Raw genomic sequence first — 72,089 nt, forward strand, 5'->3', positions numbered from 1 at the left:
TGTCTCTAGACCGGCTACCGAGCCACTCTCCTCGCCAGTACTTCTTCGCCTGGCTGCTGAAGAGGCGGATGTCTCCCCCCGTTCCTGACCGCCCTCTGTTAGCTCTTCCTCACTGTACAGTGGGGCTGAGCCTACAGCATGCGATACTTCGCTTGGTGAGGGAACACCAAAGGACAGGGGCAGGTAGAGGACACGTGATTTCAGTGGGCTTGCTCCCGGGCCATGCCAACTAACGGTTGTGTCTGACGTACCCACCGACCGTTGGCTGTAGGTGTCAGAGGTGACCGGGGAAGAGGAAGACGACCGAGCCAAACAATCGATGACGGCAGGGTTGTCGGTGGAGACACGACCGCTGGATGACACCGGGAGCACTGGCCTCTGGCTGCGACTAGTGCTGCCTCGACCCCTTCCTCTGCTGCCACGTCTGCTCGCTCCTGAAACATTGCCTCCTCTGACACTCCTCTGCGTGTTGTCTGACATACTCTTTAATTCAACGATTCTGTGTCCCTGAGTAATGATTCTGTGTCCCTGAGTAACAGTTCTGTGTCCCTGAGTAACAATTCTGTGTCCCTGAGTAACAGTTCTGTGTCCCTGAGTAACAATTCTGTGTCCCTGAGTAACAATTCTGTGTCCCTGAGTAACAGTTCTGTGTCCCTGAGTAACAATTCTGTGTCCCTGAGTAACAGTTCTGTGTCCCTGAGTAACAATTCTGTGTCCCTGAGTAACAATTCTGTGTCCCTGAGTAACAATTCTGTGTCCCTCAGTAACAATTCTGTGTCCCTCAGTAACAATTCTGTGTCCCTCAGTAACAATTCTGTGTCTGTCCCTGAGTAACAATTCTGTGTCCCTCAGTAACAATTCTGTGTCCCTCAGTAAGAATTCTGTGTCTGTCCCTGAGTAACAATTCTGTGTCCCTGAGTAACAGTTCTGTGTCCCTGAGTAACAATTCTGTGTCCCTGAGTAACAGTTCTGTGTCCCTGAGTAACAATTCTGTGTCCCCCAGTAACAATTCTGTGTCTGTCCCTGAGTAACAATTCTGTGTCCCTCAGTAACAATTCTGTGTCCCTCAGTAACAATTCTGTGTCTGTCCCTGAGTAACAATTCTGTGTCCCTCAGTAACAATTCTGTGTCCCTCAGTAACAATTCTGTGTCCCTCAGTAACAATTCTGTGTCCCTGAGTAACAGTTCTGTGTCCCTGAGTAACAATTCTGTGTCCCTGAGTAACAGTTCTGTGTCCCTGAGTAACAATTCTGTGTCCCTGAGTAACAATTCTGTGTCCCTCAGTAACAATTCTGTGTCCCTCAGTAACAATTCTGTGTCCCTCAGTAACAATTCTGTGTCTGTCCCTGAGTAACAATTCTGTGTCTGTCCCTGAGTAACAATTCTTTGTCTTTCCCTGAGTAACAATTCTGTGTCTGTCCCTCAGTAACAATTCTGTGTCCCTCAGTAACAATTCTGTGTCCCTCAGTAACAATTCTGTGTCCCTCAGTAACAATTCTGTGTCTGTCCCTGAGTAACAATTCTGTGTCCCTGAGTAACAGTTCTGTGTCCCTGAGTAACAATTCTGTGTCCCTCAGTAACAATTCTGTGTCCCTAAGTAACGATTCTGTGGCCCTAAAGTCTCTTTGGCCCTAACTCTGTCCCTAATACAGAGAGGTCTGTCTCTCTTGAATGACCAGAGGCTAATGGAGAATTCTAAGATGGCCGCAATTTATAGCTCGACCATTACACAGTGCTGGCTGGCTGGCTGCTGATTGGCTAATGCGATCACATGTCATGAATGAATGCATTATGGGTCAGCGCGCCTTGTCTGCGCGCCTTCCCAGAGATCCCCGCTCCGTCGCCACACATGTCGCCGCCATTTTTGGAAAATTTCGATTCGTGCATCCGAAGTCTGCTAATTTTCGGATTCGGCGCGAATCTAATTTTTCCTAATCTTCGAAACGAATTCCACTTCGCCAAGTTCGATTCGCTCATCTCTAGTGCTGATATCAGGAAGAAAGAAGTCTTCTTCCTCACGTCACAGCAGCTTCTCACCAAGTTCTCCAGCTCTGAGCTGCTTCCGAATACTGGCTGCATATTGGCTATATTGGCTATATTGGAATATTGGCTTCCGAATACTGCTGCCTCCACCGCCACCCTGCGCCATGTGTCTCTGTCGTCTGCTCACGCTGCTGACGGCTTCCGCTTTTTAACCTAGGCCTGTGTATGGCTTCCGAATACTGCTGCCTCCACCGCCACCCTGCGCCATGTGTCCCTGTCGTCTGCTCACGCTGCTGACGGCTTCCGCTTTTTAAACTAGTCCTGTGTATGTCTTCCGAATACTGCTGCCTCCACCGCCACCCTGCGCCATGTGCCACTTTCAGGTCTCCTTACACTGTTGGTGGGTTCCATTTTGTGATAGGGTGCTGTATGGCCTTCCATTGCTGCTGCCTCCACCGCCACCCTGCGCCATGTGCCTCTGTCGTCTGCTCACGCTGCTGACGGCTTCCGCTTTTTAACCGAGGCCTGTGTTTGGCTTCCGAATACTGCTGCATCCACCGCCCGCCCACTGCTTCTGCCAGGCCCGTAATCTGTCATGGGCCCCTGTACCGCCTCCTCATGCTGCTGCCAGGTCCAGAGTGTGTTTTGGGTCCCTGTACCGCCTCCCATTGCTGCTGTCTCCATCGCCACACTCTGCCATGTGCCACTTTCAGGTCTCCTCACACTGCTGGTGGGTTCCATTTTGTCATAGGGTGCTGTATGGCCTCCCATTGCTGCTGCCTCCACCGCCACACTGTGGCTCCACACTCTGGTTTTGGCCCCGTGACTGCCCAAATGAGTGAAGTGTGCAGTGATTCTAAGATCGACGGCACTCATCTGCATGTCATACTGACTGACAGTATTAGTTCTCTTCCCCAGCAGACTCCAAGGGCATTTAAATTAAAGGTACAGTGTTCTGCACTAATATAAAGGCTCTCTGAAGCCTAGAAACACCCTTTTTATAAGTTAAATTCGCAGCGAATATATTCGCCTCGAATCGAATTTATTCCGCGAATTCGGCGAATCAGCCGAATCGAATTTTTGAATAATTCGCTCATCTCTAGTAGCCAGCAAAGGACATAATAAAAATATGTATTTATGGAAGGAATGTACATAGTTTAAACAAACATACCACATTTTGCATATATATGGCATGGACATCAATGTTTGAATAATGGCCCAAGCAAGAATGAGTGAGAGAAACCATGTAGCAAAAATGTACAAGTGAGAGAAACCATGTACAATATAAAGGCAGGGTAAAGGGGGAGGCGCTGTATGTGGGCCAGCAGTAGAGAGGTTGCTCATACTATCTGGTGCCCCTTAGTGCGAGGGGTCCATGGTGGTCTTGTAATTTTATCTTTTATTGGGCAATTAATTTATATATTATTGTTATCTAGAGTTCTGCTATAAAATAACTTGGTAAAAAATCTACTTTCACTAGTATGAAGGGTAAGTTATGATTGTTAGCAGTGTATAACAAATTCTTGTAATTCTTGTAACAAAATGGTTTTCCCAAATTGTCCTACTAAAAGAAGAAAAAAACTTTTGACGTATTGAAAATGTTTGTGAACTTACATTTGACTTCTGCTAATGGAAAAAGAAAGACACAAAGTTTGTTGTTCAATGGCACATTTTAAAAAAGGCTCCAGGAACAGTGACACTAGAGGGCTTACTTAATTCTTGTGAGAAGCTACTGTCTGTTTCCAAAACAGACTGCCACTTACTGACAAGAGTGAATTGGGCTATCTTTTTGAACGGGTCTACCATATCTTGGATAACATTTCAAGAGTGACAGACAAATAACACTAAAACTAAAAGCCCTTGGTAGACAATCCTATAGTATGCATCCTAATTGGATGGATCAGATGTTGTGGAAATAAATATTTTGCAAGCCTCTCGTATGCCAAATTTACAAGCATGTTTAAAGTCTGTTGGCTTTATTTTGCATACAGACAGTTTTGGAAGATCATCAGTTATTTCATTAAATAAGTGGTACTAAGACAAACTGAATGATAAGAAATTTAGATTATTAGATTAAATATCATTTTTTACCAGAAAATTGTGAAAGAGCATTTTGCCCTTGTTTGTCTTAAAGGAAACACTTTGAGCAGGATATACCCATTAGAATGTTAGTGCAGGATGAGCTATCAGTAAGTAACATTTGAATGATACATATTTTAACCTATTATATCTAATGTACAGTGAGATGTAGATATAATAATTATTGTCAGTAGATAATTGAGACTTGAAAAGTATTTCATGATTTAATTTATTGTTAGCTGTAAACAGCAAGCACATACTGGAAAAATAAAAATGCTCAATTTTAAGAGAGCTAATTTTCCAAGGCTGAAAGCTGCTCTCCAAGACTTAGGCTGGGAGGGAATATTAGCATCAATGAACACAACACAAAAATGGGGGTTCTTCAAAAAGACTGTATGTAAACACACTGCAAAATATATTCTCATGGACAACAAGTTCAAAAGGCTAAAAATCAAACCTATGTGACATGACTAAAGTTAAAAAAGATATAGATAATTAGAAAAGAGCTTTTATTAAATATAAAAATGAAGGAACACTATCATCATTTAAACATTACAAAGAATATAACAGAATAGGCAAAAAGGAAATAAAGGCAGCAAAAATTTAAAACGAATGACAGATTGCAAAAGATAGCAGGACCAACTCCAAAAAATTCTTCAAATATATTAATAGTAAAAAGATCCGGTCCGAGCATGTAGGCCCTTTACAAAATAATCTAGAGTGGGTGACTGGGGACAAAGAGAAGGCAAATTTATTAAATACCTTCTACAGCTCTGTGTAAACAAAGGAGCATGGGGGAGCTCTTGTCCATAATGGACATGGTATTGACACAGCTCCAGATGATCTACATTGGATCATAATTGATAAGATCCAAAAATATTTAGACAGAATAAAGGTGAATAAAGCACCTGGATCAGATGGCATACACCCAAGGGTCCTTAAAGAATTGAGCTCTGTCTTTTCAAAGCCATTGTTTCTAATTTTTAGGGACTCCCTAATGACTAGCATAGTACCACTGGATTGGCGTAAGGCCAATGTGGTGCCAATATTTAAAAAGGGGTCAAAATATTTACCAAGTAATTATAGACCTGTTAGTTTACCTTTTATAGTTGGGAAGATACTGGAGAGCTTAATAAAAGACAACATAGATGAATTCTTGCTGAAAAAAAAATATGTTCAGCAACAGACAGCATAGATTCATGAAAGACAGACGTTGTCAAACAAATCTGATTTCTTTTTATGAGGAGGTGAGCAAAACCTTGGAAGGAGGGGTGACAGTGGACTTGGTATACTTGGAAAAGTATACCAAGTAAACGCAAAAGCGTTTGACATAGTTCCCCACAAACAGCTAATGTGTAAAGTAAAGTCTACGCGCTTGGAAAAATCCAAATGTAAATGGATGGAAAACTGGCTAAAAGATGGTATTCAGAGAGTAATGGTGAATGATTCATACTCTGAATGGTCTAGGGTTGTCAGTGGTGTACCCTAAGGTTCAGTGTTGGGACCCTTACTTTTTAATATATTTATAAACGATATACGTAGAGGCTGGGATTATAAATCCCATTTCAGTCTTTGCAAATGATACCAAGCTGTGCAGTGGAATAACGTCCTTACAGGATGTCTCCAACTTAAAAGCCAACCTCAATGTACTGTTTAATTGGACAACTATGTGGCAAATGAGGTTTAATGTTGATAAATGTAAGGTTATGCACTTGGGACATAAGAAAATGCATGCATTATACATACTGGGGGGGGGGGGTACAACTAGGGGAATCAATGGTGGAGAAGGATCTGGGAGTTCTGGTAGATCACAAGCTTAATAATGGCATGCAATGCCAAGCTGCGGTTTCTAAAGCGAGCAAAATCCTCACTTGTATTAAAAGAGGTATAGACTCCAGAGAGAGAAATCATTTTACCCCTGTACAAATCATTACTAAGACTTCATCAGGAAAATGCAGTTCAGTTTTGGGCACCAATTACAGAGAAGAGCAACCAAACTGATAAGAGGCATGGAGGAGCTCAGCCCTGAGGAAAGATGAGAGGAACTGAATTTATTCTCTCTTGAGAAGAGGAGATTAAGGGGGGATATGATCAACATGTATAAATACATCAGTGGTTCATATAGTGAACTCAGTGTTATTCAGTTATTCACCCTGAGGTCATCACAGAGTCATCACAGAGGACAAGGGGGTACTCTTTACGTCTGGAGGAAAAGAAATGTAATCTCCAAACATGGAAAGGTTTCTTCACAGTGAGAGCTGTGAAAATGTGGAATAGATTCCCTCAAGAGTTGGTTCTGGCCAGCTCAGCGGATTGCTTTAAAAAAGGCCTGGATTGTTTCCTGGATACACAGAATATAACTAGATACTAACATTTATAGACAAAGTTGATCCAGGGAATATCTGATTGCCTCTCTGGGGATCAAGAAGGAATTTTTTCCCCTGCAGGGGCAAATTCAAACATGCTTTTCTGTTTTTTTTGTCTTCCTCTGGATCAACTGTGAGTGAAGGATTATAACTTTTTTTTTTAAGGGTTGAACCGGATAGAGTTATCTTTTTTCAGCCAGACTAACTATATGTAACTATTTTAAGTGTTTCTCTGTAGAAAAAAATTGACAAAGATTGCTTAAAACATACAATGGGTTGGTGCTAGTATCTCCACCCCTGAACATTTTCAGACAGTAGTATTTGTAAAATGTTTCTACTGCTTCTTTTTTGGCACACCTGAGAAAACTTGTTGGCATTTTCCATATCACCATAACTGTTTTAAATAGAAAGAATGAAGGAGTTCATTAATACTATTATTATCCAAATCATTATGTGTTATACAGAGCTAAGTGTATTGCTGGATGTGGCTTCATAGCATTCCACATACAGAAAATGCATTCTTTGTTTCCACTCAGAAATTTATCACTTTGAGGCTGCTGTAAAATAAATCATAGAAGATCAGCTGACATCAGCTGATATAATAGAGTTGTTTGAAGCTCAGATAAACTTGGACTTTGCTAAAAAATATATTTTTTGCCAAATCTAGAGTTTTCCTTACTGTAAAGTTCCACATATCCTTTTTTATCATTATGATATATAAATTTACCCAAACAGCAAAAAAACTGAAAGTGATTTTAAAGGATCAAATAATATTTAAAAAAAAATAACGAACATATTATACTTATTTCCTCTGTGCAATTGGTTTGGCACAGAGCAGCACTTGTCATCTTCTTCTCCTGCTCCTGCCCTTGGCTCCTCCCCCCTGATGAGTGCCCCCATAGAAAGCCACTTGCTATGGGAACACTCGTGCATGCTTGCCTCCGTCCCCTCACCAGCTCCTCCCTCACTGGCTGTGGCTGTGGCTGTGGTTGACAGCAGCAGGAGCCTATGCCTCCCTCTGCTGTCTCTGAGCCAATGATTAGGGAGAGTGCCAAGAGAGCCCCTGCTCTCGTGCACATTGCTGGATTGAGATTGGGCTTAGGTAAATTTAAGGGGGGACTGCGGGGGGGGGGGGGGATGAATACAAAAGGCTTTTTACCTTAATGTCTACAATGCATAGAAATTACAGTGATCACAGACAGTTAATGCAATCCAATAGCATAATACACATACATTGAAAAATACTTTGTCTGTTAGTGTCATTCATATTGTTCAAACTAAAATAAACAAGGGGGGCCCTGTAAAAGTATTTAAGTTGAACCTCTCTCTAGCATTAATTAATAATTGCCCTTCTGATAGCATTCCACCCTCTATAGATCAAATCACTGGTATCCTCCAACCATTCATATATCATATCTACCCATTTCCCAATATGGGGGAGAGTATGGTGTGCCCTAATATGAAGACAACACATAAACTGAGCAGATCGCCTCAGTGTTGCTCCCCTCAAATACTTTCAGAGGGTGTATAAAAGAATCACCCCCTTTAAAATAATCACATTTTGTTGCTTTGCAGCCTGAAATGATGACAGACACAGTTTTTGTTTCATCCAGCTGTATTTATTGTGCAACTTATAACATTCAAGTAAAAGATATAACACCAACATGTCAGAAAAAAAATAAAAAAATAGAATCACTGAGTTAGGAAAAGGAGAACGCATTGTGTCAGTATTTTGTTGAACCACTTTTTGCATTAATTACAGCCTTTAGTCTGTTGGGATATGTCTCTACTAACTTTGCATATATAGACTTTGCAATATTCGCCCACTTTTCTTTGCAGAACTGCTCAAGTTCAGTTAAATTTGATGGTGACTATTTGTGGACTGCAGTCTTCAAATCATTTTACAGATTTTCAATGGGTTTAAGTCTGGGCTCTGACTAGGCCACGCAAGGGCACCCACCTTTTTTTACTTCAACCACTTTGTGGTAATTTTTTCTGCATGCTTTGGGTCATTATCATGTTGGAAGGCAAACCCCATTCCCATTGACAACTTTCTGGCAGAGGGCAGCAGATTTTCCTCAAGAATTGGACAGTATTTTGCCCCATTAATTTTTCCTTCTATCTTGACAAGTGCTCCAGTCCCTGCTACAGAGAAACCCCCCATAACAGGATATTACCACCTCCATGCTTTACTGTAGGAATAGTGTTATTTGGATGCTGAGCTGTATTGGACTTCCGCCAGACATATCATTTGGTGTTGAGGCCAGACAATTAACTTTTAGTCCCATCTGACCATAACACCTTTTTCCATTTGGCCTCAGAATCTTCAAGGTGCGTGTTGGCAAGGCTCAGTCATAACTGCATGTGGCCTTTCTTGAGGATTGTTTTTTTTTTTCTTACAACCCTCCCATACAAGCCACATTTGTGGAGAATTTGTGATATTATTATTACATGCACACAATGACCACTCTGTCATAAATTCCTGCAACTGCTTCAGAGTTGTTGTAGGCCTCTTGGTAGCATCTCTAACCAGTTTACTTCTGGCTCTTTCATCCAGTTTGGAGCAACGTCCTGATCCAGGGAGGATCTGTGCTGTAACAAATACCTTCCACGTTTTAATATTAGACTTCATTGTGCTTCTAGGCATTGATAAAGCCTTTGAATTTTTTTTTTGTATCCATCTCCTGACTTGTGCCTGTCAACAACTTTATCCCAGAGATCTTTTGACAGTGCCTTGTCACCCATAGTTGATTGTTTGCTTCAGTTGCCCTACCAGGAACTGAAATGCTCAGGAAAGCTCTTTTCATGCTGAGCTAGTCAAAATGGCCACAGATGATCACAATTGGAAGTCAAATGGCTTTGTGTGCCATTGAGAAGGTGGTTAGCTACACCTGGTTGAGTTTACAGCTAATTTTTAAGAGGGGATCCTTTTTCCAACTCAGTGATTTTGTTTTTGAACGTTTATTTTTTCTGTTCTTAGGAACTGCATCCCTGGAAGTATGGTTCCTGAAATGATATGAATATATGATTATACATAGATGGCAAAAAAGTATGTGGACCTATGGTGCCTTAGCCCCGGGAGAAGACTATAAACTGTATTAAATCACCAGCCTTAATTTCTGCAAATCCTCTGTTGTCAATTTTTGGAGAGAAAGTTTTGTAGGAATTCTGTTCCCAAGACAATGTTTCCAGTAGTCAGCCAACCTTATTACACTTCCTGAAGACTCATACATTTCTAAATGTTTAAATATACAGTACATTTCTTACTGTTTAGGCCAATGGTCACATATATGCTTACATTTCAGCTATTTCTCCTTGTTAGTATTTAATATGTGTGATTTATATTGAGCATACACTGTGATTTATTTTTAGCATGTCTTACTTTGCTGCAAGAATCTACATCTACATTTTTTAATGTTAGTTGTTTTTAGGGATATCACATTGGTAAAAAATGCCAACCACCAAATTTTGCTTTGAGCATATCATCCTGAGCCAGGCCTTTTGGGAATCTCCAGACAACCAGAGGACCAGTAATAACAAGGTCTCATATTTGTACAATAACCAGAGCATTAACAGAGATTACTAAATCTTCTATGAGAACATCAATGATATTTGTTAATAATGCCTCATTAGTGAGAAACATATCAATCACTCATAAGGTTGTATGCACATGTGAGTGGGTGTAGTGATCTTGTAAGTGTCCCCACCTCAAACTTCAGCATTGTTTGAAAGATAGTGTCCTGTAAGCTCACTAAATATTTGGTGGAGAGTTGACCTGAAGTTGAATCTTCTCAAGGATGACAAGCAACATTCATGTCAACCCCCATAAGCAAGGGGGGGGGGGGGTGAGCCTCGTTTTGTAACACCAAATGCAACAGAGAGTCATACAATGACCATTGAGAGAGTTTATACCATAAACATCACTGAGGAGAAAACCTTTGCTACATAAGTTAAACCACAGACCTTACCATCTACCCTCATGTCCCAAGCCATGGAGCAACACAGTGATTTGTTAATCAAGGTAATGACTCCCGCTTTGCAGCCTCCTGTGGGTGCTCCCCACCCATGATTGTGTAGGGATCAAAACAGAGTAGCAAAATGTGATTCCTAGATAACAGATATATCAGCTTGGAGCTTGTTTAGATGATGCAGAACATTTATGTGTTGTGTAGTGAATGCAGGCCATGGACATTCCAGGTGATACATATATATATATATATATATATATATATATATATCCATATTATGTAGATTGCAAATGACCAGAACTCTCAATTGTAGATGATAGTGTCCTAGTGAGGAAGAGGGAGGGTGTCCCAGTATAACTCTCTCCCTCCTCCTTCATCAGGACCTTTTTATCAGTAAATTGAATATAGTTAAAAAAGGATTGCACACTCTCAGGTGTAAATATTATATATATATATATATATATATATATATATATATATATATATTTCTTGATATTAGCAGTAGAGATTTTCAAAGTCACTGGGTAGAAAACGTCAAAACAACATTCTCTTGTGTACTAACGTTTTTTAGACACAATTAAAGGCTTTAAGCTGTTTGGGGACTTCCACTGAGTAGACACAAATATTTATGGCCCTCTGCAACAAGATTATACTGTGCCTTATAAGCACATAGAGTGTGAGCAGTAGTCCAGATATCAGGCAATAATGGGGTGTACTGTTTTATTGTCAGGGCACAAGGGTCAAAGTCTGTGTGCTCTTTCCACTTTGCTTGAAGTCTTGTGGCTTAAGGCCTGTGGAAGGGTAATGATGCAGAATCTGTTTAGGGCAGACACATGGTAAAATTCAGGCAGGCCTATAATGCACAGGTAATTGTATTATGACTATTCATCCATTTTTGTTAGTGCATATAATTGCTTCTCACTTTTTGTGCTAATTTTAGAATGTTTTTTATGGAATCCTCATGTAGTGCACCCTGTAAGAGCCACTAGTAGATTGAGTCCTATTTCCCCTTAGAGCACACACAGCCAGGCACACATCATTTTCTGTATTCTTCCAATAGCTCACAAGTTCAGTGTAGGGGTTTCTTTTTTGTTTGTTTTTTTGGGGAAAAATTAACTTGGATAGGGATAGGGAGCATTGGATACCCCGGAACTGTTCAACTGAGGACTCTTCAACTTATGGCTGCACTGTACAAGCTGCTAGCTGCACTGCATATATTTCTATCTGCAATGCACAAACTGCTGGCTGCACTTGAACAAAAGAAATGTTTCACTGAATCTCTAAGCTGACAGTGACCTGTATGCCTTCCAGAATTTAAAGCTATACACTGTCACACTCTGAAGCACTGGGGTCTTGTGCTCACTTAGCCAGCCACAGGATCATCGGTTGTCTCCTACAGATATCCACCAGGGTCTTCCTAATGAGGGAGATAAAGACACACACCACCACCAGACAGGCTGGGCTCCCTCTCACAATTTCCTCTTGGCTCTCTCTCATGAGCTTCTCCTGACACAACTTGATCCATGGAGTAAGACTTGGAGTAAGCCTAGCTGGGACCTTGTTGTTTTTGGGCTGGTTTCCTCCCTGACTTCTGCCCCAGTGGGCAGAAACCCTCAACAGGGGTCCACCCCTGCAGAACTGGACCCTGGAACACTGGCCCTGTTATTCAGGCCTCAGACCATTTATGGGCTATCTCCCCACCTTCTGGTACACCTCCCCAAGGATTGGCTGGTGTGTAATAAATATTCAGGCTCCCCACTCTGTCTTTTCTGCCAGAAAACAGGGGGTAGCAACAGAGCAGCAGCCTGCGAAACACTGAGGAGCCCTAAGTAATCAACCCCTGCTCCTCAGATTACAGTGGAGCCAAACTAAATTTGCCTAGCAGCCTACTTTACACCAGGAGGATGCTACACTTATATTAATTATCCGGGTTCTAAGGAAATAATCCTGCAGTGCACTTTGCAACGGAGCTACATGCTGTACTGCCTTTGACATCATTTTAGAGATGTCTGCTTTAAGATTAGAGGTTACTTCTAATGCCAGTTTATTATAATCAATCTGTAATTCTGATGTGAATAACTCACCTTCACTGGGTGGCATGTTATCCCCATTTGCCATCTTAAGTGGTAGTCTTTTGTGATCTTTTCTTTAGGGCAGGATTAAAATTGTTGGACAGTGACTCTGACAAAAACCTGGCCATACTATCTTCTGCTATGGGTCCCAGCATCTGCAGAGCAAAAATGGTGATGGATAAGGCTGGAGATGCAGGAGTCCTTAGTGAGAATAAGCAACATGGTGGAGTTTCTCACATGCGTGGCTGTTATATCAGACACCAGAACCAGAAGTCCTTTAAGCATTGTGTATGTAAACTTTTAAAGATTCCTTATCATTTAATCATTTATAAATGCACAGGGAGTTATTGCCAAATTACTGAAGCAAACTAACTGAACAGACACAACAAGAATGAGATCACTCCACAAAATAGGCCTTTGGGCGAATACCTGTATAATTTAACAACAAAATAAAATCACCTTCCTTTAAATTTGGATATAGGGTTTCAACTACGTTAAGCACCAGTGCCTTACATTTCATCAGCAAGCCTATTTTAACTGATAGCTATAGACATAATGGTTAGTAGATCTTACAGCAATTGAGAAATGAAATAATGATTGAGCTACATGGAATAAATTAGCTGTCATGGGAGCTGCTTGCCTATCAGCAGGTTTGTGTAACATTATCTCGTCCTTATTATCTAGGTTATGCTTCTCACAGCTGCAAACACTACAAGATAGAGTGATAAAGATCCTTCAATTATGTCTCTGGCTTTAAGAGCGCTAGCTTCAGATGCATTGTTTGCTGTGTTTATTAAATCAATGCATTATTTCTAATAATATTTCAAACATTGCATGTGATTTTTTTTTTCAATAAATGACAGAAATCTTATGAAATGAATAAGCTCAGGGACAAAAACTATATGAATAACTTAAGGAACTTTAATGAAATACTCTAGATCAAAATCATGTACTGATTTCTCTGGTGTTCTCATATAGCCTTTCAAATCCACAGATGTTTAGTACAAAGTAAGTTAACAGTCCTCTTAAATAAAGACACACTTGGGGTTTATATACTAAAGCTGGTTCACTTAGAATCTTGTGCACTTCTGCATAGAAACCAATCAGCTTACAGGTTTTATTGCTAAAGCTTAACCTCCCTGGAGGTATTCCCGAGTGTAGCACGGGGGAAAGTTTCAGCACCACAAGCGGTAACCAAGAGCTACACTCGGGAATACCTTGCAGCGTTGCTCCGGGATCCCTTCTGCACTTACCTTGTCCTTCGCTCCTGCGATGTCCCCTCTGCAGTGTCCCCGGCCATCTCCTCCGGCCGATGCCGGCATCTGTCTTCCAGGTTCTTTTTCCTGTGACGTCAGGACGTATGGGGACGGAACTGGAGGGAAATTTAAAAATGTCAAAAAGTGACATTCACTAAATACACTAAAATCACATAGTAAAACATTACTTTATCAAACCATTTCACATACATTTTGTCCCGAGTGCTTTGTCCTGCGCCCTGCCTGCATTTTTACCGTTCTTTGCCTTGAAACTGAGAAATGTCCATGGCGTCCAAAAAGCATCCCTTTAGGTCAAAATCGGTTTTTGACCAGCTAGAGAACAGCGATAGTAAATTAGATCTACTTGCAGAATTGAGTGATAATGATTCGTGGGGAAATACGTCATCAGACACTGAAAACGATTTTGCTCAGTGATGTGCAAACTTGGCACTCTATTTCAAATTTCAGTGTTTTTGGTTTGATTATATTATTGAATTAAATTTATTATTATATTATTATTTTTTATGATTATTTATTAAATTATAATTTATTTATTTTTGTGTTTCAAATTTTAACATACCCGGGATGTTTACTAGACTCTTGTTCGGACAGATTTCAGTGAGTTATTCCTAAAAATTACAGGCCTACAATAAAAAAACTACATATTTCCATGCAAAAAAAGTACTGCTTTGAGCACAGAAATACTGACATAAATCAGACCGCTAGAGAGATTAATTGAAGAAGCTGAGGTTAGAAGCTGATTGGCTACCATGCACAGTTGCGTGAAATTCTGAGAGAACCAGCTTTAGTAAATAAACCCCACTGTTACTTTCTCATGCAGGGTAAAGTGACAGAGATTCTGTAAAGGGCATCCCACAATTTCTAGATAGATACTCACCTTACCTGTGCTTCTTCTCTGCTCCACCAACACAGAAATTGACTGTATCAGTGTCCCAGGTTAGAGGTAATGTCAATCCATCAGTATGAAAGTGTGACAGTGCAATTGGCTGTTAGGTCAAAGCATGGTCAAAGAGAAGCAAGTCACAATGATCCCCCATGTACGGATGTAGAGTCTACTCTTACCAGCTGAGGAGAAACATGGAGTTTTGAGGGAGAAACTACAAAATAAATACTGTATATAGGGGTTGAGGAATGACCTTTCCATAGACACTGATAATAAGGAGTTAAAAGAGTTCACAATCTTCACTCAATAAACTAAAATAAAATATTATTGCTTTAAATACCCAATAATTTGCTGATAAAATTAAACAGGAATCTGCTTTCAAAAAAATAAATAATTAAAAGGAATCTTCACTCAATGTATGGTTTCAAGACTTTTAGCAAGTCGCCTTCACTAACAATATCACTGTCCAGCATAGTCATGGTAACATGGTCTCTTTAATTACTTAACATCACAGACTATACAGTATATATATAGTATATAATACAGAAACCAGGTCAGAGAATACTTCTGTTAGGACAGGCTTTCTATTGTAATGTAGACCTAATGTTTTCTAATCCCTCACCATCTACAAACTTGAGAATTTTTAAATACACTGGTAAAACTGAAGTGGAAAATCTGCTTAAGATAGCAGTGCTTATAATTGTGAACTTTAGAGTCCATCTCCCAAAAAAGTAAAAATCCTATCTCTGCTGCTCTTCTGCTGCAAGGGTTAAATGCCCACTGGTCTATGGGCCAACACAAACCAGCTTTATTTACCTAATCCACCACTTCCCTGGCAGCCAGCACTCTCCTTCACTCCCCTACACTCTGGCAGTGGACTGCTTCTTTGTATCCTCTAGTCTGCTGGTGGGAACTACATTAGTACATTATTATTAGTCCCATTATGGTTGACTTGATAATGTCTGAGGACCTGTGGCCACTGAATCATAGGAAGAGATTACTGAACCAGTCATACAACATCCTCCTGCAAATCACGCTTGTTCAGTTTGATTATCCATGGTGGTTTGCTGTGAAGTGAAGAGTTAAACTGGCCATAGATTATTAGAATCTCAGCTGGTTCAGCAGGAACCGGTCTAGATTTGAGCCTTCTATGGGCAGACTGATTGTACCAAATTTGATTGTTGTATGACTTGTACAATGACTTGTACAATCAGACTGTCAGATTTTTACATGCTATAACCGCCATGCTATATCCGCCATGCTTTATCCACTAGTAATAATCAATGTTTTGTCCCGGCAGGGAAGGCTCTTCATGACAATCCCCCAGCTTACTCCCCCGCTGTCAGGAGATCACAATTGCTCTGTGAGAGGGAGTCAGTGTTGATGGGGGAATTGAGCGATTTTCTTTCCTGCAACCCGTAATCGCAGGAAAGACAATCATCTAAGGCCTGCCTCAGGCATGGAGTTCCTTGTCCTGTGCTGACAGTAATGCACATAGTGTTATCATCTTTATATTTCTTCTACATAGAAGAAGGATAAATCAAACCTCCCAGCAAAGTTCAAAATCTGTTCACGATAATGAGCACTCTTATTGGCTAAAGGAGCTTGTCACCCCTCCCTGGGAAGATGGCAAACACCCTAATGACACAAAAATCCTTTAATTGTGTACATCTACTCTTATCTAAGATAAAATGTTCTGAATATTGGGTCATATTCTTATCCAACCTCTATATGGAGGAATCTGGTCATTTGCACAATTTATGCTGCAATCAGTCAATGCAATGCAGTGGCAATCTCCCCATTACTGGCTAAAGGGTTGTACTGATAATCTAGGAAATATTTGTACATTTATACTTAAATATTATTAAAATGTTTGTTTTTTGTTTTTATTTAAAAAAACTGATTTATGTATTGTAGCCTTTTTATAAACTGGGCTACATAGCTACATAAATCATTTCAGTTATAAAAGAAGGGCTGTGTGCACACAATTAACAATAAGGAAAGGTTAAAGCAATAAGTACTATACTAATCCATGCATTATTTTTTTAAAGATAATAAGCAAGCATGCTAATTCTCACAACTAAGTTACTATAGGTAGAACAAGCTGAAATAATCTCACAATTCACATATACAGTTGTGTCCAAAATTATTCAACCCCCAATGCTGTAAAGGGGTTTAGGGACTATAGTGTACATTTGGAATTGTATTCAGAATCAAATCCTACAAGGACGTTGTAACTACCCAAATGCAACTAAAATGACATCAATTGTTTATGTAATACAGTAGTAAATGGTTCTTATGTGGTTTCTTCATTGCCACAATTATTCAACCCCTTAAAGACTACCACTCTGAAGAACAGAGGTTCATACAGGTGCTTTCCATCAGGTATTGAAAACACCTGTGGATGTCACCGAGCAGCAATCAAGCATAATAAGCACCAATTAGGCAGCTTTAAAATGACTGTGATACTCAGCTCCTTCTAGACATTTACTGGTGTGGTTACAAACATGGTGAAGGCAAGAGAATGGTCCAGGAAGACAAGAGAAGAGGTGATTTCTCTTCACAGGAAGGGCAATGGCTATAAGAAGATTGCAAAGATGTTAAACATACCAAGAGACACCTTAGGAAGCATCATTCGCAAATTCAAGGCAAAGGGCACTGTTGAAACGCTACCTGGTCGTGGCAGAAAGAAGATGCTGACTTCGACTGCTGTGCGCTACCTGAAGCGTAGAGTGGAGAGAAGTCCCCGTGTGACTGCTGAGGAACTGAGAAAAGATTTGTCAGATGTGGGTACAGAAGTTTCAGCCCAGACAATAAGACGCACACTGCGTAATGAAGGCCTCCGTGCCAGAACTCCCAGGCGTACCCCCTTGCTGTCTCCAAAGAATAAGAAGAGTCGACTGCAGTATGCCAAAAGCCATGTGGACAAACCACAAAAGTTGTGGGATAGTGTTCTGTGGACTGATGAAACAAAATTAGAACTGTTTGGGCCCATGGATCAACGCTATGTTTGGAGGAGGAAGAACAAGGCCTATGATGAAAAGAACACCTTGCCTACTGTGAAGCATGGTGGAGGGTCAATCATGCTTTGGGGCTGTTTTGCTTCTGCAGGTACAGGGAAGCTTCAGCGTGTGCAAGGTACCATGAATTCTCTTCAGTACCAGGAGATATTGGATGGAAACGTGATGCAGTCCGTCACACACCTGAGGCTTGGGAGACGTTGGACCTTTCAACAGGACAATGATCCCAAGCATACCTCCAAGTCCACTAGAGCATGGTTGCAGAGGAAAGGCTGGAACATTTTGGAGTGGCCATCGCAGTCACCAGACTTAAATCCGATTGAGAACCTCTGGTGGGACTTAAAGAAAGCAGTTGCAGTGCGCAAGCCTAAGAATGTGACTGAACTGGAGGCCTTTGCCCATGAAGAATGGGCGAAGATACCCGTAGATCGCTGCAAGACACTTGTGTCAAGCTATGCTTCACGTTTAAAAGCTGTTATAACTGTAAAAGGATGCTGTACTAAGTACTAAGATTGAATGTCACTTGGGGGTTGAATAAAACTGATAATGCTGTGAGCACAGAAAAGACATTTGTGGTTATTTCATTATAACTGTTATGTTATATTTGTCTGACCTACAAGTGCCTCTTTAATGTAAATGTAAGCAAGATGACTGAATGATCAAAAGCAATGTCAAACTGGCCAAAACACTCAATTTCAGTGGGGGTTGAATAATTTTGGCCACAACTGTACAATGAACTTACATCAATATACAGTACTGTAAATCTAATTCAGGAACTTCAACTGTTAGAACAAGAAAAGATCATGTCAATGCCATTTGCTTAGACAGAGTTCACTGGTAACATGCTAATTAACAAAGGTATTTGTTCTTGAGTCTTTCTTACTTATGTTACAGCACTGTATGCAGTATGCATAGAACAATTAGAGATTAATAGCTTGTATTGATTACTGATTAGAAGCAGCATATTTAAACAAACACAAAGAGGGATTAAAATGCAATTTGTTGGCTTTCGGAAATATTGGTGTATTATTTTTTATTTCAGCTAAAAGACATGCACCAATCAGGGGCGGACTGACAACTCATGGGGCTCCGGGCAATAGGGGATCATGGGGCCCCTGTGTCCTTGCCCAAACTCAAAAAAGCCTATGAAAAAGGTACCAGGGGCATCTCATGAGGCCCCCTACTGACCCCAGGCCCTCAGGTAGTGCCTGAGTTTCAATTTGGCACCAATATAACACACTCTGAAGATTAATAGATGTGTCTGTATTAGTGTTACTGTAGCAAGATACACTATAGACATCATTTGTGCATGTGCATAATTTGCTTAAAATGAGGACATTGTGGAGAGTAATGACATGGCGCATATAGTGCACCATGGTGAATGGTGGGTGTGATTACATAGCACCATGGGAGTGTCATAAAACTGAACTCCAGACAGTTTTAGAAGGCAAAATTAATGTAGCTTCGTCATCATTATTTATATGAATAAATTAAATTTTTATAAGCAAGCAGTATTGCACCTGCATTTCATTTAGTATCAGCCCCTTGCAGTCTACTGTACTACTACTACTACCACCATAGCTGCCAGCAGCTACAACACTGTTTTATTGCTGTATTACACTATATGTATTTTTAATGTATTTTTTCTTTTTGCTTTTCCTACCAGTTTCCCCCACTCTATTCTTTTCAATAAAACCTCAAGATTTGTTCATACAGTGTGGTTTACTGGAGAATAATAAAATGTGGCTGCATGTTAAGTTTCCCACAGATCACAGAGTATCATGCAGAAAAAAAACAGAATGCATGCATCATGAGTAGGTAAATCTACAGGGATTCAGATTAGTTAATGCACTCTGCTGGGAGTCAGTAGTAGATAACACACGGAGTTAAGGGATCAGAGGTATGTAACACGTTGCCTAGTATACAGAATGCAGGGGTCTGGAGTATGTAACACATTGCCTAGCATACAGAATGCAGGGGTCTGGAGTATGTAACATACAGCCCAGTGAACAGAATGCAAAGGTCAGCATTATGTGACATACAGCCCAGTAGAGTGCAGTGATCAAAGTATGTAATGCAGTCTGCAGGGGCCAAAACTGTACAGAGTTCATAGGTCAGTTTTAAATAACCTACAGCTCAGCATACAGAGTGTCGGGGTGTGCATGCAGAAGCCATAAGGATGGATTCCTTGGTCATGATTTTAATTATCATTTTGACTGTTTGTTTGAATCTAAGGTGCACATTAGCTTATGACTAAAGTAAATGACATTTATGAGAATTTAAGGGAAGTCTTTCCCTTTGGAGGTGCCTGTTCAGAATCCTCAGATATGTCAGCTAATTGAAAAAAGTGCCTTGCTGGCAGTTCAGTGATGGGAACTGCAGGTGTGAAGTGAATTACCTAGATATGTTCTTGCACATTGTTTCACCACATTCTAGAATTCACATAGTTCTTTTTAGCAGAGTTCAGCTGGTGGCATTAAGATCCTCTTGGCCCTAGATAACACAAAGTTTTTGGAGCTTGGTGATAGAGTGTTGTTTTCCATAGGCTGTAAGAAGGGTAAAAAAAAATTAATCTGAGGCAGTTGCCAATACTATTGAACAAACAAAATTTTGCAGGCCGAATTATACCTACCCATAACTCACTTTCATTAGATGGTTAGATGGTAAATTGTTCCTAGTATGTGTGTGCATGCATGTGAGTTAAGGACCTTAGATTGTAAGCTCCTTGAGGGAAGGGACTGATGTGAATATACAACCACCAGACACTTTATTAGGTACACCTTGCTAGTGCTAAGAAAATATCCCCCACACCATTACACCACCACCAGCCTGAACCCTTGATACAAGGCAAGATTGATCCATGCATGTTGTTCATGCCAAAATTTGACCCATTTGAATGTCGCAGCAACCAGTCTGCCTGTTCTTATTTGACCTTTGACGTCAACAAGGCATTTTCATCCACACAATTGTCACTCACTGGATATTTAATCTTTTTCAGAGCATTTTCTGTAAACCCTAGATATGGTTTTGCATGAAAATCCCAGTAGATCAGCAGTTTTTGAAATACTCAGACCAACCTGTCTTGCACCAACAACCATGTCACGTTCAAAGTCACTTAAATTCCCTTTCTTACGCATTCTGATGCTCGATTTGAACTTCAGCAAGTTGTCTTTACAACGTCTACATGCCTAAATGCATTGAGTTGCTGCCATGTGATTGGCTGATTAGCAATTTGTGTTATTATTATTATTATTATTATACAGGATTTATATAGCACCAACAGTTTGCTCCGCACTTTACAATATAACGGGAGACAATACAGCAACAATACAGTTTAATACAAGAGGAATTTGAGGGCCCTGCTCCTTGGAGCGTACAATCTAGGAGGGAGGGGCTAGCGGTACAAAAGCTAGTAACTGTGGTTGGAAAAGTAGAAGATTCCAGTATTAGCTGAGGGCAGGATAGGCTTCTCTGAAGAGCTAGTTTTACCAAGCAAATGAACAGGTGTACCTAATAAAGTGGCGGGTGGGTGTATATACACATAAAGCGCGGTGTAAATTGATGGTGCTATATAAGTACCTGTAATAAAATTTAAAAATAAATAAAATGGTTGTATATGGCTATTACCATGCATTAAATAGTGAAGCGCTCCCAAATTATCTGAAAAAAATTCCCTCTATGCATACCATAAATACCAACTGAACTTAAAAATAATCGATACCATAAGGTGATGAAAACCATATAAACTAAGTCTATTGGTGAAAAACTAGAATACATAAATACCTCTCATATATACCAATTATTAATGCCTCTTAATAAATCTGTGATGGAAAATAACGAATATAAAATTCATGATAAATACTCAAATATCAGTGATAAAATCAATTTTCATAATAATACTAATTCATAATAAAAAGATGTGACAAACCGTGATAAATTGTGACAAACCTATAAATCAAAATAAATAGTGATTCTGCAACAAAATATGTAATACATATATCCTGTGATAAACCCTATAACAGAATAAAAATAAAATAGATAGCTACTTAATTCAGTGATAAAATAAATGAACTCAGTGTCCAGAATAAACTCAAAAAGTCCATGCAAAATGTGAAAACACTCTGTGATCTTCACTTCTAGTGCTCAAAAAGGAATCCTCCAATGGCAGAAATGCCTGCTCACCTCCCCTCCTCGACCCACACAGGGCCACAAGGCAAAAAACTCTCCTCAAAGGCAATCCTTTACTCCAGGCAGCTCAGCAAGGGACCTCAGGACTTCCACTCCACCTCCTCTCAAAACGTCATATAGGACACAAACAAAAGATGTAATCCTTGTATACAGCGCTTTCCACCTCACATCATGGGTGTATTCTCATACAGGGAGGGAAACAAATATGGCCGCTGCGTCCGGACAAACGTCCCCACGTGACCGGAAGTGACGTAATCTCGAACTGGGAATGGCGTTTGATATAGAGCCCTCCACTGATTTTGGGGATGGCTTAGATTTTAGAACCCACTTCCAAGGATAGTGATAAGCTGATTCATGGCTTACAGAATGGTGGCATGCATTTGGTGTTTCTAAAACTCTTTCCTATTGTACGTGACATGGAGAGTAAGATTTAACTGCAACAATTTGAAAGAGGTAAAAAACGTTATCTGCAACCTCTTTTTGTACTTGTATTTGAAAAAACTAGTTTACAAATTTAAGTGTAAATATTTGGATTGCAGATTAATTTCCATTTTTATTACCAAATTTTGGACTAGAAAAGGATCAATGTGGTACTTTGTGCCCTGAAAAGGCATACAGGAAAGTCAGGGGACCATAGTGAAGCTAGGAAGCTAGTACGTTTGCTGATACATCATACATATTCAGCCTACTCAAGAACATGGGAAATGTGCTAGGATTTGCTGGGTTTGTTTTTTTCTGGCTATGACAAGTTAGTAGTATACTACTATATTTTTTTCAACGCTGAAAGTTCAAATTGGGTATTTTGGTATACAAAATGAATAGAACGTTTGTTGCTGTAGCTTTCTTTATTCAGGTTGTAGGGTTTTTACAATGTTCCAAAAGATTTTTAAGCTTGCCAAGCAATGAGGTTTCTCTCTGCCAAGATGAAAAGCTTCTGATGTGTTGGTGTTATGTGAATTGGGAGATATTTAGGTGTCAAAGCAATGAGAAACTAGACAGTCAATATTAAGTATGACTAGCTGACTTTGTGCTCATGGTTCATGGGCATCATTAAGTATGGCTGGAGTTTGTCACTAAAAGTACATGAAAAATGGCTTGTTATTTTGATAATGAGAATCAAAGTAAAAGAAAAATGGAAATTTGTTGCATTGATTAGGAGTTTGGGTAACAATATACATAGCTATAGGTTCAGATGTAAGGCTGATCAAAAAACAATGGTTTTTACCTGAGCGCTGGCACACATATACAGTGAGGAACAGAGGTATTTGAAATCATGGAGGGGTCTGAAACTCACATTGTAGGTGCATTCCCACTCTGAGAGACAGAATTTAAAAAAGAAATTCAGGTAATCACATTGTATGATTTTTAAAGAATTTATTTGTCTTGCACTGCTGAACATAAGTATTTGAACACCTGAGAAAATCAGTGTTAATATTTGGTACAGAAGCCTTTTTTTGCAATTACAGAGGTCAAACGTTTCCTGTAGTTCTTGATCAGATTTGCACACACTGCAACAGGGATTTTGGCCCACTCCTCCACACAGATCTCCTCTAGATTTGTCAGGTTTCAGGGCTGTTGCTGAGCAACACGGAGTTTCAGCTCCATCCAAAGATGTTCTATTGGATTTAGGTCTGGAGACTGGCTAGGCCACTTCAGAACCTTGATATGCTTCTTACGGAGCCACTCCTTGGTTATCCTGGCTGTGTGCTTTGGGTCGTTGTCATGTTGGAAGACCCAGCCACAACCCATCTTCAATGCTCTGACTGAGGGAAGGAGGTTGTTGCTCAAAATCTCACAATAAATGGCCCCATTCATCCTCTCCTTAATACAGTACGGTCGCCCTGTCCCCTTCGCAGAAAAGCACCCCCAAAGCATGATGTTACCACCCCAATGCTTCACAGTAGGGATGGTGTTCTTGAGATGCAATTCATCCTTCTTTTTCCTCCATACACGACGAGTGAAGTTTAGACCAAAAAGTTCTACTTTGGCCTCATCTGACCACATGACTTTCTCCCATGCCTCCTCTGAATCATCCAGATGGTCATTGGCAAACTTCAGACGGGCCTGGACATGTGATGACTTGAGCAGGGGAACCTTCCGTGCAATGCACGATTTGAAACCATGACGGCGTAGTGTTCTACCGACAGTGACCTTTGAAACTGTGGTCCCAGCTCTCTTCATGTCATTGACCAGCTCCTCCCTTGTAGTTCTGAGCTGATTCCTCCCCTTTCTTATTATCAGTGATACCCCACGAGGTGAGATCTTGCATGGAGCCTCAGTCTGAGGGAGACTGACAGTCGTCTTTAGCCTCTTCCATTTTCTAACAATTGCTCCAACAGTTGATCTATTTTCACCAAGCTGCTTGGCAATTGCCCCGTAGCCCTTTCCAGCCTTGTGGAGGTCCACAGTTTTGTCTCTGGTGTCTTTGGCAGCTCTTTGGTCTTGCCCATGGTAGTAGTTTGTGTCTGACTGACTATGGGGTGGACAGGTGTCTTTAAAGAGCTCAGACAGGTGCTACTCTTCGAGAGCCAGAATTCTTGCTGTTTCTTAGGTGTTCAAGTACTTATGTTCAGCAGTGCAAGACAAATAAATTCTTTAAAAATCATACAATGTGATTTCCTGAATTTTTTTTTTAATTCTGTCTCTCAGAGTGGGAATGCACCTAAAATGTGAATTTCAGACCCCTCCATGATTTCTAAGTGGGAGAACTTGCAAAATCGCAGGGTGTTCAAATACTTCTGTTCCTCACTGTATGGGCCCTGTGGCACAGGATGGAATGCAGCAAACATTAAAATTGCAGTGAAGTTAACATACATAAGTCTTTTGCTAACATTTGAGTGACAATATGGAGTCTTGGGAAGTAGTTTACTTTGGGCGTATTCTGTATATAATTCTTAGAGTACTGATTATCGAAGACCCCCTCTTGCTAGTGTTGTTATAAAAGTATACTGCGTAATAGAAGTATTTCTCAGGTCAGTTGTATTATTTATGTATGATGTGGTTAATATGTGTAAACTTGGAGTTTGATAATAAAAGTCTGGTGTGCCCAATTTAAAACAGACTGAGAAGCAATCAACTAATCCCCAAATCATGTCTTTGCTTAAAGCTTCGGATAAGTTTTGCTCTCAGTGTAATAACTATTTAAATTAAACAATTTTGTTTGAATTTCTTGTTTTTGAACTGAGTACTTTCATAAAATAAGACAGTTTTTCTTGTCTGTCTGATAAAATGACCTTCTTTCACCTTATCCTTTGTAGAAATAATTACCCATTGTGAGCAGATCTGTCACATCCTCTTCTCTTATAATTTTCTTTTGAGCAGAGGTAGCACTCAATATCACCTGAGACTAAAACGAGCATCACCTAAAATGTAAATGTAAAAAACATGTAAGTGACTGAACTGATAGAAGAAGTTCAACATTCAAACACAATTCTGCATTTCTTTCCTGATAATATCATACTACTATATTAAACTGCATGTGATCAATTGTATTTGAATTCTATATTTCCCTAATATTAAATTTTAGTTCTGCTCTTTTATGGCTGATGACAGCCAAAAGTTATATATTTACCACTTGCCTGCTGGGCACTTTTACCCCCAGCTTGCCCAGGCCAATTTTCAGCTTTCAGCTATGTCGCACTTTTGAATGACAATTGTGCGGTCATGCAACACTGTACCCAAACAAAATTTTTATCTTTTTTTTTCAGACAGATAGAACTTTTTTTGGTGGTATTTAATCACCACTGGGTTTTTTATTTGTTGCTAAACTAAAGAATACTGAAAATTTAGAAAAAAAGTTATTTTTATAAGTTTCAGTTATAAAATTTTGTAAATAAGTAATTTTTTTCCTTCACTTATGTGCGCTTATGAGGCTGCAGTGATGGGCACTGATAGGCTCCACTGATGGGCATTGATAGATGGCACTGATGAGGAGGCAATGATATGCAGCACTGATGGGCCATGACAGGCATCACTGGTGGGCATTGGCAGACATCACTGATAGGCACTGAAAGGCAGCACTCATATATGGCACTGATAGTTGGCACTGATGGGCACTGATAGGCGGCACTGATTGGAACTGATAGGCAGCACTGATGGGCACTGATAGGCAGCACTGATGAACACTGATAGGCGGCACTGACTGGAACTGATAGGTGGTTGATAAACGGGAGTGCTGCCGATGCAGTTGGAAGTTTCTAAACACATCCACTGCCTGTGCACGCTCCCTGGGAGTACGCGGCACCTCGATCGGTCACAGCAGAACACAGATGGCGTATGGGACCTCTGTGTGAGGTCCTGATTTATGTGATCACTGATTGGTCAATCAGTGATCACATGAATAGTAGTAAATAAGATGTCACTTCCTGACATCATTTCTTACCACTTGTGAAATCTGTGAATGATCACAGAGGTCACATGGTACAAGGCTATTCACAACAGCCTTGTACCATGTGACAAGCTGTGACCAATCACTGCTCACACAGTATTTCTCAATGGCTGCAGGAATGCAGCCAGAGAGAAGGAGAAATGATTGCTCTTACAGCCTTTATGGTATAAAAGCAATCAGTGTAAAAAAAGAAAAAAATCTTCATCACCCCCCACAAGCAGTACAATGTCACTATGGTGACACTGTACTGCTAGAGTGACAGTATGTTAAAAAACCCCACATAAATAATAATCTAAAAAATAAAATAAAAATGTAAAAAAAAAATTAAAAATTATAATTTTTGGTTATAAACTAATTTAGGTTATTATTTTTTTTACTAAAATGATAGATGAATACATTTAGGCCAAGATTTATGAAGAAAGAATATTTATTTGCAAAATTTTATAAGAAAAACACTTTTTTTTCAACATTTTTGGAGTTTTTCATTTATATAGCAAAAAAATAAAACTCCCAGTGGTGAACAGATACCACCAAAATAAAGTTTTATCTGTCTCAAAAAAATGCTATAAAATTCATATGGGTACAGTGTTGCATGACTGCAGAATTGTCATTCAAAGTCTGATAGCACTAAAAGCTGAAAATTGGCCCGGACTGGAAGGGGTAAAAGTGTCCGGACTTGAAGTGGATGGCCTGGGGCCCATAGGCCGGTGCCTGGCACTGCTCACAACTAAATCTCTTAAAACCTTACCACGTAACTGTCAAGCTTTGAACATACCATATACCTCCCTCCTAAATTGTTCACCATTGGGTGGCTATCATTAAGTGGAAATAGAAGTCAGCCACTGACCACGATGTAAAGGGTTATTACCGGGGTAAGAAGGGTTTAAAAAACTTTTGTTATAGGGACTTATTATTTATAGTTATGCTCCTACTTTGATATTCCCTTTTAATTTGTTATTATTGTTGTATTGGAACAACAACAAAGGCATGAGGCAGCGTTTTTCCGGCATTTGGCTTTGAGTAGTTACCTGCTGTTTCTCTTGGTATGACCAATTTTTGTTTTTACAATTTTTTTTGCTGATTTTTTATTTTCTTTTAGAATGACCCAAAATGTTCAAATTCTCACAAAATATGCAATTTTTTTTTTTTTGCGCTAGAGTCATGTCCTGCTCTTTCGTGGCATGACCCAGTGTTAGTTGAATGTACTAATTCCTAATAGTAGCTGGATAAGATGGAAGTGGCTTATTTCATAACTGCTTCATAGATAACAGATGACCACCATGTTTTACAGGGTCAGCAGGAAGGTCAACTGCATTAAATTGGTCAACTTTACAATACCCTTGTTTCCCCAGCCTGCCCTCTGGCTATAGTCTGCATTCTCACCAAAAAAAAAAAAATTAAAACCTCATAAAATGTTAATTTGTTTTTATTTTACCTACTTTCAATGTAGCTATTTAACAATCTTGGAGTACATTTTTAGTTTTTTTTTACTTCATCCTCTCTGGTCTACAGCAGCATTACATCAATGGTATATACAATATGTACTCCCTCAATTTTGCTCCAAATAAAAAGGAAAGGGAGTCACAGAAACAAGGAAGGTTGCAAGTCTATAGTGAGGACCTGCAGTTAAGGGATGTAACCCATAACAACCAGATATGAACTTCTGTCAGTTATAAATACACTAACTAAAGCTATCTAAGCTACTAAAGCTATATAAAGCTACTAAAACTACACTGTGGTTGGGTAGTAAGGTTAATCATATATCTGTAAACTATACAACTAAAAAAACTTTAATAAACAGCTTCTCTAAGGTTACAAAATAGATAACATCTATGTCATATGTTATACTGGCAATAATACTATTCTTTCATGTTAATGGATTCCAAAAAGAAAGCTTCCATTCCATATAACATAATTCTCTTGAATATATATTCTTTGAAAGGGGAAAGAATGGTATTCATAAAGCTTCTTGACAAAAACGGTTATCATTATAGATATTACAGGAGAAATTTAAATAAGAATTGATCTTCACAATCACATCTTGTTTGTATGTGGTCATTAATATTAATTTGCATTTTATATATTTTGAAGGTAGTCATTTGAACATTTCTTTTTTTCTTTGAGCTTTAAAAGCTTCTGTGTGTTTCAGAATTTCTTATTTAGCCTCATCAAGGCACATGAATAAAAAATCTCTCAAACTGTCTATTCAAATAAGATGTTAGCAAGGAAAAAGTGCTGGATATGATTAAAATTGACTTGCAAATAATTTAACAGAAATAAGTTGGAGCTGAACCACAGATATGACCTTTTTGCAAAAGTTGTTGTTACACCTTAAAGTAAAACTCCTTTTCCTTGAATAAGGTGGGGAGCATGCTCTGTTCATAAAGGTAAGCACAATCAGATTTTTTAAATAAGTACGTAAAACATGGATGTTTGGAAAATTAGTGATATTTTATTTGTTGCTTAGGGATGCGCTTACGATTTGGACCATACCTTGATTGTTCGGGTGTTCAAATAAACATCAAGTATAATAGAAGTATCACAATGTTATTATACATGACAGCTTCCGGCTGTCAATGGTTGTTAAGGATGCTAACTGAGTCCTTAAAGTGTTACTAAACCCACAATAGTAAAATTAGTCTGTATATGCCGTAAAGCATGCTTGTTATACTCACTGTGGAACCTAAAGGGTTGAACCCTCCACGTTGCTAAAAAAAAAGTCTGTTTGATCCTGTCTTCTCTTTCCTTTCTTCTACTGTCCCCAATCCATCTTCTGATAGTACAGAGCCCTAGGAGTCACTCTGCACATTTGCAGTTTAGTGTGTACGGCTAGAGAGTGTTGTTTTTTTCTTTGGGAGAGTGCATGTGATCAGCACAGGACCATCAGCACTACCCAGACAGAGGGTCAGGGATTATGCAGCCTCATAGGACAGTCAGAGCAAAATGAAAACTTCTCCTACAAGCTTTAACCAGTGCTTAGCTGGACACTGATAGAAGTCACAAGACTGCTATATACTGCTGATGAGAAAAGGTATTTAGCAATTTATATTTACTAAAATAGTTGCATTTCCATGTTGTGTACTGTGGGAGACCAGATATAGTGAATGCATGGTTATGGGTTTAGTAACACTTTAAGAACCAGTGACACAACTGGCCCCATTCACATTTTGTTGGCAATTTAAATACACCTTTAAAGATGTGCCACATTACAGGCAAGGTCAGGGCATCATGAGTTACTTTCCCACGCTTTTCACACATACAGCAGCCTATTGATTTCAATGCAAGTCATGTAAAAAACCACATAAAAAACACATTTCAAATCACTCAATGTGAATGAGGTCTACCTGGTTTAGCTAATCTGGAACTGCTGGTGAGAGCAGTGTGTGTGGTCCGTTGAAGTCTGTACACCCATCTACTGGGGACTGAAGAACAGAGTTGTAAGTTTCTTACACTATGATCCAAGATGTTACTACCCACAAGCTTGTGTGTGCTGTTTTCAGTTGTTTCCTGTGTCTGGATTGGAAAATTATAGGTTTTTCATATTAATTTACCAGTATGCTTTCCAAGTGATGGACAGAAGTATCTTGTGCATTGCCTGGCATCCCTTATCTCTGTCTCCTTTATCCCCCTATTTTGTGAGAGATGGTAGAGACAGTGAGGTTTTAGAGCAGTTAGTGCAAGGATTAATTGCCTAATCCAGACATTAAGGACTGAAATTCCTTGTGAAGAGCAATTAATCATCAAAAGCTGCTTAATGCATATTTTATTTAGGACATACTTGGACACATATGTAAAGATATTGCTGGTAACACAATCACTTCTTCGTAGACAGTCTTTATTAGTACAATATAGACAGTATTACACAGACACAGTAGATGACAGACATGATAGGATTCATAAAACTGACACGTTTCAGCCAAAGACTTCCTCAAAACCTTTGAGGAAGGCTTTGGCCGAAATGCATCAGTTTTATGGATTATATCATGTCCATGTTGTATTAATAAAGACTGTCTATGAAGAAGTGATTGTGTTGCCGGCAATATCTTTACATATACTTCATTGAGCGTCCCAGCCTGAGCACCGGTCTCCCACTCCCATTTCACTAATCTAGCTGTAGAGCTTGGGTGAGTCATTTGGATTGCATACTTGGCAACAGTTGTTTCTTTCCCCACCTGTTATCCAGGGACACTGTGGGTCAGTAAGGCTCTGTTAATGGCATCCCAAATATGGCAAGCAAAAACACATTTTGCCATGTGCAAAAATGAGCAACAAACATGATAAAATGTATGATAAAAAAAAAAGTGCAAACTAGTACAGGGACATAAACACTTCATGAGCTACTTTGCCCTGTTTTTTGCATGTAGGGCAGCCAATTGAAATCAACAGGCTGCCCCAACCATATCATGTGAAAAACGTGCAAAAAAGTGTGAAAAAAACACTTGTTTCAAATTGCTAGGTGTGAATGCAGCCTAAGTTTGCCAAGTGGCAAGGATTTATTTTCTGGTTTTACAGTTTCATTACTGTACATTGTATCCAGAGGATCTAGATAAAATTTGCACTTAGTGTGGTTGATTTACTGAAACTGGAGCACTCAAAATTTGCTGCAGCTGTGCATGGTAGCCAATCAGCTTCTAACTTCAGCTTGTTCAATTAAAAGAGTATGTTTTGTTTTTGTTTTGTTTTTTTAAATCATACTTACCTAGGTAGATGCAGCATCAGTTTGCTGGCTCTAAGGGTGAGAACTGAGTGATCAGGCACCACTGATCAGTTCACCCTGACTCAGTTCACCCTGACTGTCAGCCACCACTCTCTGCTCTGCCCCCTCCAGTGATCACTGGAGCTCGGGGCTGTGGAGCGAGAGGAGCAGCTGGCTTAGGCTCTCAGAGGCTCACTGAGCGGCTAAGCCAGGTGCTGGTCCAGGCATCTAGGTGGATACAGACTTTAACCACTTGCTAATCATGCTATACCCAAATGATGGCTGCAGTGTGGTTACCCAGTTCTGGGAGGGCATTGTATGACATCCTCCCAGAATGTGCCCTCAGCGCCCTTGCCCCCAGTGGCATGCACCCGACAATCTCCATGATTGCTGTGTACTACAGACACAGCAGAACCCGTGATGAGGTAAAAGGCCAATCACAGCGGCCTTTTACCACATGATCAGCTGTGTCCAATGGCACAGCAGATCACGGAGTAAATACAGTTGTCGGTTATCGGCAGCACTTTCCTCACACTGCCACAGTGTGAGGAAAGTACTGCCGACAACCGGCAGCTGTCACAGAGCAGATCGGCACTGATTATCAGGGCACTGATGATCAGTACCCTGCAGTGCCACCCAGCAGTGCCACCCATCAGTGCCCAGAAGTGCCGCTCATCAGTGCCCAGCAATGCAGCCAGTCAGGGCCATCAGTCAGGGCCACCAGTCAGTGCCGCTAGTCAGCGCCACCAGTCAGTGTCGCACATCAGTGACCATCATTGCTGCATATCAGTGCAGCATCATCAGTGCCTCCTCATAAATTCACATCAGTGCCGCCTCATCAGGGCCCATCAGTGCTGCCTATCAGTGCAGCCTCATTAATGCACATCAGTGAAGGAGAAAAATTACCTGTTTTATAATAAATTTTATAATAGAAAATATTTTTTGCTATTTTTTTGTTTATAGCGCAAAAAATAAAACACCTATTCATGATTAAAAACCACCAAAAGAAAGTTATATTTGTGTGAAAAAATTATAACATTTCATATGGGTACAGTGTTGCATGACTGTGCAATTGTCAAAGTGCGACAGTGCTGCAAACTAAAAATTGGCCTTGGCACGGAGGGGGTAAAAGTACCCAGTAGGCAAGTGGTTAAAATCGGGATCTGTCCCTAGTCTGGAAAAGCTAAATGACGTTACAGAACAAACTGCACTCATGTGATCCACAGGAGAAGTGCAGCCAAACGAGCTTTGGCTGCACTTCTCCTTTACGCTTTGGCAGTAAAATCTGGAAGCTGATTGGCTTCTATACAGAGCTGCACTGGATTTTGTACTCTCCACTTTTCGTAACTAACCCTCACTGAGTCATGTTATTGTGGTAAAAAAAAAAAAAGCAACAAACAAAAAAAAAAAAAAAATTATCCTAGAAAGGCTTCCAAGCTTTAGCCCACTCTGGTGGTATTCTGCTGGATGATGCACTGGAGACACCACTATGGCTATACTTGCACATGCTTTACTGAAACCATTGGTGCAGAGCATGCCTCATGCACCATGATGAAAGCACGCTTCGGAAAATCACTGGCAAGGAGCAGCATGGTAGAAGTCCTAAACAGCAGGTCTCTGCAGAACCCTTTGAGGTGGGGCACATACTCTCCAAACAACCACTGAAAGATCAATTTATTCTCTCTGAGCAACATATGAATCACTGCCTTAATTGTCAAAATTTCGATATTCTTTTACAAAGTGTGGAATGTAAGGATTTTTAGTGAAGTGAAAGCACCAATGGCTGGAAATGTTTAGATACAGGCTATATTCTTAGGTAATGATATCTGTCTTTAACAAAGAGAGAAACGTAACATGGATTTAACTACTTCCCGCCCGACCTATTAAAAAATGATAGCTGTATATGGGATTTTTCCTCCTTCCTGGTGGACGTCATATGAAGTTCTTGCGGAATGTACCTTGCTTGTGGTCGCGTTGCGGGTGTGATCTGTCACTGATGATAGATCACTGTACTGGCCCACTGCCAGTGCTGAATGCTGACATGAGTGGAAGAAGTAAAAGGAAAAATGGAGACACAGGCGCATTTGATTACTAAACTAGAGATGCACGTTGAAGAGATGCAAAGAGAACAGAGAAAGCTCTCATTTAACTTTAATTTAACTCATTTAAATGATTTGTGGTTTACCAGAAGAGTCCCAAGGGGAGAACTTGCAGGAGAAAATAAGGAGAGTGCTTAATCCATTGGTGAGTAGACCCGTAACAGAACATTTGAAAATGGAGAGAGTACATAGGATAAGCTGACAAGGACACAAGTAGAGACAGTAGACTCGCAAAGAGATGTGATTGTTCCATTCCATTACTATGAGGATAGAGAAAGAATATGGAAAAAACTCAGAGAGACCACTGAAATAAAATATGGAGAAATAAAGCTGCAAATATTCGCTGACATTGCATCTGAGACATTAGCTAGAAGAAGATCCTTGAAAACTTTGTTGGAACAGATGAGGGAGAAAAAAGTTCAATACAACTGGGGTTTTCTAGCCGGTCTGATCAGGTGGAAAGATGAGAAATCGGCAAGACTGAGATTCCCAAAAGAATTAAGTGACTTCTGCAAAAAATTAGACTTACAGGAAATGGACATTGTGGGGTGGTCAGTGAGGCCTACAGTGTGGTCAGGGTCGGGAAAAGAAAAGTGGCAGATGGTAAAAAAAAGAGAAGGTAGACCAGTGTGGGCTGAGGAGGGGGAGGGGAGGGGGGGTTGAGGAGGGAGAGGGGTGGGGAGGGGGAAAGAGGGTGACCCCCCTAGTGTCTATGTCCCAAAAAAGGTTTTTTTAATCACATGATGCAAATGTTATACTCAAGATATTATACAACCTGGTATTATGCCGATTCACCAGCAAAAAGAGCCAAAGGAGTGGCAATTTGGTTCTCAAAACATGTAAGATTCACTCTGGATGAGAGACTGTTAGACCCATAAGGTCGGTTTCTTTTTCTGAGAGGAAAATAACAAGGAATTGACTGCAAGTTAGTGAACATCTATTGCTCAAATAACAAGCCAGTTGTATTTCTGGAGAGTATGTTAAGAAAACCTAACGATTTTAAAAGGGGTAGTCTGATTGTGGCAGGAGACTTTTATTTTTGTTTGGATCCATGGATGGATACGTCATGACTACTGCACCATAGATAGGCTTGTCCACTCCTACTTCCACCATTGCCTATCCTTACCACCCCAAACCCCCCCCCCCCCCCCCTTAACCAAATAAACGTTACAAAAAACATGACACCATTTTTGGAGTAAATGGCCAACATGGCCTTTTATTAACAACTTCACAATTTACATACATCAACCGTTCCTTAACGAAACCAAAGAATTGTTGTTGGTCTTCAAAGGCACCCACAAACGATCCAAAATGCACCTGCGGACAACCCTATACACTAGGCCTCCAGCCGCAACCAACCAGCTCGGAGACAACCATACCATCCGCAGTGCAGCATCACCACCTTCCAGCTAAACCTTGGTTAACTGGGAATATCCACCGGGCCCCCCATACCTCGGATGGGGTCCCACACCATTGTTTTCCTTCCAAGATGAGAACCGCCTCCAAAGACCAACAACCGCACCTGCCCCCGGACAAGACCCGATACCCAACCTAACAGGGAGGGCGGGAGGGAAGCTCTGGTCCTTGCACTCATCCAGCTGCAATGACGCCCCTTCCGCAGCAACCCCCACCCTACGGTGCCACAGACACCTCCTACACTCCACGTCTGCCAATCCAATTATTCCCAATCCCATTCCCCACCCCTTGGAGCTAAATTTTTTAACCCTTTCCGTTCCCAACCACTCTGGGCCTAGTCATGTATGCCCTGCGCTATTTCCATTCTTCCCTATTCGCTACGGGCATTTCTTGACTACTGCACCATAGATAGGCTTGTCCACTCCTACTTCCACCATTGCCTATCCTTACCACCCCAAACCCCCCCCCCCCCCTTAACCAAATAAACGTTACAAAAAACATGACACCATTTTTGGAGTAAATGGCCAACATGGCCTTTTATTAACAACTTCACAATTTACATACATCAACCGTTCCTTAACGAAACCAAAGAATTGTTGTTGGTCTTCAAAGGCACCCACAAACGATCCAAAATGCACCTGCGGACAACCCTATACACTAGGCCTCCAGCCGCAACCAACCAGCTCGGAGACAACCATACCATCCGCAGTGCAGCACCACCACCTTCCAGCTAAACCTTGGTTAACTGGGAATATCCACCGGGCCCCCCATACCTCGGATGGGGTCCCACACCATTGTTTTCCTTCCAAGATGAGAACCGCCTCCAAAGACCAACAACCGCCACAGCACGCTGGGTAAGCCCTTACCCATGCGTGCCACGCCACAAACGAACCGCCCGTAGAATGCCGTCCTGCAGCTCCAGGGACCACAAATCCGTGCCCACCGCATTCAAATGCACTCCATCACTGCGAAGGTACCGCCAAGTATCCACCTCCAACTCCACATGCCGAACCACCAATCCCCCATTACGACTAAAAAAGCGCCCCACCTCCCGGTTGACCTTAATCCTGGCCTTGTTGAGCCGCTCCACCGACCGCGCCAAGCGCCAAGAAGTGCGGGCGACCATGTCAGACCACACCACCACCAGCCCCGGAAACTCACGCCGCAACAGAAGAAAATCCAGCTTGACATCTCTAACCAGCTCCCGCATGGACCTACCCCCCAAATCGTTGCCACCCGCGTGAATCACCAACACATCCGGTGGCCTATCCAGCCGCGCAAAACGCCGCACCTCTGGCACAACACGACTCCACAACATGCCCGGCACACCTAACCAGCGGACACAAACCTCCCGTCTATCCAACCCCAGCTGCCTGCCATTAGGCCGAACATCCGCCCGCCTGGCCCCCCAAAAAACATACGAGTGACCCAGGATCCACACCAGGCACACCGCTCCACCTGAAAGAAAAGAAACAATACCGCCAGAAAAAACAGCACAGGGACAGAACCGCAACAACCTCCCACAACCCAAACCACAGGACCGCCCACTAAGCCCGCAACAAATGCGGCCGAACGTACAGGCGAAATCTCTGGGAATCCCACCTACCTATGCGCTTCACCACATCCTCCGACAGCCCCCACCTGGCCGCCTCCGTAGCAGCCCCTATCCTAAACGAGTGCGACGCATACAAAGACGCATCCAAACCAGCAGCCGTCAAACACCGGCGAAAAACCGCCACAAACTGAAAACGCGTTAAAGGGGAGCCATCAACATGCCTGAAAAAGGACCCCCGCCCCCCAGGGCGACGGGACAAAAATTCCCGAACCGCCTGAACAGGGCACACCAGTGAACCCGGAAGAGCGAAAAAACGCACCTTCGCACCCCTGCCCAATTGATCCGTCTTAGACCGACGGACCAGAACCTCCACCCAATCTTCGGAGCACACAACCTCCTCCACCAACAACCCCCCAAGAACCGACTTGGACGGACTAACGAGCTCCCCAATGCGCAAAGCCCCAAAAAACGCCACCGCAAAGGCAGCCCGAAATAAAACCACCTCAAAATCCGAAGAACACACAGTCCGCAAATGCTCAAACAAAGACCCCAACAACTCGAACGACACCGGACGACGAGAATCCCTACAACGATGAGCCCTCCGATAACCCCGCAAAGCCTGTCGAACCCAAAAATCCTTAGTAAAATCCCTACACCCTTGCAACTTAAAGAAAAACGCCAATGCCGCTAGACGGCGATCCACTGCGGACGCCGACACCCCCCGCTCCAAACTCCGCGCCAAGAAGTACAACACCGCCACACGCACCTCCGGCCCCCAGGGATCAATAGCTACCAGCCCCAACAGCTCCAACCATTCCCGCCAGACCGTAGAGTAAGCAGACCAAGTCGCCTCACTCACCGACCGCTGGATCCACCCCGCAACGACTCCAAGGCAATCTCCCACAGCCAGTCGGGACAAGGAACCCCGTGTTGCTCCGCCGCCGGCGCCAACTCCCGGAATTTGTCCCACTGAAAACGAGACAAAGCGTCAGCTAAGGTGTTGTCAACCCCAGGGAGATGTACCGCATGAAGAAAAACATTCAGCTGCAAGCAACGCAACACCAAGTGGCGAAGCAGGGCCACCACCGGTCGGGAAGAAGCCGAGACCCTATTGATGACCTGAACCACCCCCAAATTGTCGCAGTGAAAACGCACCTTTTGATTCCGAAAATTCTCCCCCCAAACCTCAACCGCCAAAACCACTGGAAACAATTCCAACAGCGCAAGGTTACTGAGAAAACCTGCCTCCCGCCAGGAAGCCGGCCACGAGGCCGCACTCCACCGACCCCGGAAATAGGCCCCGTATCCCGCAGAAGCCGCCGCGTCCGTGAACAGCTCCAAGTCAAAATTACTAACCGGGCCCGACATCCAAAGCGCCCGGCCGTTGAAAGAATCCAAAAAGGTGTGCCACAACTGCAAGTCCTCCCGATGCTCCCGAGTCAGCCGAATGAAATGAAAAGGGGAGGCAATACCCGCCGTCGCCGCCGCCAACCGGCGGCAGAACACCCGACCCATCGGCAGGATCCGACAAGCAAAATTAAGTTTTCCCAACAATGACTGCAAGGGCCGCAGCTGAATTTTACGCTTCCCCTGAACCGCACGAATTTCACCCTGAAGGGCCAACAGCTTCTCTTCCGGCAGCCGGCACTCCATGGCGCCAGCATCCAAAACAATGCCCAAGAAAGTCATCACCGAAGCCGGACCCTCCGTCTTGTCAGCCGCCAAAGGAATCCCGAAACGGTCAGCAACGTGCTGCAACGTAGCAAGCAAAACCGCGCACACCCCGGAAGCCGGCGGACCCACGCAAAGAAAATCATCCAAATAATGGATGACCGAATTCACCCCGGAAACATCCCGAACCACCCACTCCACGAACGAACTGAACTTCTCAAACAGCGCACAAGAGATAGAACACCCCATGGGCAAACACCTATCAACGTAAAACGCGCCCTGCCAACGGCAACCCAAAAAACGAAAACTGTCCGGATGAACCGGCAACAGCCGGAACGCCGACTCAATGTCGGACTTCGCCATGAGTGCACCGCGCCCATATCGACGAACCCAGAACACTGCCGCATCAAAGGACGTGTAAGACACCGAACACGACTCCGGATCTATAGCGTCATTCACCGACCCCCCCTTAGGGAAGGACAGGTGGTGAATTAACCGAAACGCATTTGGCTCCTTCTTAGGCACAACCCCCAAGGGAGAAACCACCAGATCCGCAAACGGCGCACAAGTAAACGGACCACCCATACGACCCAACCCCACTTCCTTCCGCAACTTAGCCGAAACCACCTCAGCATGCTGCAAGGCCGACCGTAAGTTCCGAGCTAAGGGGGGGACCAAAGTCAAAGTACAGGGGATGCGAAAACCCTCCAAAAAACCAGCCGTCAGCAGCACCGCCGCAGCCCGATCAGGATATCTATTTAAGAAAGGCTCCATCCTTTCCACCCGCACCGGCGTCGTCCCTCTTACCCGCAGGCTCTCCGGGAGGGCCTCTACCCCGCCTGAAGCAGCGCGAGAAAGGATGGGATCCACCGCACCCGGAACACTCGTGCCTAAACCTACAGGACCCTCCAAAACGACAAGTGCCCTCCTGGAACTGCCAGCAGAAACCCCTACGCTTGGCGGCCGATTGTCCCGGGGAAAACGAACCACCGGCCCCGCCCTGAAAAAATGGACCAGGAGCCCGCGGCGGCGCCATGAGCCGCATCCAAAGGCCAATGTCCTTGTGGTCCCAACGCAAAGATGGGCGAACAGCCCTCCGCTGCCTAAACTGCTCATCGTACCGAAGCCACGCAGACCCGCCGTAAACCCTGTGAGCCTCACTAATGGCGTCCAGGTAACAGAACAACGCCGAGCAATGCTCCGGAGCTTTCTCCCCAATGACACTGGCCATGATCGCGAAAGCCTGCAACCAATTCGCAAAAGTACGGGGAATAAGCCGAAAACGCCGCCGCTCCGCATCCTCCCGTCTACCGTCATCAACCCGGGACCCATCAAACGGAAAACGCTCCAAAGGCAAGAGCGTGAATATGTCCACATACTCCCCGTTCCAAATTTGTTCCCGCACGGCCGACTGCAAATGCGCACCCAAGGGGCCCTCAAAACACACATACACTTCCCCCTTCGCAGAGTCCGCCACGCCGACAGGTCCGGACACCCCCGAACCCTCCCCCAAAAACGCGGAAGGAACCGCAGAACCCATAATCCCAGACTCCGCTGAAACCACCCCAGGCCCAGAACCAAGCGGAGAAGAGACCCCCAGGCCCCGCACTACCCCGCTGTCCCGTCCCGGAACCGCGAGCCCGTCCCCACCGGCCGGCGGGAGCCACGCAGAAACAGGCCCAGGGGTCCCAACACCGCCCCGCTCCAGCCGCCGCACCAAGTCCCGCAAACCGGAAAGTACCTCCCCGAGACCCCCACCAAAACCAGACAGGGGAACGCCGCCAACGACCGCCGCCGAGGCCGCACCCACCGGGGCGGCCTGACCGCCCCCCAGCAGATCCCGCAACGCAGAAGAAAAAGAGACAGACACAGGAACAGATAACTCACCAGGCTGCCTAGGAGATGTCCCAGCAGCCGCGCACTCCCGCTCCATCGATGAAGAGCGACGAGCCGTCACCCCCGCATCGGGTTCAGACAGCTCGCCCTCCGACCTCTCGTCCACCACTCGACGACCGGATGGCCTCCCAGTCCCAGGAGCCACGGGTCCCGCAGGGTTGTGCCGCTCCCGACTCTGCCTCTGGGCACCAGCCATGCCTGTCGCCAGCCCTGGGCTCCGTCCAGCAGCACTCCGCCCAGCGCTGCACGTCTTCTTCCGGCTTCTGGGAGCCCCGGCTCCCGACCGTCCAGGGGGCCCACCAGCCGCATCAGGGGACAGCCCAGCAGCCGCAGCTGACCGCCTCCCGCGCCGAGCTCCCTCCCTGACAGGCACAATGTCAGTGGAGGAGCCGGTAAAAGCACTCCCTCTCCTGCCGCCACGCCGTGCGGGCGGGGGGGAGGGACTAGCAGACGAAACCCCGCCCGCCGAGCGCACTGCACGTCCTCCTCTCCGTGCGGGCGGGGGGGAGGGGCCACCTGGCGAAACCCCGCCCACCGGACTCACGACACGGCCTCCTCTCCGCGCTGGCGGGACGGAGGGCCCACTCGGCGAAGCCCCGCCCGCCGAGCGCACTCCACGGCCTCTTCTCTGTGCTGGCGGAGTGGAGGGGCCACCCGGCGAAACCTCGCCCGCCGAGCACACCACGTGTCGTCCTCCTCTCCGTGCGGGCGGGGGGGAGGGGCCACCCGACGAAACCCCACCCGCCGAGCTCCGCCATAGCCGGGGATTCCTCCCGGCACCGCCGCTAGCAGAGGCCAGTGAGCGCCCTGCCAGCGGGGCCGGAGGGTCCCGAGGGGGGCTCCCAATGCGGCGCTGAGCTCCAGGGGGCGGGGCCGGACTAAAGCGCTCCGGAGGCCTAGACCTCCGAGCACGTGGGCGCCCCCGCCCCCCCGCTGCTGGTGACAAGACCGGGTCTCCCAACAGATCAGAGACCCGGCCCTGCAACCAGCCCATACCTCGCTCTTCCGCCGCCTCCCGAAGCTGTGCCACCAGGGCCTCCATGCCGCAGGTCAGATAGGAGGGGGAATTGCAGGACCCAGCTCAAATGAAGCTCTGGTCCTTGCACTCATCCAGCTGCAATGACGCCCCTTCCGCAGCAACCCCCACCCTACGGTGCCACAGACACCTCCTACACTCCACGTCTGCCAATCCAATTATTCCCAATCCCATTCCCCACCCCTTGGAGCTAAATTTTTTAACCCTTTCCGTTCCCAACCACTCTGGGCCTAGTCATGTATGCCCTGCGCTATTTCCATTCTTCCCTATTCGCTACGGGCATTTCTTTAAGTGCACAGAGAGAAAGTGGTAGAAAATTAAAGCTGTTGAAAAAGAAACTACATCAATATCAACTGATAGATACGTGGAGAATGAAACATCCAAGAGAAAGGGATTATACCTTTTTCTCTTCAGCACACAGATCATATTTACGATTGGACTACATAATGATCAAATACAGGTAATTGGGAAGCAGAATAGAATAACTATGTGGAGATTAAATGAGATGCTTATACAAGACCCGGATCTAGAGAAAAGGTTATGGAAAGAAATATAGCAATTTTTTATACTGAATGAGACCAAGGAGGTATCTGTTACTACAATATGGGAGGCACACAAGGCATATATCTGGGGAATTTTGATCTCGACGGGGGCGGAAAAAAAGAAAGACTGGGAGAAAAAAAATAAGGTTGGTGACAGAGGAGTTGTATAACCTAGAACAGTTACACAAAAAGAAATTGGATTCAAATATATATCAGAAGACAACCCTTAAAAAGAGAAGAACTAAAAGATCTTATGGAATTGGAAATAAGGAGGATTTTTAATAGGGTCTCAAAAGAATGGTATCAGTGGGGGAATCGACCAGGGAAATATCTAATGAAAAGACTAAAGGAAAGAAAATAAAAGAATTATATAGAAAAAAGTAGAGATGAAAAAGGAGGATTGGTATATTCCACCACTGACATCGCTAATACATTTCAAAAATACTATAGTAGGTTGTATGATGTAAAGATTTGGGACCAGAAAGAAACAAAGAAGGAAAGGAAGGGAAAAAGGCAGAAATATTTAAAAGAGGCTGGCCTACCAAGAATCCCAGAAGAAAAGTTAGAGGCCCTAGATAGAGTCATCTCTCAGTAGGAAATGATTATGGCATTGAAGAGTATGACAGCAGGAAAGAGCCCAGGCCCTGATGGATATACAGTGGGCTATTATAAGAAATGTAAAGATATACTGGTTCTTAGAACAGGCTCATATATGACTGCATTAGGAGAAGGTTTGGTAATGAGAGAAGAATTATTCAAAGCATATGTAACAATTATACTCAAAGAAGGGAAAGATGTCCCACAATGCGTCAGCTATAGACCTATATCTTTATTAAATATTAACACTAAGTTATATGCAAAAGTATTAGCAACTAGGATGAAAGAACTGATGCCAAAATGGATACATCTGGATCAGGTGGGGTTCATCCCAGATAGAGAAAGGAGGGACGATGGCCTGAGATCACTACTTCTTTTACAAAAAGCAAAGAGAGAGAAGCTGCAGAAAATAATTTTGTCAATTGATGCTGAAAAAGCTTTTAATAAGGTAGATTGGGGATTCATGATGGATACATTAGAGGTTCTGGGATTAGGGCCCAAAATGTTAAAATGGATAAAAGGGCTTTATAGTGGCCCATCAGCTGCTGTAACGGGTCCCTCTCACAGTTTTTTTAAATGAATAATGGTACAAGACAAGGATGTCCACTTTCTCGCCTGTTATTTGTAATATCTCTGGAACCCTTACTAGCGATGGTCAGAAAGAGTGTAGATGTAACAGGAATTAAGATAGGTGAAGTGGAACATAGGGTAGCAGCCTATGCAGATCACCTGTTGTTCTATATGGTGAACCCCAGATTATCACTACCAATTTTAATGAGACTACTAAAACAATATGGAGAGTTATCAAATCTGAAGATAAATCCCTCAAAGTCAGAGATCTTGAATATTAGTCTCTCAAAGACAGACGAACAGGGAAAGACAATATCTCGGGAAGTAGATAAAAGATAGAAATGCACTTTTGAAGGATATAGTAGATAAGGGGAGACTGAACACTTTTCAAGATTTAAAGAAAAAAAAAGATTGTATTTTGTACATTAGATGAATGGCGGTACTACCAGCTAGGACATTTTGCTGCAGCACTCCCACAACCACTGAGGATGCTGGAGCATATGTATCCATTAGAAAAAATGTTGAGTTCAAACATAATACAGAAACATGTTACTTCCAGGATATATAAGGTCCTTATTGATCTGGAGGGTTCTGATCCTCCTCCATAATTAAAGAATTAGGAAAAGGAGCTGGGAACAAATGAGCAACAAAAAAATACGATATTTAAATTAACACACAAGGTGGTGAATATGAACACAGTTGAAATTAATTATAAGTGCTTAGCAAGATGGCATATCACACCGAGTGTGGCACATAAACAACGCTTAGATGTCTCACCTTTATTTTGAAGAGGGTGTGGGAATAAGGGAGCAATGGCACATATATGGTAGGATTGCCCTAAAATTCAGAAGTTTTGGCAGGAAATAATTCAATATATACAGGAGATATCGGGGACAATTTTACAGAGGGACCCGTGGATTTGTATATTTTATAACACCAAGATGTCTGTGGAACAATACAAAAATAGCGTATTATATCATCTAATTAGTGCGGCCAAAAGTCTTATCCCTACATATTGGTTAGCCCAAGAACCCCCCAAAATAAAGGAGTGGATAAAGAAAGTCAAATACATATATAAGATAGAGGATTTATATCATATGGAAGAGGGTAAAATGGAAAAACTGAGAGAATTGTGCAGTAGATGGTATGATTTTAAATTATCTAAAAGATATTGGGAAGTGGTAGGAGCTTAAGGTAGTAAGAGTTGGGAGAGTTTGAAAGGGCAACTGATTAGATATGGGTCTCTAGATCAGCGGTTCTCAACCTGTGGGTCGCGACCCCTTTGGGGGTCGAACAACCCTTTCACAGGGGTCGCCTAAGACCATCGGAAAACACATATTTCCGATGGTCTTAGGAACCAAGACACCGCTCCTCTATCCGTCTCCAGGTGTGGGCGGGATGACATGCCTCCCCTGTCATCTGGACACTCCCCCGGGATCAATCCTCGCTGGTGATTGGCCGCCAGAACTGTAGCTCAGGAGAGGCAAACAGGCGGCCAATCACCGGCGAGGAGGTGGAGCTTGGAGAGGAGAAGCTGAGCGGCACCGCGAAGATCGAGCGAGTGAAGAGGAGGAGAGCGGCCGGAGAATGAAGACAGCTGACCGGTAAGTGTCTGTACCATGGGAGAGGGAGGGAGTGAGCCCAGGCTGGAGCAGGGGTCAGCAAGGTAAGTATCATTGGTGTCAGTGGGAGGAATAGTGCCCAATCATTGGTGTCACTAATACCAATGATGGGGCACTATTCCTCCCCCCACTGAAATCAACAATGGGGCACTATTCCTCCCCCCACTGACACCAACGATGGGGCACTATTCCTCCCCCACTGACACCAACGATGGGGCACTATTCCTCCCCCACTGACACCAACAATGGGGCACTATTCCTCCCACTGACACCAACGATGGGGCACTATTCCTCCCACTGATACCAATGATGGGGCACAATTCCTCCCACTGACACCAATGATGGGGCACTATTCTTCCCACTGACACCTATGATGGGGCACTATTCCTCCCACTGGCACCAATGATGGGGCACTATTCCTCCCACTGGCACCAATGATGGGGCACTATTCCCCCCACTGACACCTATGATGGGGCACTATTCCTCCCACTGACACCAATGATGGGGCACTATTCCCCCCACTGACACCTATGATGGGGCACTATTCCTCCCACTGACACCTATGATGGGGCACTATTCCTCCCACTGACACCAATGATGGGGCACTATTCCCCCCACTGACACCAATGATGGGGCACTATTCCTCCCACTGACACCATTGATGGGGCACTATTCCTCCCACTGACACCAATGATGGGGCACTATTCCTATTCCTACCACTGACACCAATGATGGGGCACCATTCCTACCACTGATACCAATGATGGGGCACTATTCCTCCCATTGACATCAGTGATGGGACACCATTCCTCCCACTGACACCAATGATGTGGCACTATTCCTCCCACTGACACCAATGATGTGGCACTAGTCCTCCCACTGCAAAATTACAGTTATGAAGTAGCAACAAAAATAATTTTATGGTTGGGGGTCACCACAACATAAGGAGCTGTATTAAAGGGTCGCGGCATTAGGAAGGTTGAGAACCACTGCTCTAGATGAAGGAAAGGGATATAGACATAGATAGAAAAATATCGGAAAACATGGAAAGAATATGGAATGTGGACCGGGGGCATGGGTGGGGTGGTAACAAGGGTGGGTGGTGTAGGGAATAGGTATAAAGTATGTAGTATTTATGAATTGTTGGACACAATGTGGATTTTTGTAATGGAAAAAATTTACTAAAAGATAAAATGAAAAAAAAAAAGGGTCAATTGGGGTATTTGTACTGTCCTGAAGTTTTAGTGTCTCAAGAAAAGAGATATGCAGTCAGTACTTCATACTTCAGCATTGATCAATTTTAAGATATATATCATAGTTTGTGGACTTTATAACTTTCCTACGGACTAAATAATATAAACTGATTCTGATTATTTTCACCAAAGAAATGTAGAAGAATACATTTTGGCCTAAATTTATGAAGAGCAATTATTTATTTGCAAAACGTTAAACAGAAACGAAGAAAGACATGTTTTTATTTCAACATTTTCAGTCTTTTTTTGTTTATTTAGCAATTAAATACCACCATAAGAAAGCTCTATTTTATGTTAAATAAAAAAGAAAAAAATTTCAGTGTTGCATGACCGAGCAATTATCATGTAAAGTGCAACAGTACTGAAAGCTGAAAATTGGCCTGGACAGGAAGGGGATGAAAGTGCCTCATATTGAAGTGGTTAAACTTAAATCCCTAATATGAGTTCCTTACTTTGTTTCTATTTAGTTCTGTTCACCAGGGGGCAGGAAACTCCAAGTCACTGCAAAGACCCTCCTGTGTACTTATGAGGTATTGGTAAAAAAAACTGAATACCTGGGGAAACAGCAGTTATTTTCTGGCCTTTAGTTAACCTCTTGACGTCCGCCTGCTGTTGATAAACGGCAGGACGGTGGCACTCCAGGGGCGGGTTGCCGTTCATAAACCCCTGGGAGCGCGCAGCACCGCGATCCGGTGCCCGCTGTGTCCTCTGGACACAGTGAAACACCGATCGTCGGACGGGACCTCTGTACGAGGTCCCGGTCATGTGATCACTGATTGGCCAATCAGTGATCACATGCAAAGTAGTAAGCAAGATGTCACTTCTGACATCATTGCTTACTACGTGTGAAATCTGTGAATGATCATAGAAGTCACATGGTACAAGGCTATTCACAACAGCCTTGTACCATGTGACAAGCTGTGACCAATCACAGCTCACTCAGTACTTCTCAATGACTGCAAGAATGCAGACAGAGAGAAAGAGAAATGATTGCTTTTACATCCTATATGGGTGTAAAAGCAATCAGTGAAAAAAAAAATAATAATCTTCAACACCCCCCACAAGTAGTACAGTGTCACCATGGTGACACTGTACTGCTAGGGTGACAGTATGTAAAAAAAAATAAAAGTAAAAAATAATAATATAAAAAACATAAAATAAAAATGTAAAAAAAAATGTTTAAAAATTATAATTTTCGGTTATAAACTCATTTGGATTTTTTTTTTTTTACTAAAAAAAAACAGAATAAATTTTGGCCAAGATTTATGATGAAATATTATTTATTTGCAAAATTTTATTAAAAAAAACACTTTTTTTCAAAATTTTTGGAATTTTTCATTTACATAGTAAAAAAAATAAAAATCCCAGCGGTGAATAAATACCACCAAAATAAAGCTTTATCTGTCTCAAAAAAATGGTAAAAAATTTATATGGGTACAGTATTGCATGACCGCGCAATTGTCATTCAAAGTGTGATAGCAATGAAAACTGAAAATTGCCCTGGACAGGAAGGGGGTAAAAGTGTCCAGACAGGAAGTGGTTAACCCCTAGGTAATAAATAACTAAAAACAGGAAAATGTAAGCTCTAATGGGAGTTTTTTTTTCTAGCAAAATAAAAAAGATACATTTTTCATGCCTTTGACTGTGGATTGTTACTTTAAAGGTACCTACATCCAGCCAATGTGCAGTCAATTATTATTATCTGTTATACTATGTCACTGTTATGATATTTTGGAGATCTCATACCCTTTTACTTAGAACTCTATATAGGGTCAGCTTGGAGTCTACTGTGCTCTTCTCTTGGTGTTCCGTGAAGTCACCTTGGGAGTTCATATAACAGCATACAGGTCCAAAATGTGAGAGTCTAAATTACATGTGAAAAATGAAAGTATATATATATATATATATATATATATATATATATATATTAGTATGATTATCTATATTTATGTTTGGGATATATTTTTATAAATGTAGACTATACCATGTTGTCTGAAGAAGCTGATTTCATCTGTGAAATGCATAACACTAAATGCCACCAGTCTACCGTGGAATGATATGAGTGAGTGTGAACAAAGCTGTTTAGTTTAAGAGTACAATCTCTGAAAACTCACTGGTAATTGACCAGGCAGTATACCAGAAATAATATTTATGCCATGATGGTCATTCTGTGACCATTTTTTCACCGTGGGTAATTTGTTGTGCATCTGTGAAGGGTTTCAGTGCAGTAAATGTATCAAACACTGGAGTTCCAACTCTTCAACTTTACATCAATTCTGTATAGCAGTTCACTTTCTACGATAGCTAATTCATTACACCATTGGTGGTGAGCACAGGAATCTCTATATACTCTGTATACTGTGTAGAGATCTCACTCATTATTTCCTCTTCTGGTTGAATGTTTTAGTATATAGGCTATTTTCTCTATTGGTTGAATGATCTTTAACTCTTCTGGTTGTTAGCTTTTTTTCTGTTTGGATTGAATGTTTGGGAATGTCACATTCTCTCTTCAAAAGCCAACAAATAGAAACTGACATTTCACACATAGAGTATTGTAAACACTGTGGGTATAAGTTGTGACTTTTGCTTGAATTCACATAGCATTTTTTTAATAAATAGACCCCTTTGTAACAGTTTTACATTCTGGACCACATTGATAGTTCTCCATATTTGAAGAGCCATGATGTTTTACAGTGATATTACCAAAACCCTTTTTTAAAACCCTTTTTTATCTATCTTTCTCATAGCTGTTCTTCCTGTCTGGTCTAAGGAAGGTAATCACACACATTTGAAAAGGCATGATCCTTAGTCATACTTTTGTCACATTGATAATGATACTTGCCGATGGCTGTAAAAATATTTTTGTTCTCTTTCATCTGTGTGGCATCTTGTCTATATCCCAGTGATCATGCTGATGCAAAAAAAATGTCGCTAGCAAAACACATTTTTACTGTCAGCTCATTACATGACTAAAAACAATATTCACAAAAAATACTATGTTAGAAATCAGTTCGTTCGTAATGTCCTGGATATTTATTTCAAGTAAAAAGAAAAACGGGGCAAGGATAACACCTCATAGGGATGCAAGATGGAACTTTTTTGCCTTTGTTGTTTAGGAAAAAAGTCTCATAGTGACAATTAAATAGCTCAAGTGTGGATTCACCAGTATGGTCCTGACTTCTAATTGTTAGTATCCTCAAAAAAGAAAATACTTTATCACTGTAAATTCTAAGCAGGCACTCTATCAGTCTGTGAACAGGATAAATGGGACATTTCAAGTTTACTAGAGGAAGTTTCAAAAATCCATACCAAATCCTTATCTGAGCATGTAGCCTGAGAGGTCAGAAGAGAAGAGGAACAGCATGTGACCCCCCCTCCTGAACCATCCCAGGAAAAACACCTTATTCCCAAGTTGATGGGGATAAGAGCTTCTTTCTCAAATCTTGGAGAACAAAGGGGAAGTTATCCACCTCCCACATCTCCATCCAAGGAAGAAAGATCAGCACCGCCCCGGGGGAATCCATCCATGCCAGCCAATTGAAAATAGGAGTGAAACCCCTGCGCTACCTCAATAATAAGAGAGAAGAAAAAAAAAAACACACAATAAAATGCATACAAGCAGAAAATAGTGTGTTGATAGTGGCTGATGCTAACATCAAATTGTGTTCCCACAATAGTAAAGCAAATTAAAAATAAATAAGTGATGTAGTGCTGCTAAATAATAGCTACAAAAAATAAAAGAGTGACATAACTGAACAAAACATCCATAAAGAGTCCATATATGTAAAATCAATCAATTTGTAATAAAGATTCTTCCATAATTCATGTGTTTTCTTCTTGTGCTAATATCCCAAACACCATCAAGTAAAATAGTGCAGTGCACATAACATATATTTCCCCCTCAGTGCTCACAGAACTCTCACCACAGAGCACATGGAAATGCGCTTGTGATATCAAATTGGCAAAAGTGATTCTTCACTTTTTCAATCCACAGCCATGTGATAGTAATCAAACACCTTTGAGCTTTCAATAGATTGTCAAACCAGAGCCAGGGTTCAGTCCCTTTAAGGGTGATGGAGGTCACACTTTCCTATCCTTGAAAAGGAACAAAGGACACTCTCATGATGCAGTATGTACGAATAAAAAATTTATTAAGAAGCAGTAATACACTCACATGTAGTAAAGGAATAAAATGCCATAAAATCATCAGATGCTGGCTTCACTTGTTGTCAGCTGAGCTCACTATTCATGTCTGCCCAGAGCCAAGCCCCTTACGCATTACATCATGCCCACGTGTCTTCATCAGAGGGATCAAGCCATATGGCATGGTGAGGGAAATGCTTCCAATCTCAAGGAGAACCAGACCTCAAGAGGGTACAAAAATATGATGTGTTCATCCTGCAAAATTCTGCAGTATTCCTCAGAAAGTTTATAATGTATCCAGCAAGCCCAAGTCTTATAATACCATGAGTATCTATCATGTGCAGTAGCGATCAACTCCTCCATCTCCTCCGTCTTGTCAATCCTCATGAACCACTCTCTCAGAGAAGGCACTGAGATCTGTTTCCAATAGCGTGGAATGCACATCCTTGCCGCTACTATCAAGTGCATAGCAAGCGACCCATGATATTTCCGACCCAACGAAGGCGAACAGTGGAGCAAGTATTGAAGAGGAGCAAAGTTCAATTGATAGGAGGTGACCCAAACAATTATGTCATGCACTCTCTGCCAGTATATAAGCAGTACAGGACATTTTCACCAAATGTGGAGCATCGAGCCCAATCCTTGCTGACATCTCCAACAGAGATCTGGTATAGTCAGATATATATTGTGCAAGAGATGAGGAGTTCTGTACCAATGCGTAAGGATGTTAAAATTATGCTCCTGAACTGATACAGTTGTGTTCAAAATAATAGCAGTCAGACATCACTAACCTGATCAATCACTGTTTTTGGTAGAAATGATATTTCTACATGACAAATACTTTACTAGCAGGTGTAGTAGAGTAATAGAAATCCAACAGACCCAACAGTCATGACATGCATGCTGCTGATTCTGTGGCATTGAATCACTAACTGAAAGGGGCATGTTCAAAATAATAGCAGTGTGGAGTTCTATTAGTGAGGTCATTCATTCTTTGAAAAAAAGGTGGCAAGTATTGCCCTTATTTAAGGAAGGAAGGCAGCAAATGTTGTACATGCTGGTTACAGTGCATTTCTCTCTGAAATTCTGAGGAAAATGGGTCGTTCCAGACATTGTTCAGAAGAACAGCATACCTTGATTAAAAAGTTGATTGGAGAGGGGAAAACATATAAAGAAGTGCAGAAAATGATAGGCTGCTCAGCTAAAATGATTGCAAATACTTTCAAATGGCAACCAAAACCTGAAAGACGTGGAAGAAAGCAAAAAACTACCATTCGAATGGATAGAAGAATAGCCAAAATGGCAAGGACTCAGCCAACAATCAGCTCCAGGAAGATCAAAGAAGGTCTAAAGTTACCTGTGAGTACTGTTACAATTAGAAGACGCCTATGTGAAGCCAAGCTATCTGCAAGAAGCCCCCACAAAGTCCCACTGTTGAAAAAAAAGACGTGCTGAAGAGGTTACAATTTGTCAAAGAGCACATTGACTGGCCTAAAGAGAAATGGCACAACATTTTGTGGACTGATGAAAGTAAGATTGTTCTTTTTGGGTCTAGTGGCCGGAGACAGTTTGTCAGACGACCCCCAAACACTGAATTCAAGCCACAGTACACCGTGAAGACAGTGAAGCATGGTTGCGCAAGCGTCATGATATGGGGATGTTTCTCATACTATGGTGTTGGGCCTATTTATCGCATACCAGGGATCATGGATCAGTTTGAATACATCAAAATACTTGAAGAGGTCATGCGGCCTTATGCTGAAGAGGAAATGCCCTTGAAATGGGTGTTCCAACAAGACAACGACCCCAAACACACCAGTAAATGTGCAACATCTTGGTTCCAGACCAAGAAGATTGACATTATGGAGTGGCCAGCCCAATCCCCAGATCTTAATCCAATAGAAAACTTGTAGGGTGACATCAAAAATGCAGTTTCTGAGGCAAAACCAAGAAATAGAGAAGAACTGTGGAATGTAGTCCAATCATCCTGGGCTGGAATACCTGTTCACAGGTGCCAGAAGTTGGTTGACTCCATGCAACACAGATGTACAGCAGTTCTCAGAAACAGTGCTTATACAACTAAATATTAATTAAGTGATTCAAAGGAAAGCAAAATCTTTAAACATTTTTCAGTTTATATGGTGAATGTTTGAGTTTGTAAAGAAGAATACAAACACTGCTATTTTTTTGAACAGTCTAATATTCACTTTTCTTCCATTTTTTTAGAGGAACAACACAAATTTGATATATTTTTCTTCATGTTTTGATTTGGAATAGAATGTGTAGTGTTCCCAATGCATTTGTGTGTATGGAAATAAAAGCTATTAGAAGGATTTTGAGCTTTACTCACTTTTTTCAACACACTGCTATTATTTTGAACACAACTGTACATTCACTATACCATTGTGTACCGTCTTAAAAGCCTGCTTTCTGGAATCAAGGAAAAATCCAGTTCTCTCTCCCATTTACCAAGGTGTCCGATCGCATTGTCAGACATTTATGCTGCACATTAACCTCCCTGGAGGTATTCCTGAGTGTAGCTCGTGGTAAAGTTTCAGCACCACAAGCGGTAACCCCGAGCTACACTCGGGAATACCTTGCAGCGTTGCTCCGGGATTTCTTCTTCACTTACCTTGTCCTTCGTGCCCGCGATTTCCCTCCTGCAGTGTCCCCAGCAATGTAATCCGGCCGATGCCGGCATCTGTCTTCTGGGTTCCGTTCCCTGCGGCATCAGGACGTACGGGGACAGAACGGCGGGAAATTTAAAAATGTGAAAAAGTGACATTCACTAAATACACTAAAATCACATAGTAAAACATTACTGTATCAAACCATTTCACATACACTTCCCTACTGCTTTGTCCTGCCTGCATTTTTACCGTTCTTTCTGCCTGGAAACTGAGAAATGTCCATGGTGTCCAAAAAGCATCCCTTTAGGTCAAAAGCAGTTTTAGACCAGCTAGAAAACAGTGATAGTAAATTAGAACTACTTGCAGAATTGAGTGATAATGATTCGTGGGGAAATTCGTCATCAGACACTGAAAACGATTTTGCGACTTTGCTCAGTGATGTGCAAACTTGGTGCTATATTTCAAATTTCAGTGTTTTTGGTTTGATTATATTATTGAATTAAATGTATTATTATTATTATTATATTATTATTTTTTCTGATTATTTATTAAATTATAATTTATGATTTTGTGTTTCAAATTGTAACATACCCGGGATGTTTACTAGACTCTTGTTCGGACAGATTTCAGTGAGTTATTCCTAAAAATTACAGGACTACAATAAAACCGCTTTGAGCACAGAAATACTGACATAATCAGACCGCTAGGGAGGCTACGATAGATCAAAGAGATCACGTGCCTCCACGGTTACTTAGACAGGCAGAGCGACTCAAAAAGGTAAGTGACCTATTACATATCTTGTGGTATGACAGAAAATGACTAATCTGTAATTAGGACCACTATTGAAAGGGTGGTGAAGAATCTTTAGGAGCTAAACCCACTCTTGATTGAAATTTACCTTTTCTGGTAAGGGAGGCTTCATTGCAAATCTTGCTGAAGAAGGGCTGTAAGACCGGGGGAAATGCCGGGTTGTCCACAACAGGAATCATCGGGCTCGGTATAGAAGATACCTTCCCAGCCCTACAAACCTTTCTAAAGCTTAATAATGTTGGTCCAATGAGCGAATGTTTTGCCAGACGTCGTTCAGTAACTGATGCTGGCAACTATGGTATGGACACTAACAGTCAAATGCCTTTTCTGCATCCATAGAAAGAAAAACTGCAGGGGAATTAGATGAGGTCAACCAATGGTGTATGCTCAACAACTTGATCGTATTGTTTCAACCCACCCTACCCTACTATAAAGCCCACTTGATCCAATGCCACCCATGACTTAAGGTGAGGCAATAGGCAATTAGGAAGAACTTTAGCGAACAACTTCACATCTACATTTAGTAGGGAAATTGGACAGTAATTTTGGACACGCAATAAATCTTTACCAGATTTTGGAATGATGGTCCACTAAAAGTTGGGTTAGGGGTGGCAAATTCTCTTCCAACAAATGAAACGCTCGCATAAAATGAGGGAGAAGCAATTCCTAAAACATTTTGTAGTATAGAGTGGGCATACCCTCCGGACCTGGACTTTTCCCTGGTCTCATACTCTTAAGAGCCTCCAAAACTTCCTCAGCCAAGATCAATTAATACATGGCTTCCACCACGTCAGGGGGTAAAGGAGGAACTCCATGCTGACCAAGAAAAGTCTGGATCTCCCTCGCTCGGTCAAGGGCATCTCTCCGAGGGTCTCCCGTCGTCAATAGATTATATAATTTTTTGTAATATTGTACAAATTGAGATGCAATAGTTTCCGTCAAAGAGTTCGAATTGCCCGACTGATCCCTTATGGAATGAACAGTCATGTCCTGTTTGGTTTTCTGAAGTACTCTCGTTAGGTAATAGCCATTTTTATTGGCATGTTCATAAAAGAGTTTTGAGCAAAGAGTGAATTTCCAGTGTACCTGACCTCCCAGTTTCTCCAACAAAGCTTGCTGGGCTTGTGACAAAGCTTCAAAAACCTTCACTGCCTGCGAACGTTTATGAGTAGTTTCCAAAGTCCAAATACGATTAATAAGCCTATCTAACGAAGCTTGCCTAGCCTTCTTCATTTTCGTGGAAAGAGTGATAAAATGTCGCATGATACATTTATACACTAACCATTGTATCAATGGGGAGTCATCGGGTGTGTCATTGAGAGTGAAAAATTCTTGCAAATGTTCCTGAAGCTGGGCCAGTTGGGATAGGTCACCCAACAAAGAGGGATTCAATAGCCAGAATTTAGTACTCTGCTCCGTCTCCGGAAACTGGAAGCTCATGGTGATCGGGTGGTGATCAGAGACATAAAGCAGCTCAATAGTAATGTTAGACAAGTAAGATAGATCTGCTTGAGATAAAAAGAGATAATCGATACGCAAATACTTTGCATGTATATGAGAGTAATATGAGTAGTCCTTACTAGAGGGGTCATGCGTTAGCCATGAATCGTGTAGAGAGAGAGAAGTCAGTGGAAGTTTGATTTGTTTGAGAGCTTTATAAGGGATGGCAGAGGTCCCAGTTGATGAATCCAAAAGTGGGTCCCAGGGAACGTGCAAGTCACCTCCCAAAATCAGGAGGCAAAAGAAATCAGCTCCTCCACAACCCCGCACATGAAGAACACTTGCTTTGCATTGGGGCTATAAATGTTCGCCAGCGAAATTGGCCAGCCATATACAGAGCCCTTAACAAAAATGTATTGACTCTCTGGGTCTGCCAATTGGTCAGTAAAAATAAAAGGCAAAGATTTAGCAAGGAGGATCACCACCCCTCCTGACTTCGACTCAGATGCTGAAGCATGGTATACATGAGGATATTTGTGATTTGCAAGTCTAGACATTGCAGAGCTTTTAAAATGTGTCCTCAGGAGAAAGGATACATGGGCTTTCTGTTTAGAAACGTCTGATAAAATCACGGACCATTTTTCAGGGACATTAAGTCCTCTACCGCTTATAGAGAACATTTTTAGACGGCATGCTGTGAGCGTAATCTCCAACTGAGCCATAACTATTGATCTATCTCCTCCCGGGGAGACTCAGGAAGGGGGAGAGAAAAAAAAGGGGGGGGAACTAAACGGGGGGGTAATAAGTTATGGGAGAGTGGGGGGGTGATGGGAAGGATTACAAAAAGAAAACAGATACAGAGAATGAAGAGAAAAGAGTAGTAAAATTAAGGTCAGAAACACGAACACCAGAAAGAGAAACGGAAAATGGGAAAGATAAGATGAAGCAGTTTCGGGTGAAACCTGGTTACCACCAGGGATATGGGGGATAAGAAACCCCAAGTTTCACTGAAATAACCAAAAAGAGGTCAGCCAGACAGTTGCCCAGCTGCTTGGGGGGAAGTAAGTTCGAGGCACAGGAGGAGCATGTCCCTGTTCGCCAGAGAGTCATAATGTTATTGTACTCAAATGCAACCAGGCAAAAAGGAAGCAAAACTTCAAATGAAAAACAGTCTGGGCAAGGTATTCCTTAGACCAGAAGGTGTGTACAACCACTTTACAAACCAACTGATGAGAGCTGTCTTCATGTCGTCCCCAACCAGAATAATCAACAAACGTGACATATAAACAAATAGGGACTAAAACATAAAGGACAACAGAAAGGAAAATACACTAATTGTCCCAAGAGCCAAGAACCCAACTCGTGACCCTACACAGGAATTCTGCAAATCAAAGTCACAGTAGGACTCAGTCACTAAACATACCCTGCAACCCACCATGTGAAAAATATGTGATCTGCTGCCCAACAACCCCGGGGAACCCTGCAGAGCCGGGGAACCCTGCAACGCCTCCTGGTATCAGTCAGATCATGTCCCCCAACGCCCGAACATCCCACCCCACCAACCCTTGAACTTTTTTTTACCTTTTTTCTTACTTTTTTTTTTTTAATTTTTACATACAGTGACCAGAGCAGTACAGTGTTACCAAACTGTACTACTCCGGGGAGTTGATCATGATTTTTTAACACTATAATTGCTTATAACAGTGATGATCACTGTTATAGATATTCATTTTTATGACTGGCCTCCATTCATTGATAGTGTGCACTTTTGTGACCAATCACAGAGATCATCGCAATAGTGCACAATTATTTTTTTCCTAAAAAACAAGGCTTGACTTATGCACAGGTAAAAGGATTGGTATGACAGCAGAGGCAATTGATGCTCCTCTTTAGGACTGAATGGCTTCCATGCCATTCAACCAACTTTCTGTGAGCCCAGGGCATCAAGGTTCCACCTGAGACCTGGACTCATGGTAGAATGTTGCAGATAGTGTACTATATCTAAACAGCAATTTTATAGTTGGGAAGATACTGGAGAGTTTAATAAAAGACCACATAAGTTCTTGCTGGAAGAAAATATTTTAGGCAACAGACAGCATAGATTCATGAAAGACAGAAGTTGTCAAACAAATCTGATTTCTTTTTATGAGGAGGTGAGCAAAACCTTGGACAGAGGGGTGGCGGTGGATGTGGTATACTTGGATTTTGCTAAAGCTTTTGACATAGTTCCCCGCACACGGCTAATGTGTAAGGTAAAGTCTACAGGCTTGGAAAAATTTTTCCCCTGCAGGAGCAAATTGGATCATGCATTGCTGGGTTTTTTGCCTTCCTCTGGATCAACTGTGGGTGTAGGATTATAACTTTTTTTTTATGGTTGAAGTGGATGGACTTTTGTCTTTTTTCAGCAAGACTAATTATGTAGCATGTACGCAGCATTTAGGATTCCCCTTTCACCAGAGGAAGAAAAGAGTTAAAAGGACCTGTGACATTACCCTACTGGATTAAGGACAGCTAGACAAAAGGCATATGTAAAGATTTGTTTTTAAAGGGTTAGGGCTGTTTCCAAGCCTTGAGTTGGTCTTTAAGTATTAAGTTAGCCTAACACATTCCTATATCTAGTTTATATCTAACAGGGTTGCTAGTTAAAGTGATTCTGTTCATTGCTCAAAATGAAGGACCTCCTGCAAAGAGGATATGGAAAATCACCTCTCCTGCTGCACGTGTAGTCTATCTTTGTAGTAATGAAGACAAAAGAGGAGCAGAAGTTCCTTCGAAACTGACACTTTCTGGATTATTGCTCACCCGCTGGTCCCCCTCCACATGCTATGGTTCATTCAGAAGGTCAAGTGCAGTGGGGACTAGCAATCTGACATTCCCAGTGCAGGAGTTGCAAGAGTGGTGAGTAATCCATATCTTCAGTGTGGAGGGCCCTTTATTTTGAACATTCATTTTTAAGCCGCAGAGTTAATTTAAAGCAAAAATAAAAAGATTTGAACCAATGTAAACATAAAAGTAATGAAAACTTGCTGCTTTAGACTTTTACATTTTCTGGTACAATAATTTTTATTAAACATTTTCAAAAGAGAGTACATACCAAACTTTCAGTCATGCAGGGGGGTAAAGGCAATGATGTAGCAAACTTCCAATATGGCTAAGAATGTGCACAATGAAAAGGAAGAAACATCAGTCTGGAAATCTTTGAAGTAGGTATATATTACCATGTAGTGTGTACTGTGGGAGACCAGATATAGTGAATGCAGGGTCCTGGGTTTAGTAACACTAACAGCAGGCAGGAAGCAGGGTCGGGAACCAGGCAAGTGGTCATGCACAGAAGGTCAATCAGGAGCAAGAAGCAACATCAGGAATAGGTCAAACACAGGTAATCAGGCGAAAGTGAGGCCAGGAGGATAAGCTGGGGTCATACACAGGTAATCAGGCAGCAGCAGAGTCAGCAGAACAAGCCAGGGGTCAGAGACAGTAGAGGAGTCAAGTCAGGTCAGAGGCAATACGTGAGGGCAACAGGAAGTCCAATAATAGCAAGAGAGGAGCACAGGAACACAGGTGGCTGACGGTTATCCAGCAACTAGTAGTCTGAGCTACTGTCCTTTTAAAAGGCAAATGGGTGTCAGAATTATCATGCCGTGCACATGCCACCACACAGGCACACCCGATTCACACACTCCCGCATGCTATCGCGCCGTGCATGTGCCAATGCGCAGGGGAGCATGCAACCTGCAGCCATGCTGTGTATTGGCGACATTGCCCATCTTTGTTTGATTAGTCCCCTGACAATAGCAGTTGTTAAAGTATTACTAAACCCAGGACCCTGCATTCACTATATCTGGTCTCCCACAGAACACGCAACACAGAAATGCAATTGTTTTAGTAAATATAAACTGCTAAATACCTTTTCTCATCATCAGTATCCATCTGAGCAGGGGCGGACTGATAACTCATGGGCCCCCCGGGCAATAGGGGATCATGGGGCCCCTGTGTCCTTGCCCAAACTCAAAAAAGCCTATGAAATAGGTACCAAGGGCATCTCTTGGGGCCCCCTACTTACCCCGGGCCCTCGGGCAGTGCCCGAGTTTCCAAATGGTCAGTCCGCCCCTGCATCTGAACACTGGTTAACTGCCTCCCGCCAGCCCTATAAGGAAATAACGGGTGCAAGGCGGTTCTCTCATTCTGGGAGGACGTCATATGACATCCTCCCACTCTAACCACGCGGGCGCGGCTCCGGGAGCGCGCAGTGCAGTGATCAATGGTGCACTGTGTCCCATGGATGCAGCGGATTACTGATCAATGGAAAGAGCCACAGATGTCAGCTTGGCCAAGTGATCAGCTGTGTCCAATCACAGCTGATCGCATGTAAATAGGGAAATGCCGGTTATCTGCATTTCTCTCCTGACAAGCTGTCATGCTGACAGCTAGTGAGGAGAGGAGAGCCGGTAATCGACATTGCTCAGAGGGGACATGTACACTGATCATCAGTGAACTTATGATCAGTGTGCCCTGATAATAAGTGTAGCCCCAGCAGTGCCACCTGTCAGTGTCCATCAATGCCAGCTGTCAGTTCTCATCAATGCCACCTGCCAGTGCCCATCAGTGCCTCATCAATGCCACATATCAGTGCCTACCAGTGCACATCAATGCCTCATATCAGTGCCAATCTGAGCTGCCTTTCAGGGTCACCTATCGGTGCCAGTCAGTGCCACCTATCAGTGCTGCCAATCAGTGCTGCCTATCAGTGCCCGTCAGTGCCGCCTATCAGTGCCCATCAGTGCCGCCTATCAGTGCCACCTATCAGTGCCATATATGAGTGCTGCCTTTCAGTGCCCATCAGTAATGCCTGTCAATGCCCATCAGTGCTGCCTACCATTGCCTCCTCATCAGTGGCCATCAGTGCCATCTATCAATACACATCACTGCAGCCTCATTAGCGCACATCAGTGAAGGAGAAAAATCACTTATTTACAAAATTTTATCACAAAAACTAAGAAAAACGTTTTTTTTTTTCAAAATTTTCAGTTGTTTTTGGTTTGTTTAGCAAAAAAAAAACAACCCAGAGGTGATTAATACCACCAAAATAAAGCTATATCTGTCTAAAAAAAAATTATAAAAATGTATTATGGGTACAGTGTTGCATGACCGTGCAATTGCCATTCAAAGTGCGACAGCGCTGAAAGCTGAAAATTGGCCTGGGCAGGAAGGGGGTATAAGTGCCCTGTAGGAAAGTGGTTAAAGCTTGCGGGAGGAGTTGAGTTTTTATTCTGATCCGACTATCCTATGAGGCTGCATAACCCCTGACCCTCTGTCTTGGCAGTGCTGATTGGCCCTGTGCTAATCACATGCACCCTCCCAAAGAAAAAAAACTACTTCTAATCTGAGCATGTGCAGAGTGACTCCTAGAGCTCTGTACTATTAACGGATGGATTGGGGACAGTAAATGAAGGGGAGGTTCAGAAAAAACTTGATAAAAACAGCCTTTTAACACATTGTGGAGGATTAACCCCTTAGGGTCCACAGTGAGTATAACAAGCATGCTTTACTGCATATACAGACTGATTTTACTGTTGTGGGTTTAGTAACATTTTAACTAATACAGTGCTTAGCCTCCTGGGTAATAGTCAATTATTTAACATCTGTTATTTATTTATTTATTTATTGCAAATGTAATCCAGTTATATGCTGTGCACATGAAGCTAAGGTTGTGTTTGACAAAATAGTAAACAGAAGTTCCTCCTGATTATCCTTCCTGTGTCCCTGTAATCAGAGACATTTTGACACCTTCAGTGTTATTTTTGTGATGACATTTATTTTGCCTTACCATAAACCTTCTACATGTGAAGCTAGTTTTAGATTAGGTTTTAAGTTACAAGACTAAGGATTCCCTTTAAGTATGCAGCCTATTTACATAAGAACACCAGTTTTATTCTGTCTTATTCAGGATCTTTTGAATGTCACACAGCTTGAATTCAGTTTTCACATTTCGCTTTGAACAATCAAAAACAATTTGGAGAAATGAGTTCTATTTACTTCCTCCATTGACATTGCTTCTTTTCATAAAGTCAGGCACAGTAGGTATTGTCGAGAACAGTTTTACTGAGCTCAGTTCAAAAGTGCAGCAGAAGGTTTGCAAAGAGTGTTACATATTGAAATCCACATTTACAGTCCTTGTCTGGGAGACTAATGCATAAGTAGATTATGAACAAAACCTGATTAGCTCCTGGTGTTCGCTCAAATTGCAATATAAACACATGCAGAACTATTATGAAGGTAGAGAAAGTAAACATATCAAGCATTTGTCATCAAATCACAATGCCACAAATTCCAAGAAATATGTTTTACACATACTGTGCCATACTGTCACAATATTTACAAATCCATGGGGGTGTTTTCCATGTTATATTGTTTGAAAATATAACACAGAAATGAGCAAAGTGTTTCAAAGATTTTACAGTTTGTTGTTCAAAAATATAGCGGCCAGCTTTTTGACGACACTTTATTGCAGAAATATCCAGCCCTTTTCAGTTCAAGAATTAGGCCTCGTGAACACTGAACGTTTTTACCAGGGGCGGACTGACCATTTGGAAACTTCGGCACTGCCCGAGGGCCTGGGGTCAGTAGGGGGCCCCATGAGATGCCCCTGGTACCTTTTTCATAGGCTTTTTTGAGTTTGGGCAAGGACACAGGGGCCCCATGATCCCCTATTGCCCGGGGGCCCCATGAGTTGTCAGTCCGCCCCTGGTTTTTACAGTTGCTGTTTTTGGCTTTTGACTTTTTTCTACAGCTAGTAAACTCCCCAGCATGTTATCCTATGTGTCCATGCACACATAGACTGTAATCAACATTTTTTGGCTGGAAAAAAACCCCAGAACTAGTCGGTTTCTAAAGGAGTTTTTAGGCTGTAAAAACACTCTAACACTGCAAAATGCAGCAAAATGTGGTAAACCGCTGTAAACTGGCACTTTTGGACTGGTTTTGAACAAAAAAATATTTTTTTTTTTGGTAAAAAAACAAAACAAAAAAAGCTACAAACCACAAATGGGGAAAAAAGGTGGGAAAACGCGACTGATTGTGGCAAAACGCCACTAAACACTAATTCAAAAATGCTAAAAAAAAGCTGAAAAATGCATGTTTTTAAGATGACTTTATACAGCTAGCATTACCAGCGTTATCAAAACGTCCCGTGTGCATGAGGGCTTAGGCCTCATGCACACTGGATGTTTTTACAGCTGCTGTTTTTGGCTTCTGGCAGTTTTTTCTACAGCCAGTAAATTCCTCAGCATGTTATCCTAGGTGTTCATGCACACATGGGCTTTAATCTGCATTTTTTTGGCAGGAACATGTTCTGGCTGGAAAAAAACCCCAGAACTAGTGGGTTTCTAGAGGAGTTTTTGAGCTGTAAAAAAGCTCAAACGGTGATAAAAGCTGATAAAAGGACAGCACAATGGCTGAATGGTTAGCACTTCCACCTGGTAATACTAGGGTCTCCCTGTGCCTGAGTGTGTTTCCTCCGGGTACTCCGGTTTCCTTCCACACTCCAAAGACATGCTGGTAGGTTAATTGGATCCTGTCTAAATTGTCCCTAGTATGTGTACGTATGTATGTAAGTTAGGGACCTTAGATTGTACATACCTTGAGGGTTAGGAACTGATGTTAATATACAATATATATGTAAAGCGCTACGTAAAATTGATGGCGCTATAAGTACCTGAAATAAATAAATCATAAATAAATAAAAGCTGAAAAATGCTGATAAAAGAGAAAAACGCTAAAAAATGTGGCTATCCAGCGTTTGAGTTTTTGAGCCTGTAGATTTTGTGGGACTATAATTTTGCTTAAAAACGCAAACGCTGAAAAACACTAAAAAATGCTGAAAAAAGCTAATGCAAAAACGCTAAAAATAGCCAAAAAAACTCACCTTTTTAATGCAGCATTATACAGCTAACGCTACTGGTGTTTTTATAACGTCCAGTGTGCATGAGGCTTTACAGTCAAAGATAAAAAGTTCTGGTGAGCTATATTAAAGCTACCCTACAAGATAAACATTAGAGAAAATACGACCTTATTAAATGACAGCAAACGACTAAATTTCCCTGCAGTTAGAGCAGGGGCGGACTGACAATTCATGGGGCCTCCGGGCAATAGGGGATCATGGGGCCCTGTGTCCTTGCCCACACTCAAACCACACCCAAAAAAGCCTGTGAAAGGTACAAGGGGCATCTCATGGGGCCCCTTACTGACCCCGGGCCCTCGTGCAGTGCCCGAGTTTCAGAATGGTCAGTCCACCCCTGAGTTAGAGTGAAATTGATTCCTATATCAAACTGATATTTAGTTAAAATGTACAACCTGGCATAGAACACTTGTCAGTATATGTGATCCTGGCTTTACTGAGCCCTCTGCCTTTCAACGTCACAGTCCTCTGGAATGTGGATTGCGTGCCCCCTTTAAATACTTGTGTGAACTAAGCTGAATCATCCAAAGGACTCATGGTTAAGTATGTAATCATTTGCAGCCAAGTTAAAATGAATTTTACACTAAACACAAGGTCCTTTTATTTATTTGGTAGGCTCCATCCTCTGGTGAGGAAAAATTGGAGAAAAAAAAAACTCAACTTACTCCCAGAGTTTCAGCCGCTTCTTGTGCTTCACTAGCCCTGACAGCAGATAAAGCTCAGTTTATCAAATCTCACAAGACGACATCTCAGCACTGTGCAGATACACATTCTGGCAATGATCACCTAGACAAGTCGGCTAGAGGTGTAGGGTAAGTATTTTTTTTCAACTTTCTTCCATTACTGGTTTTCTCCAGCATTTTGTAGTTGAGGATAGGGCTGCTACATAAGCAGGCCATTTTGTGCAAGGTCACCTTTAACATTTTCTTTCATATCCAATGTCCCTAGGAGACCATTAACTGAAAAAGAAAACAAAATGGATTGTGCACCTGCATATCTAAACAATGATTATAAAAAGGATCAAAAGAGACAAAGGTGGTGCACTTTCCTCAGTACTGATACTGTATGTGAGATTATTTCAACAGCATTCTCCTCTAGAAAAAATACCAATATGTGCATGTGGGATTATTTCAACATCACTTTCCTATAGGAACAATGTATAGAAATGTATTGCTGTAACACAGCACACTTAATGGCTTAAAATAACTTCCAATTGAACATGTTCCTGTAGAGTAGGGATGAGCTTAAAGAGTAACTCTGCTTTTGTTGGAGGGAAAAAATAATCTCACGAGAAATGGAACTTTTTTGCAGAGCATGTTTAAAACCTGATGTATAGCCTTCTTTAAATCTAATATCTAAGATCTGCCTATTACCATACTAAAGTATGTATGAATGTGTCGGATCTTAATAGAATAATTGAATTGTTATATTTTTATTTTTACTAGATTTTTTTTATTTGTACTAGATTGGGAAAAGTAAAATAAATAGACTTGTAATATCGACAGGGTTGTTTCTTCTGTGCATCTATAGTGGACAACATGCGGTGTCAATAAGTCATGAGTTGGCTAGCACTCCTCCTAGTTAGTGCTAGTATAACTAGTATATATTTTGCCTATTGAAAGTGCATAAAGATTTCTTAGGCATGTAGAAATTCACAATATAAAAAAGTTATTCATACTGTAATATTTCTTGATTAATAAATTAATATAAGATAGGATTTTACATTAGGTAATTAAGTATACATATATTGCTGTATAAATTTCTGGGAGCATTATTTATATATATATATATATATATATATTAGAGATGAGCGAATCGAACCAGGCGAAGTGGAATTCGTTTCGAATTTCAGGAAAAATTTGATTCGCGTCGAATCCGAATATTAGCATAATTCGGGTGCGCGAATCGGATTTTTCCCGATCAGCAGGCAAAAGTGTCCCTGCAGAGAGCTCCGCTATTTCTGACAGTTCTCTGACAGTTCCTTCACATGTACAGCGGTTGAAACATTGTATCTATTTGTTTCCATTTAGGATACAGATGTTTTTATTCGGAAACAGATACAATTTTTCAACCGCTGTAAATGTGAAGGAACTGTCAGAGAACTGTCAGAAATAGCGGAGCTCTCTGCAGATACACTTTTTGCTGTACTGGAATACTTCTTCTTTTCATTCTTCTTTTCATTCTTCTCATTCTTCTTTTCATTCTTCTTTTTATTCTTCTTCTCATTCTTCTTTTCATTCTTCTTCTTCTTTTCATTCTTCTTTTCATTCTTCTCATCCTTCTTTTCTTCTTCATGAAAAGAAGAATGAGAAGAAGAATGAAAAGAAGAATGAAAAGAAGAATGAGAAGAATGAAAAGAAGAATGAGAAGAATGAAAAGAAGAATGAAAAGAAGAATGAGAAGAATGAAAAGAAGAAGAAGAATGAAAAGAAGAATGAGAAGAAGAATGAAAAGAAGAATGAGAAGAAGAATGAGAAGAATGAAAAGAAGAATGAAAAGAAGAATGAAAAGAAGAAGAAGAAGAATGAAAAGAAGAAGAAGAATGAAAAGAAGAAGAAGAAGAATCTTTTCATTCTTCTCATTATTCTTTTCATTCTTCTTTTCATTCTTCTTCTTCTTCTTTTCATTCTTCTTTTCATTCTTCTTCTTCTTCTTTTCATTCTTCTTTTCATTCTTCTTCTTCTTCTTTTCATTCTTCTTCTTCTTTTCATTCTTCTTTTCATTCTTCTTCTTCTTCTTTTCATTCTTCTTCTTCTTTTCATTCTTCTTTTCATTCTTCTTCTTTCCATTCTTCTTTTCATTCTTCTTCTTCTTTTCATTCTTCTTCTTCTTCTTTTCATTCTTCTTTTCATTCTTCTTTTCATTCTTCTTCTCATTCTTCTTTTAATTCTTCTTCTTTTCATTCTTCTTTTCATTCTTCTCATTCTTCTTTTCTTCTTCATGAAAAGAAGAATGAGAAGAAGAATGAAAAGAAGAATGAAAAGAAGAAGAAGAAGAATGAAAAGAAGAATGAAAAGAAGAATGAGAAGAATGAAAAGAAGAATGAAAAGAAGAAGAAGAATGAAAAGAAGAATGAGAAGAAGAATGAAAAGAAGAATGAGAAGAAGAATGAGAAGAATGAAAAGAAGAATGAGAAGAATGAAAAGAAGAATGAAAAGAAGAATGAAAAGAAGAAGAAGAAGAATGAAAAGAAGAAGAAGAATGAAAAGAAGAATGAAAAGAAGAAGAAGAATGAAAAGAAGAATGAAAAGAAGAAGAAGAATGAAAAGAAGAATGAGAAGAAGAATGAAAAGAAGAATGAGAAGAAGAATGAGAAGAATGAAAAGAAGAATGAGAAGAATGAAAAGAAGAATGAAAAGAAGAATGAGAAGAAGAATGAAAAGAAGAAGAAGAAGAATGAAAAGAAGAAAAAGAATGAAAAGAAGAATGAAAAGAAGAAGAATCTTTTCATTCTTCTCATTCTTCTTTTCATTCTTCTTCTTCTTCTTTTCATTCTTCTTTTCATTCTTCTTCTTCTTCTTTTCATTCTTCTTCTTCTTCTGAGGATGAGGATGAAGAAGAAGAAGAAGTAGGATGAAAATAAGAAGAATTCCAAGTCGGCAAAAAGTGTATCTGCAGAGCTCCGCTAAGTGTATCTGCAGAGCTCCGCTAAGTGTATCTGCAGAGCTCAGAGGTTGAAACATTGTATCTATTTGTTTCCATTTATGGAAACAAATAGATACAATGTTTCAACCGCTGTAAATGTGAATGTCAGAGAACTGTCAGAAATAGAGGAGCTCTGCAGATACACTTAGCGGAGCTCTGCAGATACACTTTTTGCCGGTTTGGAATTCTTCTCATTTTCATCCTACTTCTTCTTCTTCTTCTTCTTCTTCTATATCCTCATCCTCATCCTCGTAAGAAGAAGAAGAGGATGAGGATGAGGATGAAGAAGAAGAAGTAGGATGAAAATAAGAAGAATTCCAAGCCGGAAAAAAGTGTATCTGCAGAGCTCCGCTAAGTGTATCTGCAGAGCTCCGCTATTTCTGACAGTTCTCTGACATTCACTCCATACAGCGGTTGAAACATTGTATCTATTTGTTTCCATTTATGGAAACAAATAGATACAATGTTTCAACCGCTGTATGGAGTGAATGTCAGAGAACTGTCAGAAATAGCGGAGCTCTGCAGATACACTTAGCGGAGCTCTGCAGATACACTTTTTGCCGGCTTGGAATTCTTCTTATTTTCATCCTACTTCTTCTTCTTCTTCTTCTTCATCCTCATCCTCATCCTCTTCTTCTTCTGAGGATGAGGATGAAGAAGAAGAAGAAGTAGGATGAAAATAAGAAGAATTCCAAGCCAGCAAAAAGTGTATCTGCAGAGCTCCTCTAAGTGTATCTGCAGAATAGAGGAGCTCTGCAGATACACTTTTTGCCGGCTTGGAATTCTTCTTATTTTCATCCTTCCTCCTCTTCTTCTTCTTCTTCCTCTTCATCCTCATCCTCATCCTCTTCTTCTTCTTCTGAGGATGAGGATGATGAAGAAGAAGAAGAAGAAGTAGGATGAAAATAAGAAGAATTCCAAGCCGGCAAAAAGTGTATCTGCAGAGCTCCGCTAAGTGTATCTGCAGAGCTCCGCTAAGTGTATCTGCAGAGCTCAGCGGTTGAAACATTGTATCTATTTGTTTCCATTTATGGAAACAAATAGATACAATGTTTCAACCGCTGTAAATGTGAATGTCAGAGAACTGTCAGAAATAGAGGAGCTCTGCAGATACATTTAGCGGAGCTCTGCAGATACACTTTTTGCCGGTTTGGAATTCTTCTTATTTTCATCCTACTTCTTCTTCTTCTTCATCCTCATCCTCATACTCAGAAGAAGAAGAGGATGAGGATGAGGATGAAGAAGAAGTAGGATGAAAATAAAAAGAATTCCAAGCCGGCAAAAAGTGTATCTGCAGAGCTCCGCTAAGTGTATCTGCAGAGCTCCGCTAAGAAATAGCGGAGCTCTGCAGATACACTTTTTGCCGGCTTGGAATTCTCCTTCTTCTCATCCTTCTCCTTCTTCTCATCCTTCTCCTTCTTCTCATCCTTCTCCTTCTTCTCATCCTTCTTCTTCTTCTCATCCTTCTCCTTCTTCTCATCTTTCTTCTTCTTCTCATCCTTCTTCTTCTTCTCATCCTTCTTCTTCTTCTCATCCTTCTTCTTCTTCTCATCCTTCTTCTTCTTCTCATTCTTCTCATCCTTCTTCTTCTTCTCATCCTTCTCCTTCTTCTCATCCTTCTCCTTCTTCTCATCCTTCTCCTTCTTCTCATCCTTCTTCTCATCCTTCTCCTTCTTCTCATCCTTCTCCTTCTTCTCATCCTTCTCCTTCTCCTTCTTCTCATCCTTCTCCTTCTTCTCATCCTTCTCCTTCTCCTTCTTCTCATCCTTCTCCTTCTTCTCATCCTTCTCCTTCTTCTCATCCTTCTCCTTCTCCTTCTTCTCATCCTTCTCCTTCTTCTCATCCTTCTCCTTCTTCTCATCCTTCTCTTTCTCCTTCTTCTCATCCTTCTCCTTCTCCTTCTTCTCATCCTTCTCCTTCTCCCTCTCCTTCTCCTTCCTCATCTCCAAGGGAATTTAAATTAAAGGTACAGTGTTCTGCACTAATTTAAAGGCTCTCTGAAGCCTAGAAACCCTTTTTATAAGTTAAATTCGTAGCGAATAAATTCGCATCGAATCAAATTTCTTCCTCAAATTCGGCGAATCAGCCGAATCGAATTTTTGAATAATTCGCTCATCTCTAATATATATATATATATATTTATTTATTTTTATATTTATTATACACACACAGTATATATAAACTAAAAATATAAACTAAAATGTATGTGTGACACACCTCATCCCTCCTGAGTCTTATGGAATGTCGATGTAGCTCTGAATAGGGCCCCCCTGGGAATTGAATTTCAGAAGCCAGCCCCTCAGCGAGAGCAAGACTGAAAGTTTTTTCATTGCATAACCCACTATAGGTCACAAGGGAAATAATGGAAGAAGCACTAAAGAGGGGGGGAGAGAGAAAAAAAAAAAAAGGGGGGGAGAGACAAAAAGGATGAGAGTAGGACTGTAAGGAACATGTACAGGGAGACCACGCTCCTGCCATCTGGCAGACCTGTCATTCAGCAGCAGTGAAGCGGCAGGACCAGTGGATGGCTATTTTTCTTTTGGTGGGTCGGCGTGTGGCGGGAATCCTAACTGATATGGATCTATATTGCTGGATAATGTCAAAAACTGTCTGTCTTTATTTATACTTTACATCTTTTTGCTTGTGGGTTTAACATCTTTTTGTAAATGAGTAGGTGTATTATGTACCCCTACTCTTTCACATGGGGGATCCAGTATCTGAGGGCCTGCGTATTGCTAAAAGGTCTTCCAGATTCCCATAGGCCCCCCACTTGCAGATCCCACATCCACCAGGCCAGGGTTGTGGGGAAGATGCCTTTGTCCTCATCATATGGGGAGATGGTGCTTTGACAGTACCTTCCATGGCAAGGTACCCCCAGGTATATATCCCCCATGTTGTGGTTTTGTGGCCTGTCCCTCTTTCCTGGCCTTCCAGGATGCATATTAGGCTCTGATATAGAATTTTGGGGGATACCACACTTTTTTCTTAATTACTACATGCATTCCACCTTGAAATCCACAATAGACTGAGACCTTAAGGGTCTCAACAGGGTCAGGGCATCCCCAGTCATGTTATTTAAATGAGCTTTGCATTTTTAATTTTTCACTTTAAGCATTACCAAGATCACTGCTCCCTGCCAAACTGAATGTTTAAAATGTAAACATTTGAGTGCGCATGCGCGGCCGCCGGGATCGGATGTCCCGGTGATAGCTCCGCACACCTCCGGCGCCGATAACAGCCCATATAAGGGCATAGTGTGACACAACTCCCGGGACCCCCCCCCGGACCTAGACCAAACCTCAGACACCCGCATGATGCCGGAAAAAATGGCGGCGAAGAGCCGTGGTGGCTCCCAGATGCTGCTCCCTGCGGGGACTGGGAGGCCCAAGATGGCGCGAGGATCGGTGCCCGTGGCTTCTGTTACCTCCTCTGCCTCTCCCAAGGCAGCACCTCTCCCCAGAGGGGAAAATCAGGCACTTCATCCCCACCAGGATCGAGGAGGACTGTTCCAGCATCACCGGCTAGGGTGAGTGACCCCCGGCAGCCCCCCCCGGTCGCCTTCCAGCCCTGTACCACCAGAGTCCCAGGCTTCGGCCTGTTGCTTAGGCCGTGACTCCCCTGTCTCCTAGCCATTGAGTAGCCAGATCGCTGCCATCTTCTCCAGCCAGAATAGCGGTCCAGAGGCCGCAGGTGACAGCCCTGCCTCCTCGCCAACAATTCCTCCAGACCTGCCAGAATATTCAGGTGATGCGACCCTGATAGCTCAGTTCACAGATTTGCTGCAACGTGAACTGGATAGAGCTACCTCAAAGTTGGTGGCTGACCTTAAGCAGGATTTCCAGGTCCTGGGCCAACGCCTGGACAGTATCGAGGCTAAAGTTGATGCGACAGCCCATAGTGTCTCCCAAAATTCCAACATAATCACCGACTTGCAAGATCGCCTAGAGGAAGCATACTCTAAAATTGATGATTTGGAGAATCGGGCCAGGAGATACAATTTTTTGCATTCGAGGTCTCCCTGAGTCGGTTAAGGAGCTCACTAGCTGTGCACAAACCCTCATGCGGTCTGCTTTGCCCGATATTGATGACCTTCATCTTGAGATAGATCGTATCCACAGAGCACTGATCCCCCCTTGGCAGGGAGGGCCTCCCAGGGATGTCATCGTCAAGCCTCATTTTTTCTGGGTCAAGGAAGCAGTTATGAAGTATGGCAGGGAGAATCTGGACCTGGAGCTTACGGGGCACAAGATACAAATTTTTGCTGATGTCTCTCCGTCCACTATCCAGAAGCGACAATCCCTCAAGCCACTACTCTCTCACTTAGTACAGAAGCCCGTTAGATATCGCTGGGCCTACCCCTTTCGCCTGCAGTTCACTCTAAATGGCAAGCCTTATGGGTTTTCTACATTCCAGGATGGCGAGTAATTGCTGCTTCAGCTGGGTGTTATCTCTCGCAGTCCAGCATCCCATTCCCCTACGGGATCAGCTTCTCACCCTCCGCCGCTCTTACCATTGTGGACTACGCCAAATTCTAAGAAGTGGGGGTCACGGAAGCCACCTGAGAAGACCTCTTAAACTTCTTTATCCTTTTGGGGTCCTTTTACTGTGCTTTTTGATAGGCGGTGGCCTCTCTGTGGCTCCTGGGGAGCGTTGGCCGCTGCTGCTTTGTTGTTGTGGGGGGATTGGTGGGGGGGGTGTCTAGGGGACCGGGGGATTACATTGCATTTGTTTTCTGAATATAATTTAAGAAGGTTCAATTGTTTTGCTCTTGTATTTATATGCACTAAACTTTTGATATATTGCTGATGGGTTACTGTTACTGTCGGTGCCGGAGAGTGTCTTTGCACTCTCCTTGACTGGTCGACTCTTCCCCGAGATCATTTCTCTGGTAGATCCATTCCACTACAGGGCTATTGCTCTGTTTTTCTTGGTACATAGTCTACTTCGTTTATATAGTATTGTTTGGTGTACCGCTCTTGGGTTACTCGACATGCGTTTTTTTGTGCTCCCCATGTCTTCTCTTTTCTTTTTCGCCACTTCTTCTCTTTTTATCTTTCCTTGTTTTCCTCCGGGGTCAGCTGGTGACATTTAGGGATGCTTCAGAACATTTTCACTTGTCAGGAATGGAGGGTCTTCTATCCTACATAGTTCCTTGATTGTTTATAATGACTTCCCTACGGTCCACTAGAGGAGTGATTCGTCTACTTTCTCACAATGTTCAGGGGCTCAATTCCCCCTCCAAACGCATACAGGATTTTAGCTCGTACCATGCCCTTGGGGCGGATATTGTTGCCCTACAGGAGACGCATTTTCCCCCCTCCTGCTCTCCGCGATATATCCATAAGAACTACCCTGTCTGCTTTTTTGCTAATGCTACGGAGAAGAAGCGGGGGTGGCTCTTTTCTTTTCTCGTCGACTGTCCTTTACCGAATCTAAAATTGTCCGGAACAGGGAGGGGCGTTATCTTCTGGTGAAAGGCCACTTGGGAGGAAACCTAACCACCTTTCTAATTTATTACACTCCAAATACCAATCAGGTGGAATTTTTTCAGTCCCTGTTACACTTTATGGCTAAGGAATTTGAGGGTGATGTAATTCTGGCCGGTGACTCCAATTTAGCACTGGACCAGACTCTGGATCGTTCCCAAACCATTGCGCTTCAGCCCCCTTCTAGACAGAGCCGTAAGTTGGCTCAACTATTATTTCGCTATGACTTTATTGATGTGTGGAGAGAAGCTAATCCTACTTCTCGAGATTACTCCCATTACTCCAGGGCTCATAACAGTTACTCCCACATTGATCATATATTTCTTCATACACATTCATTCCCCAGACTTCTTACTGCTAAAATTTTCTCCACGCCCTGGTCTGACCACGACCCAGTTTCTTTAACTTTGTAATTCAGGACACCTGGTAAGACGGCTTTTCATTGGCGTCTTAATGACTCAATCTTGGGTAACCCCTCTCATTGTCGGGAAATCTCCTCACACTTGCAAGCATTTTTTGATCTCAATAAAGCAGAGGACACGAACCCGGCGGTTAATTGGGCAGCTCATAAAGCCTCGGTCAGGGGATGTTTTATTCAACTTTCTTCTCAACTTAAAAAAGCTCGAACTGACCTACTTACCACTCAAACTCAAATTTACGATGACCTGGTTGCTCAACATAAGCAAAATCCCAGTCTGGATTTGTTACTTAAACTTGACCAGGCCCGACTGGAACTTAATTTATGTCTTACTACCGTTGCTGACAAACAGCTTTGTTGGTCTGATCATAAGTTCTTTACTTG

The 72,089-nt window shown here is 42.2% G+C and overlaps 2 protein-coding genes across 2 annotated transcripts; both read right to left on the reverse strand.

Moving 5' to 3' along the window:
* Positions 1–34,942: 34,942 nt before the first annotated feature.
* Positions 34,943–36,804, reverse strand: LOC149462701 (uncharacterized). Its single transcript, XM_089676525.1, has 2 exons — positions 36,783–36,804; positions 34,943–35,892 (listed from the first exon to the last, which is right to left on the reverse strand). The coding sequence occupies exons 1-2, from the start codon at positions 36,802–36,804 to the stop codon at positions 35,297–35,299; spliced, it is 618 nt and encodes a 205-aa protein (XP_089532651.1). The 3' UTR covers positions 34,943–35,296.
* Positions 36,805–36,844: 40 nt separating this feature from the next.
* On the reverse strand, positions 36,845–39,752 carry LOC149462702 (uncharacterized). Its single transcript, XM_089676526.1, has 2 exons — positions 39,548–39,752; positions 36,845–38,322 (listed from the first exon to the last, which is right to left on the reverse strand). The coding sequence occupies exons 1-2, from the start codon at positions 39,750–39,752 to the stop codon at positions 36,845–36,847; spliced, it is 1,683 nt and encodes a 560-aa protein (XP_089532652.1).
* Between the last annotated feature and the right edge of the window lie 32,337 nt (positions 39,753–72,089).

Source organism: Staurois parvus, unplaced genomic scaffold (genome assembly GCF_062004578.1).
Source record: "Staurois parvus isolate SC_StPar_1 unplaced genomic scaffold, SC_StPar_1.0 ptg000170l, whole genome shotgun sequence".
Classification (NCBI taxonomy): domain Eukaryota; kingdom Metazoa; phylum Chordata; class Amphibia; order Anura; family Ranidae; genus Staurois; species Staurois parvus.

Coding starts and splice junctions, on each gene's coding strand:
- LOC149462701 (XM_089676525.1), bottom strand. CDS start 36,804: ATGGTTGGAGCTGTTGGGGCTG. Junction 35,893..36,782: donor GGTTGGAGCTGTTGGGGCTG/GTAGCTATTGAT, acceptor CTTTTCTTTCAG/GTGGAGCGGTGTGCCTGGTG.
- LOC149462702 (XM_089676526.1), bottom strand. CDS start 39,752: ATGGCTGGTGCCCAGAGGCAGAGTCGGGAGCGGCACAACCCTGCGGGA. Junction 38,323..39,547: donor GACATCTCCTAGGCAGCCTG/GTGAGTTATCTG, acceptor TCCCCCCCTTAG/CTCGGAACTTACGGTCGGCC.